The sequence below is a fragment of the Hevea brasiliensis genome, chromosome 3 (genome assembly GCF_030052815.1).
Source record: "Hevea brasiliensis isolate MT/VB/25A 57/8 chromosome 3, ASM3005281v1, whole genome shotgun sequence".
Classification (NCBI taxonomy): Eukaryota; Viridiplantae; Streptophyta; class Magnoliopsida; order Malpighiales; family Euphorbiaceae; genus Hevea; species Hevea brasiliensis.
This window is the reverse complement of record NC_079495.1, coordinates 10,219,226-10,291,314: the sequence shown is the minus strand read 5'-3', so window position 1 is coordinate 10,291,314 and position 72,089 is coordinate 10,219,226. Positions and strand designations below refer to the sequence as shown.

Here is a 72,089-nt window from a genome sequence, read left to right as displayed (position 1 = left end):
TTTAGAATAGATACAACAGTTCACTTCGTATCTCTTATAACAATTACATCTATTCTCTTATACCTTTTATAACAGATATAATCATTCACTTTGTATCTCTTAGAATAATTATATTTGTTCATTTACATCTTTTAAAACAGATATAACTACCGGTAATAAATAGTTCATTTTGATGCTTGTTAAGGAACAGACATAACTCTTTAAAATGAGATAAATTTTATTATCACTAATATTTTTAATAATATCCCCACCTAGTTAGTGATAGACACAATCAATATGAATTAGGATTTATGCATATAAAAGTGTTTTTCAACTTATGCATATAAATCTTATTACCTTCTTTAACACATTTACCATAAGCTTTAGCATCATAATATAACCTTATATTTCTTCTAATTATAAGCATGTCATCAACATAAAGACAAATTATCACATAAAAAACTTTTAATGTGTAAGTGTTTCTGAATCTGTTTAAGAGAAAAGTCGTATGTGGCATACAGTAATTTCTTCCTATAATCATTCAAACTAGAAGTATGATGTGCTATTATTCCTCCTAATTGTAGTGATTTAGGAACTACCACTTTCAAATCCTTAAACTTTGAAACAAAGATATGCAACTCATGGACTTATCCATAACAGACATATTATCAAGTATTTAGATTCAAAATATTTTATAATGAGAAATTTATCCATACCTTTTTTTTTCTGTATTATATTCGAATTCTAATGAATTCCAGATTTCCTTTGGAGACTTGACAGAGATAAACAAATCTTATAGCATATCTGATGAGTTATTGAGAATATGACCTCTGCATGGCAATTCATCTTCTTTTCTTGATCTGCTTTCACCTTCTCAGTGAACATAATTTGTTCCTTAAAATGATCAAATTTCACGAACTCTTGATTCATCACGGAAACAGCCTTAGACTGTATTGCGATTAATACCTTAAAATTGTTGAGGCAGTGGGTGTAGAATGGACTTTGAAGCGTGATGAATCACTATCTTTAAGGTATTAATTGCCTCCACTAGATTGCTGCAAGGTTATGGCAATACACCTCCAGGATATAACAAAGTCTGAAATCTGCAGACAGCAACTCCTGAAGATTTCCCTTAAGAACTCCTTATACGAATCGTTTAAAGAGACTAGAAGAAAAGAAGAAGAAGTAGAAGTAGTATATATCTGGATTGAAAAACTCATCCATATTTATAAAGAATGAAAAGTCATGGCACTTTTTCTAGATAGATACAACTGTTTGTATAATAGACATTTCTGTTTATTAAAAAACACCTATACAAATAGTTGTAACTGTTTGTATAGAATAGACATGTCTTTTTATTAAAAGATACCTATACAAAGAGTTATGACTATTTGGATAGACATATCTATTTATTAACAGACACCTATACAAATAGTTATGACTTTTTGTATAGAATAGACATGTCTGTTTATTAACAGATACTTATACAAACAGTTATTACTGTTTGTATAGAATTGACATGTCTATTTATTAACAGACATATCTACTTGTTAATAAACACATCTGTTCATAATTTATTTACAAAAATTATAATATAATAATTATTTTATTTTACACATATACATGTCAAGTGCCATAATAGAATAATATATATTGAATTATATATATATATATATATATATATATATATATATATATATACATATTTCACTCTTGACATTCATTCACCTTCTTATATTTTAACAATATAAGAATTCTTTCTCTCTATACTATATAACATACAAGTTATTCATAACAATCTCAATTAAAATTAATTATAAAAAAGCTATTAATATACAATAGAATTAGAATATACCCATTTGAGCATTCTTACACAAGTATATATATATATATATATATATATATATCCATGTGTGTGTAATGCGGTTCATAAAAATTTTTTTATGGGTATGAATCTATAAAACAGATAATAAATAGATTAGAGGTCTACTAGATTTTCCTTAGTGAGGATCAGCCGACACTCAAGTTAAAGCTGATATAAGAGAATGGTAAATAAAATTGCATAAGGAGAAAGAAACTTATTTTTATAGATGATGATCTCTTTACATAAGATATAGATAAAAGTTAATTATGGTAAGTCAACAATATAATTATTAATTAACATAATTGTAGGCATACCAAGATGGGGATTGCTATATTTAATTGAGATTTTTTTTTCTTTTATTGGATGAGTCTTACAGTGATTAAATCAATTTAAACAAATCTCATAACTAAACCATTAAATATGATTATACCCATATATTATTTTGAAAATCTAAATTATTGGTTAAATATATATATTTTGAAAAGTTATATCAAACTGAAAAAGAGTTTTAATAAGACAATATAAATAAAAAGGTGAGCTCAATCTATGGGGCAATGGAATATTTAATTTAAAAAGAAAAAAGATAGAAGCAGCCATTAGTACAATACAATGGGAAAAGAAAAGAAAAGAAAAGAAGGGAGGAAGTTGAGAGTTTGAATTGTGGTAGGGTTTGGAAGGAACAAGTATGGATTCAAGCCTAAATAAAGGTTGGCATAAGGCACCATAGACAGAGAGAGAATAAAGCTAACCAATTTCATTGGTCAGAAAGAATATATAAATATATATACATTTTGATATTAATATGAACCATAGGAATAAAAACTTTTACATGTGAAACATATGATAATTGTTTGCATATCAAAGTTGGAAGTGCATCTTTGAAGCTTCCACTCTTCGTGGGTTCTACAACTTTATACCGTTAGATTACGATTAATTATTAAATATTAATAACTAAAATTATAATTAAAAATTTCAATTCAATATTCGGATTAACTTTGAATTATTATGCTTAACTTGACTTAGTAGATTCATATTGGAGCCTTTATTCTTCTAATTTTTTTATAATTGATTAATTGTTAAATTTTAAGAAGGTGAAATGGGCTATTAAAATAATTTGAAAAATAAATTAATTTTTGGTATTTGTAAATTGATTCGAAAATATTTTTATTATTAATAAATATAAAAGAAATAAAAAGGACTTACACTTCAAAAATTAATTAAGGTAATCTGATTAAATTTTCTCCACTTTTAAGGTAGGGATTAGATAAATTTAAATCTTTTTATCTATTTATTTTTAGATAATAAAAGTAGAAAATTATTTTTTACTGTGTAGTTCATCAATTATTATCAAATTTATTAAATTTGCATAAAATTAAAAAAAAAAAAACTTCTTTTAATACAAGCAACTCATTTTTGTTTTCAATTTTTCATTTTTTAGTGATTGAAAATTTTTTTTCTATTCATTCTGTTTTGATTGAAATTCAAACATAAAATCTTATAAATCTAGGAATAACTTTTACATCATTAAATTAAAATTTATTTTTTGAAAAAATTAAGAATTTTAGATATATTTTTTATTTTTTTAATTTGTTAAATTAATGAATTTTAAAGATTTTAATACCTTACCTTCCTATAATTTATCTTTCATTATCTTATTTTACTTTATTTTAGAAAACCTCCTTACATTCCTCTCAAATAGAAGGTTAATTATAAAAAAATTTTTCAAAATTTTACATAAGTATATTTATTTTATATATAATATAATTTCTTTATAATATTTATAATTAGGATGATTAAATTTATATTAATTTTAAAGATTAATTATTAAATAATACATATCAATGATAAATATATATGTAATGTTACGCATGTTTTTTTAATAAAAGTTTTTGAAAATATTTATTAAAATTTTTGCTTCATGGATTTAAGCTTTTTATAGATAATTTTTCATATATAATTAATTAATAATTTATTTTGTGAAGATTTTATTGAATTAGTTTAATTGAATGATTAATTACATTTATAAATTGAATTGAAACAGTGGGAAAAATTGTAATAACACTCTCTTAACTTTAAAATGATAATATATACATATAAATAGATAAATATAGATAAATAGATTGGATGTGAGAGTGCTTGCTAAAAATCTTAATTAATCAGGTTTTATCAATGAATCATAATAAATATATAAATATAACATTAATAATAATAAATATATAAATTTAATACAAATATTTAAATTAAAATATTTAAATTTATTTATATAAATTAAGTTTATAATAATTTCACCCAAAATAGATAGAAAAAATAGGCAATTTATGCTTTTTGAGAGTGAAGGTAATTTATGGTTTGTTGGGTGTTGTATTTTAAGGCAGGTTAACGATTCACTTTGGGAATAAAGATTGTGGCTACATTTAAAAAAAATTATTTAAAAAACATTTATTAAATATTAATAAAAAAGATAATTTAAAAAATTATATTATCAATTTTACCTATCCCATCTAATTTTTTTTAAATTATTTATCATATTTAAAAAATTAAGAAGTATTAATTATTATTTTTAACTAACAAAATTAATAAGAATAATAAAAAATTTTATATCTCTTAAATAAAATTAAATATTTGATTATAAATATATAAAATTCTTATTGAGAGTACTTTATTGTTATAATGAACCTCCCCGATGTGATTAATATTAGACTTAACCTAATAAATTACAAGATAATTGTTGTCTTTGAAATTTTTTATAAATATTTTTAAGATTGTGTTTTGTAAAAAAGAAAGCCGTTAGCTGAGCCGGCAAATTTTTTATAATTATTATTATTTATTTTTTAAATATTATAACTCTCCGCGTATGCAAAAAATCTTTTGTCTTTTTTTTTTTTTTCAAAGCTTGCAGGTCTTGACTTGCAAATTGCAATGTCGACGATTCCGATTGGGATATCCTCACTTTTATTCATATATTATATACTTATTTAAAAAAAAAAGTGTAAGAGATATTATTATTTTTTTAATTTATCATCAGAAATTAATAATTTTATACAATTTGAAAGATAATTTTAAGAATATATTTTCTTATATTAAATTAATAAATTTATTAAAATTTTAAATATTAAATTAAATTTTAATTAATAAGAAAGCTAAGTTATGTGTCACAATTGATGTGTATATAAGTAATATTGTCTCGGTGATAATTTTCAGTCCAATGATATTAAAATCGATTGATGGATATTGAGCTTTAATTTACTGATGAAGTTACGAATATTGGTTGATAAGAATATAAATGTAGTCATTATAATCACAACTAAATTAATTTGGATGAATAAGTTGATGCTTTATATTCAATATGAAAGATTTTTTTTTATTTATTAGAAAATTGTAGGTCTAATATTATTTAGTGGGCTAAGAGAGAGAATTTAATAAGGAAAACTGGCAGAGACTTAAAGTAATCATTTTTATAAATAATAATTGTCACAACTCAACCTATGGGCCGGACCGGTACTAGGACTTGGACCAGCCTAAAGCTCCCAAAGCCCGTAATAAGTTTAATTATTCCTCAACCCAGTCCTAAGGCCCATTTGGGTCCAATTTCAAGAATTCGACCGGATAGAGTCCGGCTATAAAATTGACAATTCAACGGGAAGTTTTTGACTCTCGCCGACCTGTAAACACAATATATAATAATTTGCGGAGCTCAGCTCACCCTTCACATACTCATAATATCATAAAATCCAATGGGAGCTCAGCCCCCTCATTCAATCCAATCATGCATGCATTTAATATTCTTACAAATTCAACACAATATTATATTATAGACTCAAATTAATTAAAATACTCTTAACACATGCGAAATCTAAAATTTAACTATATTGTACAAAATACATTAGATATTACTAATTGACCTGCGAAGAAGAAGAGCAGGTTAGTCACAACAAGTAATTCTCCTGTAGCCTGGAAAAATAAGATGAACAGAAGTGAGCGTTCGACTCAGAGAGTAAAATACTAATTTTAACCACAATTTCTATAACTATCTAATGCTAATGCATCCTAAGGAATGAAATGCAACATCATCATAAATTTCATACAAATCATATCATAACAGTAAAAAGGCAATTTGGAACACTCACACATATATGTACTGTTCAAACAGTACATATATGGGAGTTGATCCCTTATACAGCTCTCTTAATTCAACTTTTGCCAGTGAATGTCTCTCAAGTCGGACTTTCGCTTAATAAACCAAATCGAGGGTCCCAGCGAAGAACCTGCCGTGACTACCCTCTAAAGGAACGAGTCCCCAAGAACTCAAGCCGTGACTACCCCGTCCTATCCATAGTCCACACCACATCACACGCACGCCAACGCACGCACACTGCTCCAAATTACCACAACAACACTCATGGCACATTAACAGTTATGAATGCAACATAAATCGTGTCTAGAGTTTAACTACATAAATATATGCATATAAGTGATGCATGGGCATGCTGAACATATAATAATATCGAAATTATAATTAAAATTAATATTTTACTCACAAACTTGACGACAAATTACTGTGACGGCTGGGCGGAGGAAGAAGGCTGTCCCGGCTCACCTGACAATTATATTACAATTATTTAATACAGTCTGACTCAATACAAACAAAGAAAAAGATCAAGTACGTCCTAAGTCGTGCCGAAAATCCGGCAGAGTCTCCCCTATACCTAGGACCTACCCAACCTGCAAAAGTGCTAAAAAAGCACTTCTATATTCACAATCCATATATCAGCTCAATCATATCACACAGCCCTCCCGCCCATCAAATCAATCATCCATCACAATACGCAAAATTTCAATTTAGTCCTTATTATTGATCATTTTTGCAAAAACTGCCCAAACAAGCTCTAAAAATTATAAAACTTTGCCCCACGGTCCTTAGCAATATTACTAAGCTATTGCAAAAAGAATCGTAATTTTCTAAGCTACCACGAATATTTTATGGATTTTTAATCCTATTTAAGCACTAGAAAATTACGAAAAAGCAAGGTTCGGGTTTACCTTTGCCGATTCCGACTTCGGGAACGCGCTCGGGACGTCTGACAATGGGGGGCTAGCCAAAACCTCGGTCCAATTCGGAGACTTTTCCAGAACGTCCGTTCGCCCAAATTTGCGCACCGGTCAATCGCCGAATTTCCGCGAATCGAGGATACCTACACGGCCCATAACACGGGGGTTAGTACATAAATTTTTCAGAATTTTCTAAGCTCATTTAATGCTCGAAATTACACTGCGAAGTTCCGTGGGACCCACCGAAAAACGTTGTCGGAAAATTTTGAAATTAATATCCCGCGAAGCTCTCGTCGAGTGGAGCGTGCTGGTAGCCTCGGTTTTCTCGTGGGATTCACGGTTTTTGAGAAATCTAGCCCAAAAGTCGAAATGGGCGAAAATCTTCCCGAGCAAAAATCGGACAATCCGCTCGATGGATTTCGGCGTTCTTGGTGTCTATGGAAAGCTCTCGCCGAGTAGATGATTTTAGACACAAGACCCGGTCCAATCGGTGGCCGGATCGGCCGGATTTGGCCGGAGAAACTGGAGCGACGCGCGCGCGCAGGGGAGAGGAGGAGAGAGAAAAGAAAGAGGAAAGAGAGAGACGCGCGCGGGAGAAGAAAAAGGAAATGGAGCCGGTTCGATTCGACCGGTCCGATCCGATCCGGTTCGATTCGGCCGGTTCGATTCGAAATACAAAATTTTGAATTTTTACTCTGCCTCGGGACCGAAAACGAGGTCCAAAAATTCCGAAAAAATTCCGTAAAATTCAGAAAAATACGTAGACTCCAAATATATTTTTAGTTTTGCCACGTGGTCTTTAAATTAATTTTTAAAAATCATCAAAGTTTATATTTTCGGAAAATTGAACCCGATTTTTAAAATCCGAAAAATCTAAAAAAATTTCCTAAAATTTAAATAAAATTTAAATATCAAAAATACTCATAATTAATAAAATTTTGGGGTGTTACATTCTTCCCCCCTTACAGAAAATTCGTCCTCGAATTTTTACACAAGGCAGAATAAAGTACATGATTATACATTGAACAAATAAGAGTACTTGCTACGCATGTCCCGTTCTGACTCCCAGGTGCACTCTTCCACTGACTGACTCCTCCACAAAACCTTAACCATAGGGATCCGTTTAGATCTCAGCTGTCTCACTTGGTAGTCCACTATGGCTACAGGCTGCTCCTCAAATGTCAAATTTTCCTTTAGTTCTATCACATCCTATTGCAAGACATGAGAAGGATCGGAATGTATTTCTGAGCATGGAGATGTGAAACACGGATGAACGTGAGAGAGGTTGGGTGGTAGCTCCAACCGGTAGGCAATCGCTTCCAACTCTATCAAGAACCTCAAAAGGTCCGATATACCGAGGTGCCAACTTGCCTTTCTTTCCAAACCTCATGACTCCTTCATTGGAGAAACCTTCAGAATACATAGTCGCCATCGCAAACTCCACATCCCTCCGTCTGGGTCCGCATAACTCTTACGCTTCATCGAAAGCCGCCTCGCGTTCCTCGATTAAAGGAACTACCTCAAGTGTACTTGCACTAGGTCTACATCATGCACTTTCGCTTCCCCATTTCTGTCCAACACAGAGAGACCTACACTTTCTTCCATATAGTGCCTCATAGGGTGCCATCCCTATCTTTGGAGTGATAATCGTTGTTGTAGGCCAACTCCACTAAAGGTAGATCCTCATCCCATTGACCACCAAAATCCAAGACACTCAAGCGACGCATGTCTTCCGATGTTTGGATTGTCCTTTCGATCGTCCGTCTGCATTCGAGGGTGGAAGGTCAGATCAAGTTCAACTGTGTGCCAAGTGCCTCCTGCAACTTTCTCCAAAACCGAGAAGTGAACTGGGGCCCTTTGTCAGATATTATGGAAGCCGGAACTCCATGCAATCTGACTATTTCTCGAATGTAGAGCGGGGCATACTGTGCCACAGAATATGTAGTCTTCAGGTAAGAAGTGAGCTGATTTGGTCTAGCGGTCTACAATTACCCATATCGAATCATATCCTCGCGTGGTACGAGGCAACCCAGTCACAAAATCCATAGTAATCATTTCCCACTTCCATTCTGGGATAGGGAGCTCTTGCAGCTTCCCTGACAGTCTCTGGTGTTCAAACTTCACCTTCTGACAAGTCAAGCACTTGGACACAAAGTCTGCTATGTCTCTCTTCATGCCTTTCCACCAGTAGCTATTTTTCACATCATGGTACATCTTGGTGGAACTCGGATGGAATCTTGCATGCTGTATAGTGTGCCTCTTGCATGATTTCATTCCTGAGGTTGTCCACATCGGGCACACATATCCTAGAACCTTGCACTAGGGCGCCATCATTGGCAAATCCAAACTCACCACCTTCACCTTCTTTGTACTCTTTCTATAATCTTCATCAATTGTTGGTCTCTGTCCGGGAAACTCTAACTCATCCCTCAAGTCCGACCTCACCAAAAGTGAGCCAACAATACCCCCTCATCTGAAAGATCTAGAATTAAACCTTGATCCATCAACTCATGTACTTCCTGAATCAATGGTCTTTTCTCTGCTGAAATGTGCGCCAAACTACCAGAAGATTTTCTGCTCAGAGCATCTGCCACAACATTGGCCTTCCCAGGGTGGTACTGGATGGTGCAATCATAGTCTTTCAGAAGCTCCATCCATCTCCTTTGTCTCAAGTTCAAATCCCTCTGTTGGAAGATGTATTTCAAACTCTTATGGTCTGTGTATATCTCGCACACTTCCCCATACAGGTAGTGTCTCCAGATTTTTAGTGCAAAGACTACAGCCGCCATTTCCAAATCATGGGTGGGGTAGTTCTGCTCATGCCTCTTCAGCTGCCTTGAAGCATAAGCCACTACCTTTCCATTCTGCATCAAAACACACCCTAGGCCAACTCTGGAGGCGTCACAATACACGGTGTATCCTTCACCACTCACAGGTAGTGTCAACACAGGGGCAGTGGTTAGACACTCCTTAAGCTTCTGGAAACTCACCTCACAGTCATCTGTCCAAATGAATGGAACATTCTTCCTGGTCAACTTAGTTAGGGGAGCCGCTATCCTGGAGAAATCTTGCACAAAACGCCTATAGTAGCCAGCTAAACCCAGAAAACTTCGCACCTCAGTGACTGTGGTAGGCCTAAGCCAATCGGCCATTCTGACTTCAATTTTCTTGGGATCTACTTGAATACCGTCACTTGAAACCACGTGTCCCAAGAATGAGATGCTTTCTAGCCAAAATTCACATTTTGAAAATTTGGCATATAGCTGGTGCTCCCTCAAAGTCTGCAACACCATTCGCAAGTGCCACACGTGTTCTTCCTCGGTCCGAGAGTATACCAGAATGTCATCTATGAATACGATGACAAAACGGTCCAAAAATGGCTTGAACACCCTGTTCATCAAGTCCATGAAGGTCTTTGGTGCATTAGTGAGTCCAAAAGACATCACCAAGAACTCATAATGACCATATCTTGTCCTCGAAGCCGCTTTGGACACGTCCTCATTCCCGATTCTCAACCGATGGTAGCCTCGATCGCAGTCTATCTTGGAAAAGAATCTAGCTCCTTGAGCCGATCAAACAAATCATCGATCCGAGGAAGTGGATACTTGTTCTTCATCACACCTTGTTCAATCCGTCGTAGTCGATACACAACCTCAATGACCCATCCTTCTTTCTCACAAATAAAACAGAGCACCCTGTGGTGAAGTGCTCGGACGTATGAAACCCTTGTCCAAAAGCTCCTGTAGTTGCTCCTTCACTCTTTCAATTCACTGGTGCCATCCTGTAAGGTGGCATGGATATGGGGTTTGTACGGAATAACATCAATGCGTAACTCTATTCCCTTCCTGGTGGCAACCCTGGAAGCTCTTCAGGGAAGACATCCATGAATTCTCTGACAACAGGAACATTTTCCATGCTGACACCTTCTACAGATGTATCTCTCACCAATGCCAAATACCCTTGGCATCCACGCCTCAACATTTTTCTGGCACTAATTGCTGACACCAAATTATATGGAGCCACGCTCCTGTCACCATCAAAGCTAAACTCTTCCACACCAGGTATGTGGAAGTATACCTTTTTGTTCCTGCAGTCTAAGGTGGCATAATGAGTTGCCAACCAGTCCATCCCCAGGATTACATCGAAATCCATTACTGGTAGAGGAACCAAGTCTGCTGGAAGGATCTTTCCATCCACTACCACTGGGCTACCCGGAAATACCATGTCTACATCTATGTTGTCACTAAGGGGGGTAGCTACTGACAAAGGGCACTCTAAAGTTGTAGGGTTTCTACCCAACCTCATGGCAAACACAGGGGAGACAAATGAGTGCGTAGCACCCGGATCTATCAAAACACGAGCTTCATAAGAATGCACTGGAAGAATACCGCCACAATCGCATTTGAAGCTTGAGCATCCCGGTGGGTCGTGGTGAAAACTCGAGCTTGACCCTACCCCGAGTGGCGTAACTCGACATCGACTTCTACCTCCGACCGCCTCCAAATCCACGCCCCTTGTCTCGGCCTGTGGCCATCGAATCGATCACCGCCATGTTGGAAGCACCCGGATACAACTGTCGAGGAACATTCGCAACAGAACCCTGTGACCCCATCTGTGGCTCACTGAAAACGGGGCAGTCCCTAGCAAAGTGACCCGGTTGGCCACACCTGAAGCATACTCCTGAGCCCATCAAACAAGGTCCTGAATGTCCTCTTCCACACTGTGCACAAGGTGCCAAGGAGGATCCTGAGCTGCACCAATCGCTGCACTTCGAATCGTGACCACCGGATCCGCACTGGTTCAATCCTCGTGGTTTGTGTCTAAAACCAATTTTCTTGTCACTACTATTTACTCTGTAATTACTCGCCACCACTATCCGGAGTACCCATGGAAGGGACACCGAGGAACCCTCTCGCCTGCTTTTCTTTGCTCTTCCGTCATCCACAGATAATCGATCTCAATCTGCCTAGCTCGATCAACCACCACATCAAAAGATCGATCGTACATCATGGCCAGGTTTGCATATCTCCGTCAAGCCCCTTTAGGAATCTTTTCACCTTCATCTTTCTCAGAGCTACTGCAGGGCATATCTGCTCAATTCCGTAAATTTGTAGCATATTCATCTACTGCACCGCCATTCTCGCCTTAAGGCCTCAAAGGCCCACCGCTTCGATCTCTAAAGCTCGCACAAACCGATTGATGAACAGTTCCACAACCGAGCCCATGTCAAACCCTCCATCCGGTAACACGTAGTCATTCATCCATTGTCTAGGCATGGGCCCCATGACGTCCGCATACACTCTATCAATCTTCTATCACCAATCAGACTCGCTCTCGCCGTCTGCGAGAATCCAAAACCGATATGCATCGCTCGACACATCATAGGTACGTGCACCAACTTCTTGAAATTTATAACTGCTTGTAAGATTCCTCTCTTGGTGCGATCACTGCTTTGTGAAGGGTGGACCATATATCGCGCCATCATGTCGATGGTTCTCTCGCATCACTAGAGTAGCGCCATGGGGTCCATGGGACCTGTGCCATGAAAGATCGTTCTCGACCGGGGTGGCTTCCTCTACTTGAGCAGCCTCTAGGCCTCCTACCCCGCCTCCTGGCAGCGCCTCATCTGTCCGACACCTCGCCAGCACATCCGCTCTGGTGCAAAGGGCGCTCTCGCTTCTACGCATTTTCCTGAAATTCAGCAGCATTAGCCCACAAAATTCAAAACTGCACATTACACAGCTCTATAGACTCATATTTATACATAACATATGGAGCAGAAACTAGAAGCAAAGATGACAATGCAAGACGAATGTGGACCCTATATTTCCGCATGTGACTTCTAGTAGACTCTTCCCAACACTTTAGACAACATTCCCTAAGAATCTGGAGCCTAAGCTCTGATACCACATTTGTCACGACCCAACCTATGGGCCGGACCGGCACTAGGACCTGGGCCAGCCTAAAGCCCCCGAGGCCCGTAGTAAGCCTTAACTGTTCATTTACCCAATTCTGAGGCCCATTGGGCCCAAATTCAAGAAACCAAACGGACAGAGTCCGACCATAAAATGGACTTTCCAACGGGGAGTTTTTGACTCACCCGACCTGTAAACACAATAAATACTCAATTGGGGAGCTCAGCTCACCCTCCACATACTCATCAACATAAAATAAATGGGAGCTCAGCTCCCTCATCCAATCCATCAAACATACATAACATATTTAAGTTTACAGGTCCAATATGATAAAAATATTACAGACCAAATTCAAATAAATACTGCTAACACATGCGGAAATTCTAGGAGTAATTAAAATTACACAAACATGGATAAACAACCTGCGAAGGATAAAAGCAGGTTAACCCAGAACAAATATCCTCCTGTGGCCTGTAAAAATTTTTGAACAGGAGTGAGCGTTCGACTCAGAGAGTAAAATATCAATCTTAACTATAATCTCTATAACTATCTGAAACTAATGCAACTCGTAGAGTGAAATGAAACATTAACAACAAATTCAAATAATAGCATCAAAAAGGTAATTTGGAGCACTCACGCACCCTGTAGCATCAATCATAATATATTGGGAGCTGATCCTGCATGCCTCTCTTAAATCCAACTCGTGCCCAAGAACTCAAGCCGGACTTTCGCTTAATAAACCAAATCGAGGGTCCCAAGAAGAACTCAAGCCGTGACTACCCCTCGAAGGAACGGGTCCCACAAGAACTCAAGCCGTGACTACCCCGCCCTATCCATAGTCCACACCACATCACACGCACGCCAACGCACGACACCGCTCCAAATTACCACAACAACACTCATGGCACATTAATGCTATGAATGCAACATAAATCGTTTCTAGAGTTTAACTACATAAATATATGCAAATAAGTGATGCTTGGGCATTCTGAACATATAATAATATCGAAATTATATTTAATATTATTATTTTACTCACAAACTTGACGACAAATTACCGTGGACGGGCGGAGGAAGAAGGTCATCGGCTCACCGACAATTATATTACAATTATTTAATACAAATCGACTCAATACAAACAAAGAAAAGATCAAGTACGCCCTAAGTCGTTTAAAATCCGCAGAATCTCCCCTATACCTAGGACCTACCCAACCTGAAAAAGGGCTAAAAACGCACTTCTATATTCACAATCCATATATCAACAGTTCAATCATATCACACAGCCCCTCCTGGGCCCATCAAATCAATCATCCATCACAATACGCAAAATTTCAATTTAGTCCTTATTATTGATCATTTTTGCAAAAACTGCCCAAACAAGCTCTAAAAATTATAAAACTTTGCCCCACGGTCCTTAGCAATATTACTAAGCTATTGCAAAAAGAATCGTAATTTTCTAAGCTACCACGAATATTTTATGGATTTTTAATCCTATTTAAGCACTAGAAAATTACGAAAAAGCAAGGTTCGGGTTTACCTTTGCCGATTCCGACTTCGGGAACGCGCTCGGGACGTCTGACAATGGGGGGCTAGCCAAAACCTCGGTCCAATTCGGAGACTTTTCCGGTAACGGGTCTGTCTGGCCCGAAATTTGCAGACCCGGTCAACTGTCGAATTTCCGCGAATCGAGGATACCTACACGAAGCCCATAACACGGGGGTTAGTACATAAATTTTTCAGAATTTTCTAAGCTCATTTAATGCTCGAAATTACACTGCGAAGTTCCGTGGGACCCACCGAAAAACGTTGTCGGAAAATTTTGAAATTAATATCCCGCGAAGCTCTCGTCGAGTGGAGCGTGCTGGTAGCCTCGGTTTTCTCGTGGGATTCACGGTTTTCGAGAAATCTAGCCCAAAAGTCGAAATGGGCGAAAATCTTCCCGAGCAAAAATCGGACAATCCGCTCGATGGATTTCGGCGTTCTTGGTGTCTATGGAAAGCTCTCGCCGAGTAGATGATTTTAGACACAAGACCCGGTCCAATCGGTGGCCGGATCGGCCGGATTTGGCCGGAGAAACTGGAGCGACGCGCGCGCAGGGGAGAGGAGGAGAGAGAAAAGAAAGATGAAAGAGAGAGACGCGCGCGGGAGAAGAAAAAGGAAAGGGAGCCGGTTCGATTCGACCGGTCCGATCCGGTCCGGTTCGATTCGAAATACAAAATTTTGAATTTTTACTCTGCCTCGGGACCGAAAACGAGGTCCAAAAATTCCGAAAAAATTCCAGAAAATTCAGAAAAATACGTAGACTCCAAATATATTTTTAGTTTTGCCACGTGGTCTTTAAATTAATTTTTAAAAATCATCAAAGTTTATATTTTCGGAAAATCGAACCCGATTTTTAAAATCCGAAAAATCTCAAAAAATTTCCTAAAATTTAAATAAAATTTAAATATCAAAAATACTCATAATTAATAAAATTTTGGGGTGTTACAAAAAATTAACTATTAAATATAATTAAAATTAAAATTAAATAAAAATTAAAATAGGAAAAGCATTATCATCCTATTTTAATCACTTTAACTGTAAATCGAAATCGTTGATTTTGACTGGAAATTGACTAAATTGATCCAACGGCACTCTTATTACCAAATACTAATATATTTTTTCTAAATTTATTTTTGATTTTTAACCTCTAAAATAAATTTTATTTTATATAAAAAAGTTTAATAAATTTTAAATTAAATATTATATTTACATTTATATATAATCATTTAAGATGTATATATAATTAAAATAATAAATATATAAATTTAATACAAATATTTAAATTAAAATTTTTAAATTTATTTATATAAATTAAGTTTATAATAATTTCACCCAAAATAGATAGAAAAAAAAAAAGAAAGGTAATTTATGTTTTTTGAGAGTGAAGGCAATTTATGGTTTGTTGGGTGTTGTATTTTAAGGCAGGTTAACGATTCACTTTGGAAATAAAGATTGTCGCTACATTTAAAAAAAAAAATTATTTAAAAAACATTTATTAAATATTAATAAAAAATAATTTAGAAAATTATAATACTTCCTCGATGAATTTTATCTGTCTCATTTATTTTTTTTTTTAAATTATCTTTCATAATTAAAAAATTAAGAAATATTAATTATTTTTTTAATTAATGAAATTAATAAGAATAGTAAAAGACTTTATATCTTTTAAATAAAGTTAAATATTTAATTATAAATACATAAAATTCTTGTTATTATTATTTTAATTTATCATCAGAAATTAATATTTTTATACAATTTGAAAGATAATTTTAAGAATATATTTTTTATATTAAATTAATAAATTTATTAAAATTTTAAATATTAAATTAATTTTTAATTAATAAGAAAGCTAAGTTATGTGTCACAATTGATGTGTATATAAGTAATATTGTCTCGGTGATAATTTTCACTCCAATGATATTAAAATCGATTGATGGATATTGAGCTTTAATTTAATGATGAAGTTACGAATTTAAATCTAATTAGAGTTTAAATAATTAAAATAAAAAATATTGGTTGATAAGAATATAAATGTAGTCATTATAATCGCAACTAAATTAATTTGGATGAATAAGTTGATGCTTTCTTTATATTCAATACGAAAGATTTTTTTTATTTATTAGAAAATTGTAGGTCTAATATTATTTAGTGGGCTAAGAGAGAGAATTTAATAAGGAAAACTGGCAGAGACTTAAAGTAATCATTTTTATAAATAATAATTGTCACCACCCAACCTATGAGCCAGACCGATACTAGGACCTGGGCCAGTCTAAAGCCCCCGAAGCCCGTAGTATGCCTAATTATTCCTCAACCCAATCCTAAGGCCCATTTGAGCCCAATTTCAAGAATTCAACAGGACAAAATCCGGCCATAAAATGAACCATTCAACGGAAAGTTTTTGACTCGCTCGACCTGTAAACACAATATATAATAATTTAGGGAGCTCAGCTTACCCTACACATACTCATAATATCATAAAATCCAATGGGAGCTCAGCTCCTTCATTCAATCCAATCATACATGCATTTAATATTCTTACAAATTCAACACAATATTATATTACAGACTCAAATTAATTAAAATACTCTTAACACTTGCGAAGTCTAAAATTTAACTATATTATACAAAATACATTAGATATTACTAATTGACCTGCGAAGAAGAAGAGCAGGTTAGTCACAATAAGTAATTCTCCTGTAGCATGGAAAAATAAAATGAACAGGAGTGAGCGTTCGACTCAGAGAGTAAAATACTAATTTTAACCACAATTTCTATAACTATCTAAAGCTAATGCATCCTAAGGAGTGAAATGCAACATCATCATAAATTTCATACAAATCATATCATAACAGTAAAAAGGCAATTTGGAGCACTCACACATATATGTACTGTTCAAACAGTACATATATGGGAGTTGATCCCTTATACAGCTCTCTTAATCCAACTTCTGCCAATGAATGTCTCTCAAGTCGGACTTTCACTTAATAAACCAAATGCGGGGGCCAGCGAGTGTCTCTTAAGCCGTGCCTACCTCGACTTATCTATAAAGGACCGGGTCTCAGCGAGTGTCTCTCAAGCGGTGTCTACCCGTCTTATCCATATCCAATACCACATGCCACACGCACACCAACGCACGCACACGACTCCAAATTACTACAAACAACATCCATGGCACTTTATCAATTGAGAATGCAATATAAAACATGCTTAGTATTTTACTACATAGATATATATTTATAAGTGATGTATAAGCATGCCTGAACATATAATAATATTGAAATTATAATTAAAATTAATATTTTACTCACATACTTAAACCGAGGTCACTATGGCAGTTGGGCAGAGGAGGAAGGCTGTCTCAGCTCACTTGACAAATTTCATTATAATTATTTAATATATTGATTCAATACAAGCTTAGAAAAGATCAAAGACATCCTAAGTCGTGCTGAAAATCCGGCAGAGTCTCCCCTATACCTAGGACCTACCAAACCTGCCAAAGGGTTCAAAATGCACTTCTATATCCATAAGTCACACAACCATAATACAATCACATCACATGACCCCTCCTGGACCCACCCAAATAGCCAACAACCATAATTTAGAAAATTACAATTTAGTCCCTATAATTACCCCTTTTTGCAAAAATTTGCCCAAATGAGCTCTAAAAATTCTAAAACTTTGCCCCGCGGTCATTAGAAATATTATTAAGCTAATGCAAAAGAAATTATATTTTTTTAACCTACCACGAATATTTTATAGATTTTTAATCGAAATTAGGCACTAGATAATTAAGAAAAATGAGGGTTTGGATTTACCAATGCCAATTCCGACTCTAGAGATGCGTCCAGAATATCTGAAAATGGTGGGATAGCCTATAATTTTGATCCAATTCTAAAACTTTTTCGGTAGCCTGCTTGCCCGGCCCGAAATTGCAGATTCAAGCAACTGTTGAATTTTTGCGAATTGAAGGTACCAACGTGAAGCCCACAATACAGGGGTCAGTATATAATTTTTACGAAATTTTCTAAACTCATTTAATGCCCGAAAAAACACTGTGAAGTCTTGCGGGACCCATCAAAAAACGGTGTCGGAAAAATTTAAAATGGGTATTGCCGCGAAGCTCTCGACGAGTGGAGCACTCCTGTACTCTCGGATTTTTGGTGGGGTTTACGGTTTTTGAGAAATCTAGCCCGAAAGTCAAAATGGGCTAAAACTTCCCAGGTAAAAATTGGACAAACTGCTGATAGATTTTTGTGTTCTTGGTGTCTATAGAAAGCTCTCAAGGTGTAGATGTGTTTTGGGATGAAATCCGATTCAATCGGTGGCCGAATTTTGACCAGGAAGATGAAGCATTGCGTGCCCATAGGGGAGGAGTTTGGCACGATTTTTCGGCGGCCTGGAGGCCTGCCAGCGGCTAGGGAAGGGAGGGGGAGGTCGGTGACGGCGCGGGGAGGGGTGGGGGAGCGGTGGCCGGCGCGGAGGGGGAGGGAGGAGAGAGAAAATGAGGGAGAGAAAGAGAGCGTCGGGACGCGCGGGAGGAAGAAGAAAAAGAAGAAGAAAGGGCCGGTCCGATTCGACCGGTCCAATCCAAGATACCCGAAATTGAATTTTTACTTTGCCTTGGGACCGAAAACGAGGCCTAAAAATTTCAAAAAAATTTCAGAAAATTCAGAAAAATTCGTAGAGTCTAAATATATTTTTAGTTTTACCACGTGGTCTTTAAATAAATTTTTAAAAATCATCAAAATTTTATATTTTCAGAAAATCGAACCCAATTTCAAGAATTCGAAAAGTTTCAAATAATTCTCCATAATTTAAATAAAATAAAATATTAATATATACCATAAAAATTAATTTAAAAATTAAGGGTGTTACAATAATAATAATTGTTATTATTATTATTATTGCATCATGTTTAAAATAAAAGAAAAAAAATGAGCAAGTACAGTTATAACGAATAAAATATGATAGATGAATAAATCGATGACAAAATGAATATAAGAAAACTGCACGTTTTCAATGTTCATTTGTTTGTCAATTAATAAATTAATTAAGTTGAAGAAATGCACTTCAATTTTCAACTATTTATTATCTAAAAACTTTGTGTGTTGACTTGGAGAGTAAGTAAGAATGCTTCTTCTTAGAGAGATTCAAAATATATATTTTGGTTGAGGTGATAATAATATAAAGTTAATTGTACAAAAAAATCCTGAAATTTATTAAGTTTTATAATTAAATTTTAAATTTTGTATAATTATCAATTAAATATTTATATTTAATTAATGTCTCAATTTGACTTTATCGTCAATAAACCGTTAATATATTTAATAGAAATTTTATGTCAATTGTTATATTATCACTGGAGAAACTATAAATTAACTCTAATTTGAGGTTTCTAATATAACTTTTTTAGCAATTGTACGGCAGTTGATGTGAAACTCTAATTTGAGGTTTCTGATGTAATTTTTGTGGTGATAATATGGCAGTTGATGTGGAACTTCGTATACTAACAGTTTTTTGACAATCGAGTCAATTTGAAATATTAATTAAATGTGAGAGTTTATTTGATAATTATATAAATTTTAAAATTTAACTACAAAAATTACCAAAATTTATGGATTTTTTTAGCAATTAAACCAATAAGAATTTTTGAAATTATGTTGTTAAGACTTATTTTAAAATAAATCATTTACTGTTCGATGTTTCTTTAAATAATTTTTTTAATTAAAAAAAAATTAAATTCATTCATTATAAAAATAAAACATGATAATTAATAAAAAAATTAATTACATTTAATATTTATATATATGTCATTTATTTACAAATCTAATTTCTCATTCACGTAATCTAATGATTTAATAAAAAATTACGGTAAAGATATTACCGTATGCAATCTATTAGGTCAAAATTTACACTTATGCTTTGAAGGAAAGCCAAGATTTCTCAATGCCAAAGGGCAATATAATTGCAAAACATGAAACCATTCATCACCTCTTTTTGAAGATGCTCTTTCTTTAATCACACTTCTTTCCTTTTTTTTTATTCAATTAATTTTAATTAATATTTAAATTTAAAATTTATAATAATAGAGATAATTTTAATACCACTAAATTAAATTTTTTAACAACCAATGAGCTTTAATTCAATAATATTAGAGTCATCTATAGAACTGTAAATTTTCGAGTTTGAATTAATCTCAATTAAAATTAATTATAAAAAATCTATTAATATACAATAGAATTAGAATATACCTATTTGAGCATTCTTACACAAGTATATATATATATATCCATGTGTGTGTAATGCGGTTCATAAAAATTTTTTTAGGGGTATGGATCTATAAAACAGATAATAAATGAGTTAGAGATCTACTAGATTTTTCTTAGTGAGGATCAGTTGACACTCAAGTTAAAGCTGATATAAGAGAATGGTGAATAAAATTGCATAGGGAGAAAGAAACTTATTTTTATAGATGATAATCTCCTTATATAAAATATAGACAAAAGTTAATTATGGTAAGTCAACAATATAATTATTAACTAACATAATTGTAGGCATACCAAGATAGTGATTGCTATATTTAATTGAGATTCTTTTTTTTTTTATTGGATGAATCTTACAGTGATTAAATCAATTTAAACAAATCGCATAACTAAACCATTAAATATGATTATACCCATATATTATTTTGAAAATCTAAATTATTGGTTAAATATATATATTTTGAAGAGTTATATCAAACTGAAAAAGGATTTTAATAAGACAATAGAAACAAAAAGGTGAGCTCAATCTATGGGGCAATCGAATATTTAATTTAAAAAAAAAAGATAGAAGCAGCCATTGGTACCATACAATGGGAAAAGAAAAGAAAAGAAGAGAAAAGAAGGGAGGAAGTTGAGAGTTTGAATTGTGGTAGGGTTTGGAAGGAACAAGTATGGATTCAAGCCTAAATAAAGGTTGGCATAAGGCACCATAGACAGAAAGAGAATAAAGCTAACCAATTTCATTGGTCAGAAAGAATATATAAATATATATACAATTTAATATTAATATGAACCATAGGAATAAAAACTTTTACATGTGAAACATATGATAGTTGTTTGCATATCAAAGTTGGAAGTGCATCTTTGAAGCTTCCACTCTTCGTGGGTTCTACAACTTTATACCGTTAGATTACGATTAATTATTAAATATTAATAACTACAAATATAATTAAAAATTTCAATTCAAATTTCAAATTAACTTTGAATTATTATGCTTAACCTGACTTAGTAGATTTATATTCGAGTCTTTATTTTTTTAATTTTTTATAAATTATTAATTGTCAAATTTTAAAAAGGTGAAATGGGCTATTAAAATAATTTGAAAAATAAATTAATTTTTGATATTTGTAAATTGATTCGAAAATATTTTTATTATTTATAAATATAAAAGAAATAAAAAGGACTTGCACTTCAAAAATTAATTAAGGTAATTTGATTAATTTTTCTTCACTTTTAAGAGAGGGAGTGGAGAAATTTAAATCTCCTTATCTATTTATTTTTAGATAATAAAAGTAGAAAACTATCTTTCACTGTGTAGTCCATCAATTATTACCAGATTTATTAAATTTGCATGAAATTAAAAAAAAAACTTCTTTTAATACAAGCAACTCATTTTTGTTTTTCAATTTTTCATTTTTTAGTGATTGATTTTTTTTTCTATTCATTCTATTTTGATTGAAATTTAAATTTAAAATCTTATAAATTTTAGAATAACTTCAATATCATTAAATTAAAATTTATTTTTTTAAAAAAAATTAAGAATTTTAGATATATTTTCATTTTTTTAATTTATTAAATTAGTGAATTTTAAAGATTTTAATACCTTACCTTCCTATAATTTATCTTTCATTATCTTATTTTACTTTATTTTAGAAAACCTCCTTACATTCCTCTCAAATAGAAGGTTAATTATAAAAAAATTTTTCAAAATTTTACATAAGTATATTTATTTTATATATAATATAATTTCTTTATAATATTTATAATTAGGATGATTAAATTTATATTGATTGTAAAGATTAATTATTAAATAATACATATCAATGATAAATATATATGTAATGTTACGCATTTTTTTTAATAAAAGTTTTTGAAAATATTTATTAAAATTTTTGCTTCATGGATTTAAGCTTTTTATAGATAATTTTACATAAATAATTAATTAATAATTTATTTTGTGAAGATTTTATTGAATTAGTTTAATTGAATGATTAATTACATTTATAAATTGAATTGAAACAGTGGGAAAAATTGTAATAACACTCTCTTAACTCTAAAATGATAATATATACATATATATATATAAATATAGATAAATAGATTGGATGTGAGAGTGCTTGCTAAAAATCTTAATTAATCATAATGGGGCATTTGTTAATTATAATATTAATAAGGGTAATCATTATCCTTATAATTTTTTAATCTAAATGTTAATAAGATACTAAAATTAATTTTTATTCTAATTATTATTTATCCTCTATTTAGAAGTTAAACGTTAATCTTAAAAACTATCTTAACTGTTGATAATATGATTTTTTTTTTAATTTATTCTACCAAGCACAATTAAGAATTTTTTACCCTTTTAACAATTGCTTCTTTAAAATTTAAAAGGGTAACACTTAATTAACTTTCAATTTTTTAAGGCCAATTGGACTTAAATTTCTTGATTATAACCAAATGTTTTAGTTTTGAACAATAAAAATTTGAGCTTTAAAATTGGGTGCAATTATAGCGAAAGGGCAAAATTGAATATGGGAAAGTGAAAAGGGTAAATTATAATGTAGTCTATGAAATTTAGTAAAATTATAATTTAATTTTTGTATTTTTAAAATTAAACAATTTACCATTAGTTTTAGTAAAAATAATCAAAATGTTCTATACTATATTTTTAATCTGAAATTATTAAATCCTTGAGGTTTTGATTTATTAAAAAGTAATTTTTTGATTTAAAATTTATATTTAAAAAGTAAGTATATTTTATATTTATTATATATAATAAATTAATTTTATATAATAATTATTAAGTAATTTTAAGTACCAATAGCCGAATTTTAAAAATGTAGAATCGAAAAATAAGAAAACAGTCAATTTTAAAGATTAAATTTTATTGTTTAAAATTAAAATATTTAACTATAATCTAAAAATAATATAACTATTTAAATATTTAAATTTTATTGTTTAAAATTAAAATATTTAACTATAATCTAAAAATAATATAACTATTTAAATATTTAAATTTAATTCACATTTTTTAACTTTCTACCAAATGATTACTAAGAGCAAATAAATATGTAAGAATCTTAAGAAGAGTTAACAAAATAATGGTAACTTTTTTGAAGTGGTGGTCCTATAGTTCTAGATGTGCAGCATTGCCCTCTCAAAGAGGGTGATGTAACACATCCCATATATCCAGTCAGGAGGAGAAAAAGAAGTTTCTTTAATTTTATCCATTTAGTTAGTCTTTTCTTAATTTCCTTTCTAGAAGTAACATTATTTTAAAATATTTTATATTTAAATAAATAAATTAAATATCAATGAAATTAACATTATTTTTTCAAAACAAGTTAGCCAATAGAATTTTCCGATGATCTGTTCAACACAATTAGTATATTAGCATGGCTTGGCAAGTCAGTTGGGGAAAACATCACAAGCATAATAAAGAACGAGACACAAATATATAAAGAACAAGCTACTTTTGTTATTCATTTATCACAATCAGTATAATTATATCGACTGTCCTTACATCACTTGTAGGCTGGAGAATCTACAAGGAGTAGCAGGACAAAAACTTACAATGCTAGTGGCTAGCTGTACCAGTCGCTCTAAAGTAGTTAACTAGTCACTCTTTCTTAAAGAGTATTAGGAACACAATAGAGTGTAGCAGGAGGAGACATCATTATGCTTGAACGATCACACTCTTAAAATTACATAAATTGAATTAAATACAAAATATCCCTTTTAGTCCCTGAAAATTATAATTTACTTCCCAAACTTCTAACCCCATTTATGTTTAATTTTTAATGGAAAGGAAAAAAATATTATACTAATACATTGGTTATCAACAAATTAAAATTACCAGTAAATTATAATTAATTAAGAATGATCTTTTTATATTCTTTTACAAGTATATTTTATGGTTATTTGATTTAAAAGGAAGTAAAATTGTTTTGTTATGAAAATAAGGTAATTTAATGAAATTTTACAATTTATCTTATTAATTTTTTATAAAATGATACTTTTTTTTTCATAAAATAGTCAATTACAAAAAAATTTATTAACTTAATAAAAAAAATTAAAATTTCTTTAATTTTTTAAATTATCATATTTTTCGCAACGTCTTAAGTTTAAATTAAAATAATAGATGTTAAATGTGAAATGCTAAATAAATATATCTTATTTAATTTTATTTATAATATTTTTAAATTTATAATATTTTTAACATTATTAAAAAAATTATAAATATTTTTTATGTGAAAAAAAATTTTTTTAAGCAAATAAATTTTTCATAATTGACTGTTTTATAGAAAAAATATCATTTTACAAAAATTTAATAAAATGAAAGTAAAATTTTATTAAATTACATTATTTTTTATAATAAAATAATATTTACTTTATTTTAAATCAAGTAATAATAAAATTGACCTCTTTTGCATTCTAATAACAACTAATTTGTCCAGCCATGTTAAGCTTAGGAGTAATGGCAGAGAGGAGAACAAGTCTAGAGAGGGAGAAGAAAAATCCAATGCCTTCCTATAATTTATCTTTCATTATCTTATTTTACTTTATTTTAAAAAACCTCCTTACATTCCTCTCAAATAGAAGGTTAATTATAAAAAAATTTTTCAAAATTTTACATAAGTATATTTATTTTATATATAATATAATTTATTTATAATATTTATAATTAGGATGATTAAATTTATATTGATTGTAAACATTAATTATTAAATAATACATATCAATGATAAATATATATGTAATGTTACGCATGTTTTTTTAATAAAAGTTTTTGAAAATATTTATTAAAATTTTAGCTTCATGGATTTAAGCTTTTTATAGATAATTTTACATATATAATTAATTAATAATTTATTTTGTGAAGATTTTATTGAATTAGTTTAATTGAATGATTAATTACATTTATAAATTGAATTGAAACAGTGGGAAAAATTGTAATAACACTCTCTTAACTCTAAAATGATAATATATACATATATATATATAAATATAGATAAATAGATTGGATGTGAGAGTGCTTGCTAAAAATCTTAATTAATCATAATGGGGCATTTGTTAATTATAATATTAATAAGGGTAATCATTATCCTTATAATTTTTTAATCTAAATGTTAATAAGATACTAAAATTAATTTTTGTTCTAATTATTATTTATCCTCTGTTTAGAAGTTAAACGATTAATCTTAAAAACTATCTTAACTGTTGATAATATGATTTTTTTTTTTAATTTTATTCTACCAAGCACAATTAAGAATTTTTTACCCTTTTAACAATTGCTCCTTTAAAATTTAAAAGAGTAACACTTAATTATCTTTCAATTCTTTAAGGCCAATTGGACTTAAATTTCTTGATTATAACCAAATGTTTTAGTTTTGAACAATAAGAATTCGAGCTTTAAAATTATGTGCAATTATAGCGAAAGGGCAAAATTGAATATGCGAAAGTTAAAGGGTAAATTATAATGTAGTCTATGAAATTTAGTAAAATTATAATTTAATTTATGTATTTTTAAAATTAAATAATTTATCATTAGTTTTAGTAAAAATAATCAAAATGTTCTATACTATATTTTTAATCTGAAATTATTAAATCCTTGGGGTTTTGATTTATTAAAAAATAATTTTTTGATTTAAAATTTATATTTAAAAAGTAAGTATATTTTATATTTATTATATATAATAAAAATAATATAATAAATTAATTTTATATAATAATTATTAAGTAATTTTAAGTACCAATAGCCGAATTTTAAGAATGTAAAATCGAAAAATAAGAAAATAGTCAATTTTAAAAATTAAATTTTATTGTTTAAAATTAAAATATTTAACTATAATCTAAAAATAATATAAATATTTAGACATTTAAATTTTATTGTTTAAAATTAAAATATTTAACTATAATCTAAAAATAATATAAATATTTAAATTTAATTAATATTTTTTAACTTTCTACCAAACTATTACTATGAGCAAATAAATATGTAGGAATCTTAAGAAGAGTTAACAAAATAATGGTAACTTTTTTGAAGTGGTGGTCCTATAGTTCTAGATTTGCAGCATTGCTCTTTCAAAGAGGGTGATGTAACACATCCCACATATCCAGTCAGGAGGAGAAGAAGTTTCTTTAATTTTATCCATTTAGTTAGTCTTTTCTTAATTTCCTTTCTAGAAGTAACATTATTTTAAAATATTTTATATTTAAATAAATTAATTAAATATCAATGAAATTAACATTATATTTTCAAGACAAGTCAGCCAAGAGAATTTTCTAATGATCTGTTCAACACAATGAGTATATTAGCATGGCTTGGTAAGCCAGTTGGGGAAAACATCACAAATATCGTATATGAATAAGTATTTCAAACATAATAAAGAACGAGACACAAATATATAAAGAACGAGCTATTTTTGTTATTCATTTATCACAATCAGTATAATTACATTGATTATCCTTACATCACTTGTAGGCAGGGGAACCTACAAGGAGTAGCAGGACAAAAACTTACCATGCTAATGGCTAGCTGTACCAGTCGCCCTACAGTAATTAACTAGTCACTCCTCATTAAAGAGCATTAAGAACACAATAGAGTGTAGCAGGAGGAGACAACACTATACTTGAGCCATCACACCCTTAAAATTACATAAATTGAATTAAATATAAAATATCCCTTTTAGTCCCTGAAAATTATAATTTACTTTCCAAATTTCTAACCCCATTTATGTATAATTTTTAATGGAAAGGAAAAAAATATTATACTAATACATTGGTTATCAACAAATTAAAATTACCAGTAAATTATAATTAATTAAGAATGATCTTTTTATATTATTTTATAAGTATATTTTATGGTTACTTGATTTAAAAGAAAGTAAAATTGTTTTGTTATGAAAATAAGGTAATTTAATGAAATTTTACAATTTATCTTATTAAATTTTTATAAAATGATACTTTTTTTTAACAAAATAGTCAATTACAAAAAACTTTATTAACTTAACAAAAAAAAATAAAATTTCTTCAATTTTTTAAATTATCATATTTTTTCGCAACGTCTTAAATTTTAATTAAAATAATAAATGTTAAATGTGAAATGCTAAATAAATATATCTTATTTAATTTTATTTATAATATTTTTTACACTGTTAAAAATATTATAAATATTTTTTATGTGAATTTTTTTTTTGTTAAGCAAATAAAATTTTCATAATTGACTATTTTGTAGAAAAAATATCATTTTACAAAAAATTTAATAAAATGAAAGTAAAATTTTATTAAATTACATTATTTTTATAATACAATAATATTTACTTTATTTTAAATCAAGTAATAATAAAATTGACCTCTTTTACATTCTAATAACAACTAATTTGTCCAGCCATGTTAAGCTTAGGAGTAATGGCAGAGAGGAGAACAAGTCTAGAGAGGGAGAAGAAAAATCCAATGCAAGATTCATAGACCCAATAGTACCAAACCAAAGGAACAATAGTCAAATTGTGTTGTTTTCTAGAAGGAAATTGAAAAAAAAAAAATCAAATAAAAATACTCCATTTTGATTCCCTTAATAGGCATTGAAGTCAAGGGTAACTAAGAAGAAGCATTAATATTAATGTGGTAAGGAAGCCTCATTTCACATATACTCCATAGAAAATGAATCTCTTTTCTTCCATGTTGTTGGTTGGCAAATTAAGTCAATAATGGTATCTGATAATGTGAAGAATCTTTCATATTTGTTCACCACACACTTGCCTATCAACCCCTTCTCCAAGATTAATCACATTCAATGTATTAACATAGTCACATACTTGTGCTATTTTCAAACCTCTAAATTTTTCTAATTTTGTCTGCTCATCTCCTTTTTTTTTTAATTGTGTAATATTATTTTTTTTTTTAAAAAATTTAAGATCATTAAAGATTTATTTAACTACATAAATTAAAAATTAAGAAATTTATTGATGAAATTTAAAAATTAAAAATTGCATCATTATTTTAATGTGAAAATTATTTTTCATCACATGGACTTTTTGAGAAATAGTGCAATTTTCTTAATATTTTTTTAAAAATTATCATTAATAAATTTCTCTTTCTTTTTGTTATTAAGAGGTTATTAATTCAATGATATTAGCGTTGTTTCCAGATTATGAAGTATTATATTCATTAGCACAATAGCATATAATTAAAGAATATATGAACTCATCAATAAGTATTGGGTGTAATAGTAAAACCTATTGAGTTTTCAAGAAAGAATTTAAATTCGATCTTTTGAGAAAGCATTATTGAGAAAGATAGTCATAAATTTTAAAAGGATTAATTTTCTATAGACCGTAAAACATACATAAAATGATATTTGATAAAAAAAAAATGAACCCAATATATAGATAAATCCTAAAAAATTGTTAGTGTTGTTTACAGACTATGAGGTATTATATTTGAATCCTAATCAAAATTAATTGTTTCCACAAAAAAGTTATTAATGTTCTTTAATTGAAAAGTTCATTAGCACCATAGCATATAATTAAAGGATATATGGATCTATTAACAAGTTTTGGGTGTAGTAGTGAGGAACACTGCACTACCACCAGAAGGAAAATTCAAATTTGACTCTTATAGAAAACATTGTTGAAAGGGTAGTCATAAATCTGAATGAATTAATTTTATGTGAATTGTAAAGTGGATATTGAGAAATACTATAATAAAAAAAAAAAAAAATATATGAATCAATATATAGATAAATCTCAAAAAATTGAACTAATTCAAACATAGATTTTGTTTTTCCTTGGACTCTATTGTCAATAATCTATTATACACAATTAAAGTCAACTATATTAATAGTAATGTGATTGAAGATACCTACCTTCGCTTAATTTGTAGTTAAATAGAAGGTCTGGAGGACAACGACAGAAGAAAAAGTCTATGATTGGGGAGATGGAGTAGTCATTCACAACAAAAATTGACTCTCCATCAAATTAATATATTACAAGTTTTATTAAGAAACAAATAGGTTATGGACTTGATAATGATAGCCATCCGCGGACGCATGCATATGGAACGTAGTTGGTGGGACGGCTTCTTCATTCTTCACAGCCATCACCAATCTTGACTTGGCTGTTGAAAATTCATTTGTTTTAATAATAATATTGGTGTAAATCTAGGTCCTCCCAGTGCTCATAATGCTGTTTATGTCACAATCTTTATGCTCCTTGGTGAGCTAACTGATAGCGCAAGCTTTCTCATCCCAGCAGCAGGACAAAAAAATATGACCATTTCGATTTTTTGCTCAAAATATCTTCAGCCCATCTTGGAGAGGGACTACCTGATGCTTTACTATTAAAAAAAAAAAATCTGTACCATACACCAATGAACATCTCAAGGGAGTATATGGAATCGACTAGATAGGATCATCTTACATGGAATGGAAAATAAGATGACATTAAATTTAGATGTATGAGGCTTCTATTGCATTGAGATTAGTTATGCAAGGATGGTTTTCTGGCAGATTCACTTGATGCATTAAGCCTATAAAATGTTCATCTTGTTTTCTTTGCAAGCTTCGGATGCTCATGGGAGTGACCTTCACTAGCGCGTCTTTTTTGAATATGCTCGATGCAATCATCTAGATTATAATCCAATGGGGGTGTTGAGAACCACTGCATGGAGAAAGAAATATGAATGTTAAATGCGAGAAACAAATGTTCATCACATTATAAAAATAATAGTTTTCAACATGCAGCACAATAGACTATTTTTTATTTTGTTTTTCCATATTGTTCAAGCCATATCTATTCAAATGGGCTTTGTATACAGATCATGCATTAAGGTCAACATATTAATTTCTCTAAACCAGACAAGGAAATCAAGCAACAAAAATTGATTAGGCAAGGAATGCAACTATTACCAATATGGCTCAAGAACTACCAAAAGTTAAAAGTAATCAAAATCACAACAGGACTAACCAACATATATACTAAAACATAAAAAGAGGGTCTAAACAGAATTCCAGAATAAAGGAAAACCCATCCTCACATCCATTCCTTTCTGTAGAACTCCAGCATGCAGGCGTCCAATGGCTATTCGTCCTTTGCGTTCATCATACTCAATATTTGTTACCTAAAATATGCCATGGCAATTAATACATGTTTCAATGTTATAAGATGTTCAAACGTTTACTTGAGAGATTAAAACAAAAGATCCAACCGAAGTTAAAACTAAATGTGAACTACATATTTACACGACAAAATTGCTGCAGGCACATGAAACTAAAATCTTAAAATTCTCACTATTGGCATCTACTTCATCTTCTGGCAAGGAGCATTCACAATAGGTCAAATGCAGCCAATGAGGCAATCTGCCTATATTTTGTTGTCAATACTCAATGGTAAAAGCTTTATACGAATTCATTACATATGCTTACTTGAGATGTAATCCTTACACCCAATCTACAAGGAGTATGTTTAGTTAAGAAAATGATACCCCTCAAGCCCCAAGAACTGAAGGCAAACTTCAAATTAGAAAGTATAACAGAAATACATTTGTTGGATTGCTAAAGGATTATGGGTATCACCTAAGGGTCTCTACCATCTCCCAAATATGGAAAGGTTCTTATCAGTATATCCATTCTTAAATTGTTTTGATGTCCCTTCTTAAAAGATATATTGCTTGGAAATCACACTACACAAAATTGTAAGATGCTATTAGATCAGAATTTAGGTACTATCTTTTGATTCTATTGTAAGCATCTATAAAGCTGTCCAGTGTTTAAAGACATGAAACAGATAGCATGAAGAGAATATTCCTTGCAACAACTATGCAATAATTTGCAAAATTATCACAACACATCTTGATAGCCTAGAAAATCTAGTAGATTAAAAAATAGTATGGTTCCGATTATATTAACATTGAGAGTTTCAAATCAATGCCCAATGTGAGCTACATGCTTGCAAATCCGTGAAATACATCATTGAAGTACCTGTTCATCCGTAGCATTAGTTCAGTAAATAGTTCAAAGGTGGAATTGATGACATAATCTGGATGAGCTGAAGATTTATCAATCTTATTGACAACAACAACAACAACAGCATGGCCGAACTCCAAAGCCTTCTTCCAAACAAACCTCGTCTGAGGTGTTGGTCCCTCAACAGAATCTACCTACAGAAGAACGGCTGCATCAATTTTCTAGTAAGATAATCCCAAAAAAGAAGAGGATACATTACCTATGTGATCTAAGATGGGCACTGAAAGAAAACATAGTGAAGAGTGAACAAAATAAGAAACAGGGAGGGAAAACTAAAATCCCCAGTGGAGTTGATAATCTATTCCTTCAGTTCTATTATCGAAGAATAAAACTAATTTCTATGAAGTAGAGGTGAATCCAAATAAAGACAAATATCATGTAATCCCTTATCAACAAAAAAATTCCATTCAAACCCTTTCTTGAAGGATTCATGAAATTATAAAGTCAACACTAATGTTATAAAAAGAGGCAGGGCGAGAAGAGGAAGGAAATTTTTGAATATTAATGCAAGAGCCTAAAAGTCCAAAGTACTGGTAATAAGCTCAAGTAATTTGGGGTTTTATATTGTGATCATTTGATATGCTTAATTCTTTCAAGGCTAGAAGCAATTAGAATAAGAAAATAAAAGATGCTATCAACAATGTACCAAGTTGAAACAGATAATATTGGCCTTGCCAAGTTGACCGGAACTTAGCATACTGATATTTCTTCCTGGCTCTATGCTTCCAAATGATTTGACTTGTTAAAATATTAATGGAATAGGGCCTAGATTTTGGATGATTCCAAAGGAAAATGGACAAATAGTTAAACAAGATTTTCACAATAAGTTCAAGAAAACATAAAGTTTCAACTTGACAAAATGATTCTTTATATTAGAAAAGGCTTTGATAAGAAAATATTTTATTGTCACATTTGAGATCCATCCAAAATAAAGGAGATGCAAGCCAGTGCAGGATTAGGCTAGCTTTTCTCCTCCAAAATGACATGGACAATCATCCAGATATTAACATCTTTTAAAATTATATATCTTCAGGAATTTAACTCAATATGCATTTCAGATTCTAAGAATGAAAGGCACTAATGTTCACTAAACTTATTTTGGCAGATGACATGCAAAATTACCACAAGAATCACAAAGCATCAATATCATATGAGAATGATTTGGATAAGATAACAAGGTAAAAAGAGTACCACTAGAAGAACCCCTTCCACCATATTGAGGATGCGTTCCACTTCACCTTCAAAGTCACAATGTCCTGTGAGTATCTAGTATATTAATTTTGGAATGCTCATAAGCCATAGATGTATTTTGCTGAGTATTGTAATCCCTCTTTCAAGCTCTAGATCATTTGAGTCCATTATCCTCTCCTGTACAAATATATTATCACGAAATACCTGCACAAAAATTTTAGACATAAATATGTTTTCTATTCATTGCTTTCTTCACAATAGAAAAAAAAAATGTCAGTCAGCATATTTAAAAACTAACCTGAATGTTTTATCATGATATGGTCCTAGTTAGCCTTTCCAATTGAATTTTATTTATTTAGGATTTTCTACATCGATAGAAGAGCACTCTAGTTGTGAGTTCTAAACCTGAGCACAGTTACACACATTCTCGCATATTTCTTATTCCTTTGCATTGGTTCAGGTTACATTGATATTGAGAAATGTCAAACAATACCGAACTAAATTTTTGAATAAAATAAAACATGAATGTAAACCTGAATTCAATCAAAATAGTGAGGCCTGTTTGGTTTGTTGGGTTGGTAAGATTGTATGAACACCTCCTCAGCAAGTAGCATGTTTCAATTACACAATGGATAACCATTATTTAGCCACAAATTTCTCATGTGTTTACCTTGGATTGCTAAATATAGCATCAACCAAAGTTGTCTTTCCATGATCAACACGAGCAACTATTGCTATATTACTTATATCTCTTCTCCTCATCAACTGAGTCTTCTTCTCTAAGGCTGTGCAACAAGATTAAGCTATCAGAAATTTCTAAGTGCAACAGGATAGATTAGCAACACAAAAACCTGTATACATGCATAAAGAAACAAAAGAAAGGATAATCCTTTTTGTTTTTCCAGTCATAATACCATTTTTTTACCGATCGATTCCCCAGGTTCTTGGCAAAAAATAAAACCTACAATGAAATTTTCCAATGACCAATTGATTCAACACAATTGCAAAATGTGAAAATCATCCTTCAACAACAACACCTAAGAATTGCTAAAAATCTAGTTTTCTGAGGATAATTAGAAAGTGAATTACCAGTAGCTGTTTCTATTGCTTGGGAAACGTAGCCTTTGATTGGAAGGTGAAAAGGACTTTGCGAACGACACCTGAATCATGTTATAACATTTGGTAGGAAGATAAGCTGAGACCAAAGAGCTGCGTAGTAAGTAGAGTAGAAGCAGTCCTTCTAGGCTCTGTTTGGGTGGAGGTGTGGGAAGGGTGAATAAGGGTGTAAGTAATATCTGTTTGCAAGCGTAAGCAAGGAGAAAATTACTTTATTTTTTATTATATTTTTAATTTTTTATTAAAAATTTAATTATATTTATTAAAAATAAACTTAACGTATCACTATAAATAAATGTCTTCTCTTTTAATGGGTCATACATATTTTTTTCGCTCTTAATTATTTATTTTTTTAAATAGTTTACTGTAATTATTATATTTTAATTATTATTTTTTTATTTATTTTTTCAATAGTTTACTTTAATTATTATACTTTGATTATCATTTTTTTTAAATAATTCATTCTTTGGTAGATTTATACATTATTATTTTGATTTATTAATTTTATAATTTATTTATAGTGGACTATTATTATTTATAAATTTAAGATTTATCATGATGAATTTATCATTTAATAAAAAAAATATTTTTATACTTCTAATAATTATTTACCCTTCTTTCACATATTTTTAAACGCTAAAAATATATATTACCTCTCCTTATCTTTCTATTAATTCACCTCTCTCTAAATATGATTTTTTTTTTATTGTAACCCTCCTCACCTTTCCACTTCCTTACCCTCCCTTACCCTTTCGTTAATTATCCATTCCCTCGTTAAATAGAAATAGAAATATTCCTAACTATACTCTCTCCCTCCTTACCCCCCCCCTTACACCCCAATATGAAGTGTAAAAAAAATTGAGATTTGAGGAGTAAGGGAGAGTAAAGCTTATCCTTATTTATCCTTACCTCCCATTAACTCACTTCTTCTCAAATAAATGTAAAATAATTAATTATCCATCCTTATCTTTATTTACCCCTCCCTCATCATCATCCAAATAGACCCTTGGTAACATGGTTAAGGTTTATCAAAGAGAAGGAAGAGTAAGCTAATTGCCATCTCAATTGCTCGCTCTCTCATGGTAAGAGGTAGGGGAGAGCGGTTTTCGGTTTAAACCAAAAAATCGAACCGAACCGATTCAATTCGGTCTAATCGGTTCGGTTCGGTTTATAATTTTGATAATTTCGGTTAATGGGTTCGGTTCGGTTATTTTCATAAAAAAATTAAAAAAATCGAACCGAACTGAAATTATTAATATATATAGGAAATCAAAGAAAATTGAACCGAATTGAATCGAACCGAATCAAAATCAAAGAAAACCGAATCAAACCTTAAGATTTTTTAGTTTTGATTTCTATTTTTTTTTTATTTTTATGTTTTTATTATTTAGATATAATGTTAAAAATATGAAATTTTATAAATTTCGGTTTGATCGGTTTAAAACCGAACTGAACCGATATTTATCGGTTTGATTCAGTTTGATTTTCTCTTATTAATTAATTTGGTTCAATTTTTAAAATTTTTAATTTTTAATTTTTAATTTTATCAATTAGATTCGGTTCGAAACCGAACCGACCGTTTGCACACCCCTCGTAAGAGGGGATTTGGCAAATGAGGCTGTTAATTGTTATTCAAAATTGAAATTGAAATTAATGACAAAATTGAGCCCTGATAGGCCCAACTTCTGCCACTGGTATAACAAACAAATGGGTCCATACTGTTGAGGACCATATCACCAAAACCAAGCTCGACGCTTTAAGCCTCAGCCATGGGGTTTTTGGAGGATTATGTTTGAAGTTGAAACCTTCAAAAAACCATTTACTCCCCCAGCTGATGTGTTTTACAAGACAACGCTGATTACAAGATTGGATATTTGTTTTCGTGGATTAATTCTGTAGATGAGATGCTAAATTCTGGGATTTCTTGAATTCTTGATTTGCAATTTTGCATTTTTCTTTCACTTTTCATATTTGCTTGATTTTCCATTTTCTTGAATTGGGAGTTCTGCAATGACTACTCTTCTTCCCGCCATTTCACTTCCTTGTCTTTCAAAACCCCAGCATTTTTTCCTTCCATTTAAAACAGAGTCTTCCAATGCCATCTTCACTGGCTTCTCTTCTTGTAAACCAATACTTAACAACAGTTTTCAGAACCCAAAAACAAAAATAACCCAATGCAGGACCATCTCAGATGTATTTCCCTGTGAAGACACCTTTGTCTTCAGTGACTGGCCTGAGCTCCTTAAAATCTCAACTGAATCTAGAGATTTTTTGTTGGGCCAGGCAATTCACGCGTATCTAGTGAAATCAAGCTCTCAATGTGATCCATTCGAAGGCAATAATCTAATTAGTCTTTATTTAAAATTCAATAGATTAGATTTGGCACGGAGGGTGTTCGATCAAATGCATGTAAGAAACACAATCACCTGGACTTCACTAATGAAGGGGTATTTGGAGGATAATGATTTTCAATCTGTATTTTGTATTGCGGGTGATATGTTTGAATTCGGCGAGAAGTTCAATGAGCACACTTGCACGGTGATTTTACAAGCATGTAGCTTCTCAGAGGATAAGATAATCGGGGAACAGATTCATTGTTTTGCCATAAAATCTGGGTTTGTCGATAATGTTTATGTTGGTACTTCTTTGATTGCATTGTACACAAGAGGTGGATTCTTTGGTGATGCAGAGAAAGTGTTTGACAGCACGGCTGGTAAAGATGTGCGTTGTCTAAATTTTATGATTTTGGAATATGGGAGGGCCGGAAATGAGGAAAAGGCTATTGAGGTTTTCATAAATCTACTGAGTTCTGGTTTTGAGCCAAATGATTATACGTTCACTAACATAATTAACACGTGCAATGGAGATTTAGGTGTAGAGGAGGGTAAACAATTGCAGGGGCTTGCTTTTAAGTATGGTGTTCTGAATGAAACTTCAGTTGGAAATGCAATTATTACAATGTATGGAAAAAATGGAATGGCTAAGGAGGCCAAGAGAATGTTTTCTGTAATGACTGAGAGGAATGTGATTTCATGGACTGCACTTGTATCAGGCTACTCAAGGAGTGGCTATGGCAAAAAAGCTGTTGATGCATTCATGGAATTGCATTACCTTGGTGTAAACGTTGACTCTAGTTTGTTAACTATTGTTCTTGATTGCTGTTCAGAGTACAACTTCTTGGAATTGGGACTTCAGATCCACGGATTTGTGATAAAGCTTGGTTATGAAGGTGATGTTAATATTGGGACTGCTTTAGTTGATTTATATGCCAAATCTGGGAACCTGCAGTCTGCAAGAAGAGTTTTTAATGGTCTTTCAATTAAGAGTACTGCTTCTTTCAATGCCATTCTGGCTGGATTTATGGAAGACAGTGGAAATGATGAACAAGACTCCATGGTTTTATTTAATCAGCTCAGGACGGCTGGTATTAAACCAGATTTGGTGACTTTTTCGCGATTACTTAGTTTGTCAGCTAATCAAGCTTCATTACAAAGAGGGAGAAGTTTTCATGCTTATGCTATTAAGACAGGATTTGAAGCTGATTTTTCTGTAGCTAATGCTGCGATTACAATGTATGCCAAATGTGGAAGCATTGAAGATGCAAATAAAATCTTTATGGCTATGAATGAACATGACTTTGTATCTTGGAATGCCATGATTTCTGCTTATGCTCTTCATGGCCAAGGCCAAAAGGCTTTATTGCTATTTGAAGAAATGAAGAAAAAAGAAATTGCTCCTGATGAGATCACAATATTGGCCATTCTTCAAGCTTGCACTTACTCTGGTCTATGGGAAGATGGAATATGCTTATTCAATATGATGGAGCCAAAATATGGAATTAAACCTTTACTTGTGCACTATGCTTGTATGGTTGATCTTTTGGGTAGAGCTGGCCACTTGTCTGAAGCAATGGATATAATTAACAAAAGCCCATTTTCAAAGTCAACCTTGCTTTGGAGAACTTTGGTCAATGTGTGTAAGTTATGTGGTGATTTGAATTTTGGCAAGTTGGCTTCAAAACATTTGATTGATTTGTCACCTGCTGAGGCTGGATCTTACATACTAGTTTCAAATATGTATGCTGGAGAAAAAATATTAGATGAGGCAGCAAAGGTTAGAACAGTTATGAACGACTTGAAGTTAAGTAAAGAAGTAGGTTGTAGCTGGATTGAGATAGAAAATAAGGTACACCATTTTGTAGCAAGTGACAACAATCATCCACGAAGTAGAGAAATTTATGCGATTTTGGATCTATTGAGGGATGAGATGAAATAGAACTGTGATAGGGCTGATCTTAATCTGATTTGGAAACTTATATAAATTATAAATACGAAGAAGAGCACCTGTCCTGCAGAGTTCTCACAATTCATAGCAAGTAGCCATTTGATTTGGCATTTGCTCTTCAAGTACTTAATTTTGTACATACAATACAATACTGTAGTGATGCCCTTATGGATCAACTGTTCAAATCATTGACAAAGATAAATAGCAGTAGATGCCATCATCAAGAAATCTTCCCCTTAGCCCTTGTAACTTGTAAGTGGTGCCATTTTTCTAATGCAGAAAAAATCCGGGATGCCAGTTTATGGCGGCTTATTTTTCCAGCTAATTTGCATGCTTGAGAAAACTGAAGTACTTGACTATATCGTAATTATGTTCTAACACTTGAGTGATAGGGTCAAAGAAAAGTCATTGCGTCTTAGATACAATTCTCATCATTATTTGGGTTACAGTAAAATTACTTATGCAGTGATGCTCATACTGATAATGCTTAATTTATGTACGAGTGCTTAAGTGCAAGGAAACATCTTTGAATAACATGCATATTAAGAGTTCAGCTTGAAGCGTCATTGGTTAGGATCATGCTGGACCCTGGCCTCAGTTATGAATATATAGCAGTTAAAAAATTAAAATTTGCTAGGTTTTTGAGAATGGATTTGTGCCTTCAAATATTCTGAAAAACCTGAATAGAAATATTTTGTTTCCTTGAGTAATTACAATAGGCATAACCTGTTTTAGCACAACACAATACCAGCATTACTAGTCTGTTTGATTTGGGTAGGACTCAGTTAGTTTCTTTCCATGTTTAGGTTGATAAAAGAACTACAGGACAATTTATTTTTCATCAAAGTCCACTAGTTAGTCTATATTAAATTATTAATCGTAGTGGTCTTTATTGTATAAAATCATTCCATTAGCTTTTCAAGTGCTTTTTATATCCTCCTCTGCATAAAATAATAAAGTTGGGAAGCCAAGATAACAATATCTTCTCTTTTCCAACTTTATAATGTATCTAGTACTGCTGGATTTCTACTGAAGATCACATAAAATAGATTCATAGCCCAAAACCATACTAATTGTGTGCATTATTAGTCATCAGGAGATAGTGAGCAGCTGCTGGGATTTCAAATCGATACATGTGAATTAAAAATATCCTGATATGACCTTTTTCTTCCAAATTGGGAGACAATGAGAACGCAAATCACGGTCTTTGAATAGTCATAACATGGCTTTCCTGTTTATAAATTTATTATTATTATTATTATTATTATTATTATTATTATTTATTTATTTTTTCCAGTACTGAGTATGACATTCTATATAAAAGTGCTTTCATGCTTGTAAAGTTATGCCATGGATGGTGTCTTCAGGGTTTTGTTTTGCATTATACTGATGTCCAACTATACCTAACAAAATCCCAGACTCATTTAAAAGTTGATCTTTTGTTTGAAGATAGATCTACGAAATTCCCATTTGTTGAAATGGGAAAAAGTGAAACATTAGTTTTCAGATTATTGGTGCCTAAAGCTACACTAATTTTCATTTGAATGATTGAATTTTAATTCCCAAGCATGGGATTTATTTTTTCAGTCAACTTGATGTGGTTTGTCTGTGCATATCTCTAGACCCTCTATCTGTGGATATCACATTTTTCATCTTAAAATGCTTGCATTTCTGTCTTCTAGAATGATGTGCCAAAACCTACACATTTATTGACAGGTTCTGTAAACCTGAACAGGGAAGAGCATGATAGTTGATGGGACTACTTCTCTCATTTAGAATGTTAGGGAGTGTTTGGTTGCATTTTGCTTTCTCATTTATTTTTTGGCTACTACTGAGACTCGAATACAAGACCCCATAGCTCAGAAGACGAGCACTGAGCTAAAGCTCATTAGTTGCATTTTGCTTTCTTTTGAAGAATCAGAATATGTTTTGTTCTTGGCATTTTTCTCCCTTTTTGAGCTGTGGTCGTTATTGATCCCTGAAAGTTCAAGTTTTATATGACGGTTCATTTTTGGGACTTCTAGCTAGTAATTGATTGAACATGGAGATCAGTAATGCTCTAAAATTGTTTGAGCAACAACCTAGTTGGAAACATGTTTTCAGGTCTTTTTAAGTTTCAATTTGAAGAGCAGATACAGCAAAACTGTTCAACCTGTACTTTTGCAAGAGATCAATGTTGTACAAGACTATCTCTTGGCAAAAGGTCAGAAATTTAATTTGATAATCTATTTTTTTTTTCCCCAAAATTTTCAATACATCAAATTATTAATAAAAGCAGAGTAGTTCATAGAACCATGGACCCAATAAGCTACCAAACACATCATTTGCCTAAGATGTTGGATGTTCAATACCTAGCACAACTACCAGTGGGTATGCAGTTGCAAACCAACCATTGGCATAGAGAGCTTATAATTTCAAAAGGCTGGCATCTCCACTTCCTCAGAAAGCACACTCACAAGAACATAGTGAACATAAACAACAATTTATCCCTTGAGTGGTAGATGAACCAAAAACTGAACATCTTGACTAATTATCTTTAAACAAGTATTAATTGGCATTTAGCATCTTAATTTCTATCAATAAGAAACAGTATAACTTTACAAGGCAAATTGTTTGTTCCACCACTTCCAACCAACAAGCACTTACCAAAAAACACACTTCAAAGTTCAAACTCTTCAATGCCCGGGTACCCCGAAGTTCAAAAGATACAGGAAACCCTAAAGGTTGGGGCAATTATTTTGTCCACCACTCCTTTTCTTTGTAATTCTGTTTTTAGTTGAGAATATGTTTATAGAGTACAATAAGACTGCTCAAAAGAAGGACCGCTTGGCAGGAGCTCTCCCAACAGCTCTCATCAAATTGGCTATTTCAAGAACTCTGGCAACTTTTGTTCCTCTTTTAGCTTCAGCTGATGCCCTTCTTTCCTCAGCTTTTCTGTGTGCTTTTGCTATCTCATTCTGCATCTTCTCAAGGGCTCTTGCTCTTTTCTCCTCTAGCTTCCTCTGCACAAACAGAATCCATCAGCAGCGTAAAAACAGAGACATAACTTTAATTCTAGCTGATCCAATATCTGACTCACAAGAAAATCAACTTGGTTTAGTGGCACAATCAACAGAGGAGAAAAGAAAACCAAATAGTAAAAAGAACTTGCTTCAGAAATAAGCCAGTATGAAAAATTCCTTATCATTTGGGCATAACATGTAAAAGACAAATCATATATGCCCTTATCTATCCCTAGCGCTTGAAGGTTCAAAATCACTTGTGGAAAAGCTATTGTGCTTTTCTGGGAGCACTAAGTACAAAATTAGAAAAACTTGAGCCAGAAACCTTCTTCCATTAGCTAAAAATTCTATCCAGTCAATCATTTGACCATCAACTACTGGTCCATTTTCACCTTGATAATTACAGATATAAGTGATGAAGATCTTGCTGAAAAAACAGACTACAGAGGAACTTCTGTCTAGTCAGCCAATATGGTTCTAAAATTCACCAAAGAAATTATGATGGTTATCTCTTTAATTAATCAATTAATTAATCAGTAAGTCCTTGGTATTTGGGATCATCATGAATTAAAATCTTCCCTGCATGATAAGAGAAAACAAATCATTTTATGGATCATCAATTCAAAAGTTAATTAACAACCTAATTATATAATTCATTAATTGGCTAATCAACATAGTAATAATAACAATAATAATAATAATAATAATCACTTTCTGCTATAACTTACCTCAACTTTCTTCATCCAAGAAGTAGACTTCTGCACTTGTTCACTCTCCCACCCATTAATTATAGCATCTTCTCTCTTGAACCTGTTGTTTAGCTTAGCAATCTTGGCGTTTTGCCATGCAGTTATCTTTGTCTCAACCTCCTCTTTCTTCACTCTCTGCACTGTCACCTCCACCCCACCACCACCACCACCACCTCCGCCACCCATCTGATTGTTCCCAACCCCTCTTGAGCTTGAGCTCGGGTCTGGGGCCAACGGGTTACTATCAGGCACAATAGCCAGAGGGTTAGTCTCTTCTGGCACATCATCCTCTCCAATCCTAGCCAACAAGTTGTTTCCATTAACATCCTCGCTATTATTATGATCAGAGCTGATATTGTTGTTGTTCATACTGGTTCCTATAGCAGAACCAGCAAGAACCAGCGCATTGAATTCTCTGCTCATGGTGGTGAAGTTCTCACTTGAAGCCCCTTCACTACCTATGGACATGGAGTGTGACCGGTGGCTGCCAGTTTCCCAGTGGCTACGAGGGACAGGAGGCGGTTGCGGTGGGGTTAGGGCGTGGATATCGCGGATATGCTCATTTTCATGGTCTTGGTCATGGTAATGATCGGTTTCTCCAGTAGCAGTGGCGGTGCTGGTGGTGGTTGTTTGAGCACTTAGCATGCTTGTGTGTGGAAAGAGGGTGGAAAAGATAGTGATGAAGGAGTAGGATTATTTATGAGATGTTTAAAGATTTGGAGAGAGTTTAATTTGTGATTTAGGTGTTGTTTTTGAGAGGTATTTATTTGGCATTTAGCAATATCAACCACACACATGATGTGGAAGAAAATTCTTGCTTCTTAATTTGGAAAATTAATTAAGTCCAAAATGAAGGGTGCATATCATAGGAGAGAGTTTTTCTTTTTCTTTATTATGTGCTATTTGTTTTAGCCCCCCACTATTTTCATTTTTTTTGTTTATGTTCCTCTTAATTATATCTTTCTTTGTGGCTTTTATAGATATAAAGTGAAATAAAATAAAAATAAGTTTCATGGAATTTAATTTGATAAAATATTGTTGATTAGGAAAATCTTGTACAAATAATGTTTAAAAAAATTATTATTTAATTCATGTGTTTTAATAAAATTAATTATTTAATCTTTTTATTTTAAAAAATATATTTAATTTGTAATTATTTAGTCTTTTCTGATAACTTTTATGTTAGTCAAATTAATAAAAGGAAAGAGAATAATTATAGACAAATAGTTGATGAATTTAAGATTATTGGAACTAAATAATTTTGTATTGTTCAATTTATAGGGACAAAATAATTGAGCTGGAAAAATAAATTTATTTTAAAATAACGGGAGTGATTAAATAGTTTATCAATTAAAAAATATGATTAAATAGTATATTTTTTAAAATAAATTGAAAGAAAAAATAATTAATTTCTTTAAAATATAAAAATTAAATAATAAATTTTAATAATTTTTGTCATAAAAATTAAAAAATTCAATAGTTGAATAATTTTTATTATAAAAATAATAAATCTCATAGATCTAGAAACTTAAATTTAACACATTCTCACTTTCATAAGAAGAAAGATAAATTAAATCATTCCTTAATTGATAAGAAACTTTTTTTTTATTCCTGTAACAGCCTACTAAGTTACACATTCTATTATGCAATAATTATGTTAAATAGAATGAATGTATTAGTTAGCCTATTTAGCGCATGGTGACAATGTCATGATGGTAAAAGGCATTATCAACATGAAAATTTTGAGTAACCTCATTCATCTCATTTAAATTATTATTTTATTTTAATTTTAAATACACAATTTTCACAATTAGGTTATAGCAGTATTCAAGTAAAACCCTTCAACAATGATAACTCTAGAATTTGAACCTTTGACTTTACAGATAAAATTCACTTGGGAATCAGTTCTATGCCAATGATCCAATTATTTGTAGGTAAATTAATTTTAAAAGATTTTTTTTAAAATTTAATTGGAGAAAATTTATATATTTAAATATTTAAATTTAAAATTATAAACCATAAATGATAATATATTAATTATATATTATATTGATATTTATAATTGCAGTCTCATTTCTATAATGATTATATTTGTACTCCTATTAATTGCCAAAAAATAGAAATATTTTTTCCCATTTTGTTTTCTTAATCACCTGTAGATATTAAGTATTATATTCATATCCTAGCCTATCGATTGAATGGCTTTATTACATTAGCCATTCAAGGCTGCATCTAATCACATTATTTATTAGAGTTGGTATTATAGTTGAGCTTCTAATCTAATCTAATGTAGGCTTAATTACTTATTTTTGATTGGGAGAATGAGGGTGAAGACTCGATTCTGATATCTGTCAAGTGAGTGATATGCTTTCAGGTATTAAATCAAAACTTAATTACTTTGAAAATAAATGATGATCTCTTTATAGGAGAGTTATAATATACACTAGGAGTATTAAAAGACATTGCTTTCTTAGACATAAAATTTTAATTTTTTTTTATTTATAAAAAATGAGACTTATATATTATATACATATGCTCTGAGAAATATTTAATAATTCATCATCTTTATAATTAATTGATGACTATTAGTAAAATATTATATTTAATATAAGCTCAACCTTTTATGATAACGAGTTTTATAATTGTTTTCGTATTGAGATTTATCTTGAATAATAAATATATGAATTTAAATGTAAATGCTTGATTTGTCAATTATGAAACTCATTTTCATAGGAGGTGAAAGTTATAATAGTGGCATTTTGGTGAAAAATGATAAAATTCAAATTCTTGCAGGTCAAAGGTTTAAATGGACAAAAATTTGAGGACTGGTCTGCAAAAAGATTACACAAAATAAACTCTTTGCCATTTTTGTTAGATGTGTCGGCCGAAAGACAAATGCAGAGACCCCACCAAAATTGGGTAGTGGTGGTAAACCAGTCACACAGTACACACGCGTCGCAGGGTAGCAATCAAAGTTCTGTAGATAAAAAACACGTGGCACAACACCACTCCGATAAGGCCCCATCACTAGAACCAACGTGTGTTCCTTCCATGCAAACATTGACCTAATCCACTAGATTGCTGCCACGTGTTTCCGCCACTTTTGGATTTTTCTCTTGCCCTTTAACCCTTCTTTGGGTGTTCAAGATGCCCACGTCTCACGTGATATATTAATGTTATCTTTTAAAATATGTCAATTACATGATTAATCAATTAATATCTACTGAGTTAAGGGATGAGAAAATATTTTTTATTTTTATTTTTGATAAATATAAATTATTTTTATTAAATTTAAAAATAAATTCAATATAATATATTATAAACATATTAAAATATCAATACAATAATCACAATTAAATATATACAAATATTATATGATTATGATAATAATAAAATTTTTATTAGTGTAAGCCTTTTGTAGAGATGAAATATAATTTTTAAATTAATTTTAATTGATATATTTTTTTATTCAATATTATTTTGGGGTTGGTTAATTATCCAATGGGGAATGAACAATTAGATTATTGTGAAAATTTGGAGGTATCCGATGATGTAATGGAAGTGTGGAATGGAAAGGTGGAATGTAACATGTGTCCAATATTAACAAGCAAAGTTTATTAACTTATTAAGGCTTAGGTGTGTGAGAGTGACCCATATATGTATATGACATTGGCTTGATTAGAGATTTATAATAATTTCAAAATAATAGATAATATTTTGATAATAACAACTCAAGGGGTAAATGCTATCCAAAGCCTTGGGGGAGAGGGCATCAAGCATGCCCATCAAAGCTTGATCAAAGATTTTTGACTTATGTATGGTAGGTTTGGGTACCCTTGTGAACAAGCAGCCTGCACCTCCACCACAGATACCTTCCTACGTCTCAATATGTGTTTATTGTAACTTCTAATTTGTGTGATATATATATATATATATATATATATATATATATATATATATTTGTTAAATACAATATAGTCCACAACCCACAGACGTCTTCCTAATAGCTATGCAAAATCACCATCGCAACTTGCAATGACTCAGAAATTTGGACAACACGTGCAATGGCCTTTATATTTAATGTCACATGCCCAAATCCTATAGGTCCTAACCCTAAACCACAATGTTTTAGAGAAAAAAAGAAAAAAACCACAATGTTTTTGTAAAATGAAGAGCACTTAAGACGAAGTTGAAACTCTATGATCTTTCCCTCTCCCAATACAAGGGTCATCGAACTAGTAACACAAATTGGTCAAGAAAAGCTCGCGCTTTACTTCACCAGAGCAACCAACATCCTGTATATTTTTGTGTAACACCGCACGAGTGAGGCCCTCCTTCATATTTCATCTTGGCAAACTTCATGGGCCCCCAGATTTGCCATTTCATCTTTCTTATCAGGCATTGCCGCTGGTAGGCTGGCTTCGTTTTCTTAAACTGCTGTCTTTATGCGTATGTGGAAATGGAACAAGTAGGGTCTGTAAAAGGAAGAAAAAGTTTGTAAAAATGAAAAAAAAAAATACATTAACCGGCCTTTTATCGCATGAGAACACGTTCTGTGTTTATCATATAATTTTATTTTTAATTATAATATATTTTTTTTAAATTTAAGTATTTAATAGATCACAAAATTAATTCAGATATTCAGATAATCAGACGAATTTTAAAATGTTTAGATGTATGATGGTTCATATACACTTAATAATCCCTTTTAACTTGAACCCTTTATGTTGGCATGAAACCTCTTTCCTTTTTTTGTAGTTGTGTGTCAATGAGACAATCGATTCTACTTGTCAAAAGCTTGATAAAACTACGTGTAACGCTCCTCTTGGACTTGAATAATAGTATCGGCTTTGACCAACTAAATCTTACGACTTTATTCCTTGAACCCATTTTTTAAGACTCAAAAGCGTATTATCCAAATTAGAGGTTTGCCACATTATAAGGCCCTTCACCTTTTTCTTCATTTTCTATATGAGACTCGGTTCATTCCTGCTTCTTATTTAGACAAGATTACCAGTGAGTTATGTCCTCTCAGAGGATCCTTCTTAGTCGAGATATTCATTTCCGCACGGGATGTTATAATATGCTAGTTTAATGTAACTTAATATGTTATGTAATAACTTTTATGTATTATTTAATATGTTATTTTTAATTTTAACATGTAACTTAATAAAAAAGTAAAAAAATAAAACCAAGTCAATTCCATGTAAATCGGTTATTTTCAAGAGCAATTTAATTATGAATTTAATATTTGGTTATGAATGCGCTAATTGAGCCTTCTGCCATTGAAAAATTATACAATGTAGATAGAGAGGGCTCAGCCCATTGTCTTGGAGTTAATAGGCCACAGCCCATTGTCTTGGAGTTAATAGGCCATTTCAGCACATTAATATCAATGAAATAACTGATTCAGATCATATATGGACCGTGGATAATAAATAATGTCGAATCTATCACATTATTAAATTATTTAAAAAATTGAGTAAATCAAATTTTATTAATAGAATTATATTAATAAAATCGAATATTTTATTTCTTTATTAATTCAATTCAATTTTTACAATAAAAAATTAAGTAAATCAAATAAATTAAAATGATGTAATTTATATAAAAATATATTTTAAAGTAAAAATTATTAAAATGAACTAAATTAATTAAAATATTTTAATTTTTAATTTGACCCATTTATTCAATTAAATAAAATTCAATACGATGACTAATTTAATTCAGTTAAAAAAACTCTTTTATTTGATCATGCATAATAATAAAATGTTATGGAAATACTTACATATGACTATGAGCCATGAGAGCTCAGGCTCCCCCTCACCCTCGCCCTCACCCTTAACTTATCGTTAATCACAAGTTATAATAAAAATGCATCTACTGAATCAAAGCATTGTCCTATGCTCACATAACTTCAACACAGAGACAGCTCATCATAATGCTAATGATGCTTTTGTCTAGTGCATGGTGTAAAAATAGCAAAGATGAAACCAAGAGATCCCTTATAATATATCATGACTGAAACATCGAGCTAATAACACAAAGACAGCTTTCAGAAACTACACATATATTGCCTTGAAAGATCTAATTCATGATGCTGCGGCCGGCTATTGATCGAATTCAGAATGGATACTTGGTAAAATCTTAGTTTTGTTTTGTTTTAATTGAGGTTCTTGCATGCATGGACAATGTACGAATTCCTGGACCATTGCTTTGTGTTAACTGAAAAATAAAGAACCCATTTTTCCAAATCATCAGATCATTTCTCCTCTTTCCCAACCCAAACACAATGGCCGAGACTCTTCTTCTCTTCAACATCGCAAAAAGTGTTCTGGAGAAGTTGGGCTCTCTTGCTCTTAAAGAGTTTTTCCTGGCATGGGGACTCGAAAGCGATCTTGAAAAGATTAAGGACAACTTGGAAGTCATCAATTCCATGCTTTTGGATGCCGAGAAGCAGCAGTCACAGAATCCATGGATAGAGGTTCGGCTGCGGAATCTCAAAGAAGACATATACGATATAGAAGATGTGGTAGCTGAGTTTGAATGTGAAGCGTTGCGAAGGAAAGTGGTCAAGTCTGTAACACCACCCGAAAGGTACGCCGATTTTTTTCTAGCTCTAATCCACTTGCATTCCGCTTTAGAATGGGACGTAAACTAAAGAAGATTCGAAAGAGGGTAGATGAAATCGCAACTCTTACGACTCAGTTTGGTCTTACTGGGCAGAGTTTTGATAGGGATATCATTCACGGGGAGAGGGAGATGACCCACTCCTTTGTAGATGCTTCTAATGTCATTGGGAGGGAACAAGATACAGATAACATCATTGAAACGTTGTTGCAATCTGTTGATGGTGAAAATGTCTCCATTATTTCAATTGTTGGAATCGGAGGCATTGGGAAGACTACCCTTGCTAAATTGGTTTATAATGATCAAAGGGTGATTAGTCATTTCGGGGTGAATCTATGGGTGTGTGTTTCACAAGTCTTTCAATTAGATAAGGTGTTAATTAAAATTCTGAACTCTGCATCTCATGATCAAAGATATATGGATTTGGATATGGACCAGCTGCAGAACGAATTGCGAGAGGCTTTGGGAGGAAGGAAATATTTACTCATCCTAGATGATGTGTGGTGTGAGGACCCTAAAAAATGGAATGATCTGAAAACTTTGTTAACGGGAGGTGCTAATGGAAGTAAAATTGTAGTCACCACTCGTAGCAACCGTGTTGCTGAAATTATGGGCACAGTCTCTGCATACCGTTTGAGTCTTCTTCCTGACCAGGATTGTTTGTCTTTGTTTTTTAAATGCGCATTTAAAGGACAACAAGAAAAACAAAATCCAAAGTTGACAAGAATTGGCGAAGAAATTGTGAGAAAATGTAAAGGAGTTCCTTTGGCAGTGATAACTTTGGGATCTCAGCTTTGTTGTGAAACTGATGAACGCAGATGGGAATACATAAAAGATAATGAGATATGGAAATTAGAGCAAGAGGGAAATGACATTTTGCCTGCTTTAAGATTGAGTTACGAACACTTGCCATCTTACTTGAAAAGATGCTTTGCATATTGTTCAATTTTTCCCAAAGATTATGAATTCGACGACATTGAATTGGTTTATTTTTGGATGGCAAATGGATTTCTTCAATCTTCCAATGAGAATGAAGAGTTAGAAGATGTTGGCTTGCGATATTTTAAAGAGCTATGTTCTAGGTGTTTCTTCCAAGATTTGTTCGAATATCCTGGTCGTGTTAATTGTAAAATGCATGATCTAATACATGATTTGGCATTATCGATCTCACAAAATGCATGCTCAATGGTAATGACCAGCACTCAACAGATTCGCAAAAGTGTTCGACATATATCTTTTCCTTACCCAAAATCACTTGTTGATCAGGATCTTCCAACATCCTTACAAAGCCAGCAAAATGTGCGAACCATTTCCTTTTTAAATAAAGGGAAAGAGGGGATTAGTAGTAAACGGTTCATTAAGACATGCTGCCTAAGATTTCCATATTTGAGGGTCCTGGATTTAGCTTTTTCAAAATTCGAGGTATTGCCAAGGAGGATAGGCGATTTGAAGCAGTTGAAATATCTAAGTTTAGGTGGTAATCGTTTAATTAGAAGACTCCCTAATTCCATATGTAAGCTACAAAGCTTGCAAGTTCTACTACTAGTTGGATGTTGGAGTCTTGAAGAGTTGCCAAAAGATATAAAGTATATGATTAACCTTAAATGGCTTTGGATAACTACGAAGCAAAAGAATTTACCAATGGGTGGAATAGGGTGCTTGAAGTCCCTTCAATTTTTGTACATTAGCCTGTGTAACAGTATAGAATGTTTGTTCGAAGACATGCAAGGCTTGAAAAAGCTTCGAAGATTGGTCATCTCTAGTTGCAGAAGGTTGATATCTTCGCCACAAAGTATTAAATGCCTAACGGCATTAGGTACTCTTTGTATTGTTGGATGTGAAAACCTTGATTTGACAATGGGAGAAGGAGAAGAAAATCAATACCTATTAGATACTCAATTCAGCCTCGAAAAATTAGAGTTAGGAAAATTGCCAAAATTAGTGGAGTTTCCACAATGGCTTATTCAAGAATGTACCAACAATTTAAAGGTCATGAAAGTTGACGACTGTGATAACCTTAGAAAATGACCAAATATGGCATCGCTTCAAAAGCTACAACTCAGAGGTTGCTCAAAGCTAAACAATGATCCCTTACGAACAGCAGGTGAGAATTAATATTCCAATACTAATTCTAATAATTTACATATTTTATATAAGCTTGTTTAACAAATTGAATGTGTCATCAATTATATATTATTTTCAATAAGCTCAAAAACTGTAATTAAAGCAAATCTAACTATAGCAAATTTATTCAAATATAAATGACTATTATGAAGTGTAGATTAAATTTAAATGATTATTTTGTAACAAATTAAAATTAGCCTTTGTAATGATAGCAATATTGCATTACCCTTTTCCCTTGTATATAATATTATAATGAATCCTTTTCTCTGTTTGGCCATTTGAGTTGTCATATGGTAATTTGACATTTCTCTTACTTCTGATTTGAAGTAACAGAAGATGCAGGTCCAAGCACTTCCATGAGTTGAGCACTTAGCTTGCATGTGGACTAGAAGATCAATTGGTGAGTTTTTCTCCTTAAATATTTCATATTATTCAGCATAAATATTTAAACTTTTATGCATTAATATATTGATTGCACCAACTTTTTTCTTTTTTTTTTTTTTTAAAAAAAAGGGAATCTAGGCTCAACAGCTTTCATCCACACCCTGTGAGAACTCGCCGACATGCCAATTCGACCTCACCACCTCCTGCGTGCCTAAAATGGAATGTTAATGGTTCTGCATTGGGAAAGCCAGGGGTGGGTGCAATTAGAGGGGTGCTCAGAGATCACTCTAGATAATTCTTATGTATTTTCTCATACCCAACAAGTTGAGCTGATTCGAACGGTGTTGAATTAAAAGCAATCTGTAAAGCTTTAGAACTGTTGATTTTATTCCCAAACCTACTCACTGGCATTGACTTTGCTATTGTGGAATCTGATTCCCAAAATGGAATTGCTTAGGCTCAAAATTCAGACCTGGTTCCCTAGCGTTTAACGTCCACTATCAACACTATCACCAATCAACTATGCCTTCTAAGAAATGTCACATTTTGTCATGTATTGAGAGGGGCAAATTCATGTGCAGATACATTGGCAAAATATGGTCTCAGTAGAATTTCAGATTTCGTTGCACTCTTGTAGCTTCTAGTCTTGGAGTGTTTTTTTTTTTTTTTTTTTTTTTTTTTTTTTTCTGCTTTTTTATTTTGGTCTTTTATCTTGTTCTAGTTGTGGTTGGTGTTGGTCGGTGTTTCTTAGATTGGGTGTAATGGGGAATGCCTATTGGTAGGGGTGAGCAATCGGTTCAAATCGAACCAAACAGAACCGAACCTAATTAAATTATAAAAATCGAACAGTCAATTTTAGAAATCGAACCGAATTGAAATTGGTAAAAAATCGAATCGAACCGAACCGCTTTATTTCAGTTCGGTTTAAACCGATCGGTTTAATTTTTGATTGATTTTTTAATTTAGACTTGATTTTCAAGTTATTTGGTCTAATTTTAACTTTGGTTTGAACCTAATAACCATTAATCAATGAAATTAAACAATTAATATATATAAAATTAAATATAATTCATAAATTTTCCATAAAAATAAATTAATTCAAAAATCAATTCGGTTCGATTTGACTATATAAATCACTATTCGGTTCGGTTCGGTTCGGTTTAACCGATTTTTTTCTCTTCAAAACCGAACCGAACCGAAATAACCGAAATTTTTATAAATTAAAACCGAACCGAATCGATTAAATTTTAAAACCAAACCTATTGAACCGAATTGACTCGATTTGATTCAATTTTTCGATTTGAACCGAATTCTGCTCAGCCCTACCTATTGGCAAGGTTTTAGTCAGTAGCCCTTCCGCAACCTCTCTCATTGTCATTATCTTAATAAAATTCTATTACTTATAAAAAAAAAAAAACTTTTTTTCTTTTTCATTTAATGTCAATATTATTTATTTATTTATTTATTTATTTTCCCGATATGTTTTAAATATGCCCTAATATGTACACGCATAACACGTCAAGCTTTAGGGAGCATAATTTTTTTTTTATTGGTTGGTAGCTAAGTTAAATAAATGATTATTTTGAGCAATGTCATTAGAATTTCCACCATGCATGTTTTGTTGAAGATTTTTCAAATAAATAATTATTTGGAAGGTATATATATATATATATATATCACTTAGTGACTAGGACTTATTTTATGACAAATTCGTATCAGGTTCTTTTGGAATCAATTATTTATATAAAAAAAAATTCAAAAGAATTTTCACACCATTATATATAAATTTTATTTTTTTTTAAATTAAAAATTGTTTAAATTAAAAAGAAATTGAATTTTTTCAATTTAAATAAAAAATTAATAAAAAAATTAATTACATTAAATTAAATTATTAGAAAATTTGTTCACAGGACAAATTTTGTAATGCCATTAAAAATGTTAACGAGCCACTAATTGTAGATAAAAAATACAGTATATATGGTTTAGAGTTATTCAAATAGGGTTCATAATTTAATTCATAACAAATATGGATTTTGTAATTGACTCGGTTAGTAAGAAAGGAATAAATTCAATAACGCCATTAAAAGTACCGACGTGGCATTATTGTAAATAAAAATAATTTTTGTTATGTCTTATCATTTTCAAAATTTTTTAAATTATAATTATTTTTTAAAAAGTTATTTTTAATTCATTTAAATTTATGATCTAATTGTAAAAATAATAAATAATAAAAAATTTAAATAATTAATTATAGATTAACTTAGAATGAGAAATATTACACCAAAAATTATATGCTAATAATCACATTCAACATAAAAATATATACAGTTTATTAAAACATAGCATAAAAATAATATATAATACTTTTTTTTAAACAAATAACATATAATATTTAAAACTTTATTGAATTAAGAATCTCAACAAAATATATATATATATATATATATATATATATAATTTAAAAAACACACAATGTGAGAGAAAATATAAGTTAATAAGAGAAAATTATAAATTAGAGTAAATAGTAGAAAAAATAAAATTTATAATGAAAATTTACAATCAAAATTATATATAATAATTATTAAAAAATTATGGATTAACTTTTTTATTAATTATTTGTATCTATTAAAATTTATTAATTTTTATTTACTTAATTTTATATTTTTATTATGAATGTTAGACTCACTTACCTTTTTTTTTTCTCTAAAAATATCGCTTGCTCTTTTTATTTTAAAAAAATAAATATTAAAAATAAGGTTTTAAATATTTTACATTTAATTAAATTATTAAAAATTTTAATTTTAGTGATTAATTTTTTAATTTGTCTCTAAAAATTTTTCTCAATATTTAGGAATAATAATTTTATCTAATTAATATTTCAAATTAATTTTACCATCAATCATGAAAATAGATTAAATATTTAGAAAAAAAAATATTATTTTTATGGTATAAAAATTTATCTCTTTTCATTTATGCCTATGGAGTCAAAATTTTTAATTACTATTTGTTATAATAATTATAAATTATTATTTTAAATAAAAATTAATTTAAAAATATATATACACTCATTTAAACTCTTAAAACTCAAATTTAGTTTTTCTACAACATTTTAACTCTTCAATCCTCAAATCTTATATTAAATTCTCTAAAAATTAATGTACTAACTGATAGCTAAAAAAATATTAAAACAAATGTTAATTATGATTTATGGACCTTCTTTATTAAGTCATTCCTAATTATTTAAAGTTAATAAAATAAATGATTTATAAAAAATATGATTATTTTTTAATAAAAATATAATTTATAAATTTTTATTAATTATAATAATTATACAACCATTTAATTGTTGTCCTTCTTCATTTTTTATTATGTGTCCGCTCCTAATTTTTTTTGTAAAGACTTTTGTTATATCTATATAATATTTTAATAAATATATTTAAGCCACCTGATTGTATATATCATTGATAAAGATATGAGAGTTTTTTTTTCCTCCATCGCTGAAGCCCCTTTTTATGATTTCATAAATTTTATTTTCTTTTAACTTAGTTTAATTTTAGTTTATCCTTACGTATCCAAATTATAATAGAATTGAGAAATATAAATTTTATTAAATAAAAATCAAAGTATTAATTACTAGTATAATTAAAAACCATTTAAATTGATTTTTTTAACATAAATTCATATTTTTTTTAAGAAATATGAATTTATTAATTTTTTTATAAGATTTTAATTTAGGTTGCAACAGAAATTTTAGTTTAGTAGAATTATAATCAAGGTTAGAAATTTTAAATTTATAAAAACTCTAAAATTAATATAAATAATTAAAAATAATATAACTGTAAATAATTTAAAATTTAAGGATATTTTTGTCCATTTAAAAGTTCACACCCTCATTCGTGTGTGTCTATATATATAATCCGTCTTTGAATTTTACCCTATGTTTTACTTCTGTCTCTTAACTTTAATTTATTATTAAAAAATTCTTATTTAATTTTGTTTCACAAAAAATCTCCCTAACCTATAATAACGAGTTTCTAGATTAAAAAAAATCTTTCTAAGTTACAGTGTGATGTTTACAAATGTAGTTTCAATACTTTCTAGTGAAGGGTATATTCTCGCCCTTTCTAGGAAGTAGATAATTGTGATGACATTGATATTTTTTTAGTAGATCCAGATAGTGGTTGAAACGGCCAATATGTTTTTTAAGTGTGAGAGGAAATGAGATAAAAAGTGATTTTATTGTTTTTTAATATAGAAACTTGATATAGCAGGTTAGAATGATTTTTGTAAAACAAAATTAAAATTCAGGAATTTTTTAGTAACAAATTAAAATTCAAGGATTGAAATGAAATATGGGGTAAATTTCAGGGACAAAATATAAAAATTACCCAATAATTTAAATATTCAAAGTATTCTTTTTGTATTAAACCACTATTTTTTTTACTTCCTATTGTTAGAATAGTTGTAATCTTTGAAATGATATGTGCACTGGATAAATAATGTCCTTTATAAATGACAAAACATATTTTTTTTCTTTCTTTTAACTCTTAATTTTTTTTTATTGAGTTCTTATATTTTGATCACATTGTATTTATAAACTTTTTTTTTTTTATTTACATTTAACTCTTATTTCACAAAAGTTAGCAGGGTGTAATGCATCCTCTAAGGTGTGTGAGTGCAAGAAAATTATAATTAAATAATTAAAAACTCTCTTCTTTTCTCTCCCCACTGTCTCTTTACAATTGAGAAACTCTTCTAAAAACTCTTGATTTTTTTTTTCACTTATCATGTTGTCTCTAGGTTGAATGTATTGGGATAAGTCTTTTGGCTTGAAATAGGTGGATACTCCATGTTAAGTTTTTTCTAATATTCGATAAAATTTTTTTGTTTATAAAAAAAAAATTGGGAAACTCTCCTTCTACAGTCTATTCCCAATTAAACAAGAAATTATCCATCCCTTATCCATATGATTTGTTATATCTCTTTCTTAAAAAAAAAGGGCAAAGCCTTTGGAGGCTAAAAGAGGAGAGGGTTTCTATGAATTAAAACAAAGCCTTCCCTATGTCAATCGAAGATGATCTATTTACAATTGAAATTTATGATGAAAACTAAGGTAGCAATATGCTTGAAAAGCTTGGTCATTCTTGCTTCAGTATTGAAGAAGGTGAAGGAAATTCTAATGATGGGGAGGAATTGGGTTAGTCGAAAAATGGATTGCAACAGCTAGACCATGTGTTCCCTGGTCTCCATTTACTCCCTCCTTTCTTAAATGGAATACTGATGGTTCCTATATAGTGCTTCGAGGCGTAGTTGTATAGGATGGGTTCAAAGAGATCATTGTGGCTATGTTAGTTGTTTAGGAGGGGTCCTCACCTGCAGACTCTTTAAGCTTCATTGTGGAAAGTTATTCTTTGATCTTTTATTCTTGGACGAACAAGGCACTCAGCCATGGAGATTGAACCACATGATCAATGAAGCGCTGTTTATGCATGGACTCAAGGGGTCAAACCATTTTGTTGATTGTCTAGCAAAATCTAGAGGCTTGTTTCAAGATGAATTCATTGCATTTCTGTAGTCCTTCACATTTTAGTTGTAGATTTTTTATTTCTTCAACAGGTATTTTCATTAGTTGCCTTTTGATTTCTCATATTGTTGAAGGAATTTGGATTTATTGACATGGGTATCTTCATTAGTTGCTTTTGATTTCTCACATTATTGAAGGAATTTGGATTTATTGAGATGGGTTATTGATTTGAGTGTGTTGGTTAAAGAGAGAGATAATGTGCCTTGTATGAAAGTATGGTTTAGTAGGAAGAGACTATGGTTTGTTAAGAGAGAGAAGGTGAAATTTGTGAAGAAAGAGAGAGAATGATTTAAAAGGAGAAAGAAAAAGCATTTGGGACCTAAAGAGATGGAGGGACAGAGAAAAATTTTATTTTATAACGTTGGTAATTCAATTCAATACTTTTTTTATTAAATCAGTTAGAAAATGTATATAATGTCAAAAATAATAAAAGGTTGAAAGCTTTGATGTGCCTTGTGAAGGAGAGAATGATATTGATTAGTTATAAAAGATAAGAATTTTGTCGGAATGATTTGAAGAACATGAAATAACTTTGAATCACTAAAAAAAATAAGCCAAGATTAAGCAATATACTACCCAAATCAACTTCAACAAAAAAAGAAAGGATTTCTTTTGGTATTTTATGAATTAAGATACAATAGTAATAAAGATAAAAATAAAGAAGATAACTATGAAATGTAAACTTTGATAAGAGTAATTTTGCCACAAAGAATACAATCCCAAAGATGATGCCACACAAGGAACTCTTGTGATAAGTTAAAACTTCACCACAAATAAATAATGTTTGATAAGAAAGAAGAAGCGGCACTTGTTATTGTTTGAACAGTCTTCTAAATAGGAAATAATATTGAATTTTCGAAAAAAAAAATACTTCAGAAATCTACCCATATAGTAATGCACAAATTTGAGGAGATTTGATGACTTTTCAACCTTATTTCCTTCCTTATTTGAAAGATATTTCAATCTCCTTCTGATTTCTTTGACTTAGTCAATTTCAAACAGCAAATAGGGGCCTTTTGCACATATATGGTATTGTTTTCTTCATAATTAGCCCATTATCTTTTTTCTAACTTAAGCCCAAACATTTTATTATGCATCCATCTCACATTCCCCATAGACTTGCCAAGTCCAGCTCAATTTCTTTAGTTTTGAATACAAGCAAGCAAAGTAATGAGCTTGCTTTTGGACCTAGTTAATAGGCCCTCGTATGTCATGTCATTATGTGGCACATCATCTCCCCCTTATTGATTGGATTTGCCCTTAAATCTAATTCTTCCCCATCCTCAAAATCATCTTCCAAGTAAAGAGAAAGATCCCTCACATTGAAAGTAGAAGAAACATTGTACTCACTAGGCAAATCCAAATTATAGGCATTATCATTGATCCTTGCTACCACACGGAATGGACCATAAGCTCTTGACAATAGCTTGGACTTCCTCTAATTTGGAAATCTCTCTTTCCTCAAGTGAAGCCACACTAGATCATCGGATTCAAACCACACTTACTTCCTCTTCTTGTTAGCTATTTTGCTGTATTGTTCATTTTTGGCCTTAATGAGCTTTTTAACTTGCTCATGCATAGACTTTACCATTTTTGCCTTCTTCTCCGCATTAACATTGGCTCTTTCTTGAACAGGAATTGGCATCAAATCCATTAGTGTGATTGGATTGAAGCCATAGACAACTTCAAAAGGAGAGTGCTTAGTTGAGCTGTGCACACTTTGATTGTAGGCAAATTCAACATAGGCCAAGCATTCATCCCAACTCTTCATATTTTTCTTAATGACAGTTCTTAGCAAGATAGAGCGAGTTCTATTCAACACCTCTGTTTGCCCATCTGTTTGAGGATGACAGGCTTTTTGCACTTATTCCATATAGGCATTTTAGGGTAGTTTTGCTTCCATTTTGCCCTTATATTTTAATATATTTTATGTTTTTAGCTTTATTTTAGATTATTTGTTAACTTTAGTTACTTTATATTTGATTTTTGTAATTTTGTTATTTTTAATAGGTTTTTGTGGCAGATTGAGGGTCAATGAGTGCATTAGGAAGTGATTTGAAAAAATTTGGAGTTCCCTAAGCATGGAGGAAAGTTGAAGAAATCAAGCCTTGAAAGATCAAGTTAGCCAAAATTTGCTTGAGACTTTGCTTATGATGCTGCTCAGGGTATGTCATATTGCTTAACCTTAAGCCACAAGTCAAGTACAGCTTAAATCCTACACATTCAAGCTTTCATCCCAAAACCTGTCGAGAATTGCTTGAGATTCTACTTAGGGTAAGCAGCAGTGCTTAAGGTGCAACACAGGTCAAGCTGAAAGTAAAGCGTGAGCAGAAAAACTCATTTTATTCCAAACCTACCGAGATTTATTAAGGGTCTGCTTAACCTTAAGCAAATAGTGCACACTACAGGCCGAAAATTGCTGAAGAAGCTACTTAGGGTAAGCAGTACCCTAAGCAGACTGTCCAAAACGTGAATCACTCTGTTGACTTAGATATTTCTACACCTCATTTCCTATCCACTCCTTGGCTCTTATCTATTTTTAGGGCTACTTATGGGACCATATAAAAACATCATTTTCTAGTTTTTGCCACAAGAGGAAACAATAAGAAATAAAAGGAAAGAAAAAAAAAAGAGAGAAAGGAGAGAAGGACGCCATTATTTCTGAGGAAGAGGAGCTAATGCAACCATCTCCAGAAGCTCCAAAAATCAGAGTTTTGGGTTCTTCTACGTTTTTCCATTTCTAGTCCTCTTATCATGTTATTCTTTACTTTTCCATCAATTTCTCTTGTAAATACCAACATGAGTGAGTAAACTCTTTAGATTTCAGAGTTGGAAAATATGTTTTAGATTAATTTATGGATATGGACTAGTTATTTCCATATTTTATATAAATATAAGTTTTGATTCCTTCCTTGTGTGCTTGATTTACTTACCTAATGTTGGTACCCATTGGGTATTGTGTTAATCTTTGATTGAAGGACCAAAAGGTGAAGGTCATTGATAGATAATCAAGGATTGAAACTTAAAATTACCTAGATTTAGAAATAAACTAGGGTTTTAAGAGGAATTAATGATTGATTACAAAACTTAATGGGTTTTAAAGTAATCAAATATCATACGAAAGTAGGTTTGGTTATCTTAGAACACACATTGGTTTACTTGAAAAAGATATCAAAAGAATTTAGGATCAATCACCTTCAAGCTCTATTTTTTCCTTAAAATTGGAATACCTAAGACAAATCCCAATTAATTTATACATAAACTTCCAACTCTGGAATCATCTTTATCATAATTAGACTTTGATTTAAGTTACCCATTATTAATTTAGTTCAATTGCATCTAGATTTAGAATTTATTTGCTTGCTCTTTACCCATTCCAATTAGATTCATCAATTTACTTTGCTCATTTACATTTACCATTTATTCATCAATCATTAGCCCAAATAATCACTTCATTTATAGTTTGGTACTCAAATAGCAAATTCTAGTGGGAACGATATTTGACTTATCACTCTATTACTTGATACGACCCGTACCACCAAGTTTTGGCGCCGTTGTTGGGGATTTGATTTTTGTTTGATATTGAACGATTGTTTGTTTAGTTAATTTGGGCATTTTATTTTATTTTATTTTTAATTTCTTTTACCATTTTACTTTGAGAATTTGTTTATTTTGTTTTACAGGTACCTTTATTTTATGAGAAGGACAAAAAGTGAAGAAATCAATTTATTCTTTGATCCAGAAATAGAAAAGATAGCAAGAGCTTTAAGAGCAGAAGCTAAGAGGAGAAAAGCTGAATTTAAAGCTCAACAACAACAAGAAAGAGCACAAGAGCAAGAGTAAGAGCAAGAGCAAGAGCAACTACAAGAAAAGATGGCCAACAACAATAACAGCTATTCCGTGAAGGATCATGCTTATCCTAACATTGGGGATTTCATGCCAAGTATCATAAGACCAAGAGTAGAAGCTAATAATTTTGAATTGAAGCCTGCACTCTGTCAGATAGTACAATAATCACAATTTGGGGGAAGTCCAAGTGAAAGTCCACATGTTCAACTAGCACACTTTCTTGAGATCAGTGATATGTTGAAGATAAATGGAGTTTCTGACGATGCAATTCGACTCAGATTATTTCCTTTTTCTTTGAAGGATCGAGCTAGAGAGTGGTTACATTCTTTGCCATCGGGTTCTATCACAACATGGGACGAACTTTTTGAAGTATTTTTAGCTCAATATTTTTCACTAAGCAAGACAGCTAAGCTAAGAAATGAGCTGACTTCTTTCAAACCTAGAGATGATGAGAGCTTGTATGAAGCATTGGAGAGGTATAAGGATTTGCAAAGGAGATGTCCACACCATGGGATTCCTAAGTGGACACTTTTACAATGGAGTTTCACCAGCTATTAGAAGTACAATTGATGCATCTTCTGGAGGTGATCTTATGGAGAAATCTGAAGATGAAGCTTTTTCTACTCTAGATAAAATTGCTTATAATAGCTACCAGTGGAGTTGTGAGAGGAATGAGATCAAGAAAATAGCTGGTATATTTGAGCTTGATGCCATGAATATGATTAATGCTAAGTTTGATGCTTTAACAAAGAAGATGGACAAGCTAAGCATGAAAGTTGATTCTTTAGTTGGAGGTTCAAGTAATTCAGTAGTTGTTGGAGCTGCGAATGTTAACTGTGCAACTGAATTTCCTACATTTGGTCAAGATTTTTCAAGTGAGCAAGTACATTATGTGGGGAACTACAATCAAAGACCAAGTGGTAGCCCATTTTCTACAACTTATGATCCAGCATGGAGAAACCACCCTAATTTCTCTTAGGGAGGTAGACAAGGACAACATCAGAATTTTCAGCAGAATAGAGGTCCTCCTCCTGGGATTCCTAAGCCTCATAATGCACCTGCTCCACCACAACCACAATAACCACCACCACAACAAGCACAACCAGACAAGATAGCTAGATTGGAAGCCATGATTGAGACTCTATTAATAAGCCATCAAAGTCAACAAGAAATGATTTCTCAATTGGCATCTAAAATGACAACACACAACAAGATGTTAGAGAATCAAATAGCTCAACAAGCTAGCTCTTCAAATAGTAAAGCATTTGGGAAGCTCCCTAGCCAACCTTAAAATTCAAGAGAGCATTGCAAGGCTATTACATTAAGAAGTGGGAAAATATTGGAGAGTGAAGATAAAAAGATTGAAGAGAAAATTGACGAAGAGAAAAATAGAGAAGGAGATGAAAAAGCTGAAGTTGAGGTTAGAGAAGAAATTGAGAAAGAGAGTTCAGTGGAAGAAAAAGGAAGTAAAAAAAGAAAGAGTGAAGAGGAAGAACCAAAATATGTAGCACCTAAAGCCTACATGCCACCTTTACCGTTCCTACTAAGGTTCCAAAAAGCAAAGTTGGATAAACAATTTGGGAAGTTTTTGGAGGTATTGAAGTCTTTGCATGTGACTATTCCTTTCACTGATGCCTTAGCACAAATGCCTTCATATGCTAAATTTTTGAAGGAGATTTTGTCTAACAAGAAGAAGTTGGAAGAATTTGAGACCGTAGCTCTTACAGAAGAAAGCAGTGCTATCTTGCAAAATAAGCTTCCACCCAAACTGAAAGATCCTGGTAGTTTTTCCATACCATGTCACATTGGAGATATCAGTATAGATAAGGCTTTATGTGATCTTGGAGCCAGTGTTAGTCTAATGCCATTGTCTATCTATGAGAAAATGAAGATTGGAGAAATGAAGCCTACCACTATTTCACTGCAGTTAGCAGATCGGTCTATTAAATTTCCAATTGGGGTAATTGAGAATGTTCCTCTAAAAGTTGGAAAATTGTTCTTACCAGTGGACTTTGTATTATTGGAAATGGAGGAAGATGTACACATTCCTATTATTCTTAATAGACCTTTCCTAGCTACTGCTGGAGCTGTGATTGATGTAAAGAATGGGCTTACATTAGAAGTTGGGGAAGAAAAAGTTGAATTTAATTTGTTCCAAGCAATGAAAAAGAAAGATGATTCAAATTCAGGCTTGAGAATTGATGTGGTGGATGAAGTGGTCAAGGAAGTGTTCAAAAAGTAACATCCTGAAGATCCCTTAGAAGCTTGTTTAGTTCACAACATCAAGAAGGGGGATGAGATTGAAGATGCTGCAGAATATGCTCAAATTTTGAAAGGAAATTTACCTTTGCCTATGGCTAGTGGAGATTTGAAGCAAGATACAACTTCATCACCAATGCTTGAAAGAAGTGAAGCACCGAAGGTAGAGTTAAAACCTCTTCCAACAAATCTCAAGTATGCTTTTCTTGTTCAAAATTCTACATATCCTGTGATTGTTAGTGCTAAGCTGAATGATTGTGAAGTTGAAAAATTATTAAGAATTCTTAGAAAACATAGAAGGATAATTGGTTATACCATTGATGATATTAAAGGAATACATCCTTCTGTGTGCATGCATAGAATTTTGTTGGAAAATGATCACAAAGCCTCTAGAGAGTCACAAAGAAGATTGAATCCAAATATGAAAGAGGTTGTGAAAAAAGAGATCTTAAAATTGCTTGATGCAAGTATCATTTACCCTGTTTCTGATAGCAATTGGGTAAGTCCAGTTCATGTTGTACCCAAGTAAGGGAGCATCACAGTAGTGAAAAATGAAAATGATGAACTAATACCTACTAGAACTATAACTGGATGGAGAATGTGCATAGATTTTATGAAGCTAAATAATGCAACTAGAAAGGACCATTTTCCATTACCATTTATAGATAAGATGCTTGAGAGTTTAGCTCATCATTCTTATTTTTGCTATTTGGATGGCTATTCAGGATTCTTTCAAATCCATATTCACCCGGATGATCAGAATAAAACCACCTTCACGTGTCCCTATGGTACCTTTGCATTTCAAAGGATGCCATTTGGATTATGTAATGCCCCAACTACATTTCAGAGATGTATGGTGTCCATATTTTATGATTTCATTGATGATATTATGGAAGTGTTCATGGATGATTTTTCTGTGTATGGCAAATCTTTTGATGAATGCTTATCTAACTTGTCTAAAGTTTTGCAGAGATGTAAAGAGTTTAACTTAGTTTTGAATTGGGAAAAGTGCCATTTTATGGTACAAGAAGGAATTGTTTTGGGACATCTTTTGTCAAACAGGGGAATTGAGGTGGACAAAGCAAAAGTAAAAATTATTGAGAAAATGCCACCCCCGACATCTGTGAAAGGAGTGAGGAGTTTCCTAGGGCATGCTGGATTTTACAGGAGATTCATCAAGGATTTTTCTAAGATTTCTAAACCTCTTACTAATTTATTGAGTAAAGATGTGGAATTTCATTTTGACATTGATTGTATGAATGCTTTTTGCAGGATAAAGGAAGCTTTGATATCTGCTCCTATTATGTAGCCACCTTATTAGTCATTACCTTTTGAGTTGATGTATGATGCTAGTGACTATGCCATTGGGGTTGTTTTAGGACAAAGGAAAGATAGGAAAGTGTATGCAATTTATTATGCAAGTAGGACCTTAGATGATGCTCAAATAAATTACTCTACTACAGAGAAAGAGTTTTTGGCAGTGGTATTTGCAGTAGATAAATTCAGGTCCTATTTTGTGGGGTCTAAGGTAATAGTATACACAGATCATGCAGCTATCAAGTATCTCTTTCAGAAAAAAAGAGGCCAAACCTAGGTTGATAAGGTGGGTATTACTCCTTCAAGAGTTTGATTTGGAAATTAAGGACAAGAAAGGAGTAGAAAATGTAGTAGCAGATCATTTATCTAGATTTAGGCAAGAACAAGGAGATAATTTAGAGAAGGAGCTTCCAATAGATGATTACTTTCCTAATGAGTAGCTGTTAGCAATAATTAGTGTAAAGATTCCTTGGTATGCAGATTTTGTGAACTATTTAATGTGCTATCCTTCCACTTGATTTGACATGGCAACAAAAGAAGAAATTTCTTTTTGATGTGAGGGATTATGATTGGGAAGAGCCATTTTTATTTAAGAGATGTGGAGATCAGCTGATTAGGAGATGTTTAGCTAATGAGAAGATAGGGGATGTCATTAGAGATTGCCATTCTTCACCCTATGGGGGTCATATGAGTGTTATAAAGACTACAGAAAAAGTTCTTCAAGCAGGGTTCTTTTGGCCACACATATTTAGAGATGTAAGAAAGTTTGTAAATGCATGTGATGGGTATTAAAGGAAGGCAAATATCTCAAAAAGAGATGAAATGCCCCTCCAAAATATATTGGAAGTGGAACTATTTGATGTTTGGGGCATTGACTTTATGAGACCCTTTCCATCATCCTTTGGACACAAGTATATCTTGGTTGGAGTAGATTATGTGAGAAAATGGGTTGAAGCTATACCATCTCCAATTAATGATGTTAGAGTTATGGTTAAATTTCTTAATAAGTTTATTTTTACAAGATTTGGAGCTCCACGTGCCATTATAAGTGATGGAGGTTCTCATTTTTGCAACCATCAATGTAACGCCCTTACCGTAGGTAGTCCGTACATTCTACTGTTCTAGCAACTAATGTCTGTTCAGACAGTAAGAATGTCTGAAACTACACCTAAACTATAGTGAGAAGGCATAAATTGAAGAAATAAATATTAAGAAAATATAGAAAAAATTTAGAGAATAAAATAATTAACAAAATTTATGAAATAAATTAGGAAAATGAGAAGAGAAAAGAAAAGAAAAGAAATGAAAAGAAAAGAAAAGAAAACGGCTTAGGGAAATTAAAAAAAATAGAGTACACAAAATAAAATATATAAATGCCACAAAATGACAAACTCCCACCAACCCTTTCTTCTCCATTTCTTCTCTCTCTCTTTCCCCCTTAGAGCCGGCTGCATGCTCCTTCTTTCCTCCATTGTTATCAAGCTTTAAAGATTGATTTCACAAGCTTCTACCCATCAAAACCCATAGCTCACTTCATTAAAAATCCTCCCCACACCCTAAGGAAGCTATAGATACCCATAAAGAGGAGAAAAGTTGAAGTTTAGGAAGCTTAAAGTTAGGTCACCATAAAGGTTAGTGCTTTAAACTTTTAATCTCTTCTTTAAGCATGAATATCATGCTAAATCAAGTGAAAATTGCATGAAATTGAAAAGAAAAATTTAGGAAAGAATTCTTGAATTTTTAGTAGCCATGGAACCTTGAGGTTTGGTGATTTTAATTAATGAAAATGGGTTCCATGAGAATGTTTAATAAGTTTATATGTTTGGGAGTTTGATTGTGTAGTGTTTGTATAAATTTAAAACTTTGAAAACTAGAGTTTGTGTAAATGCTTGAAATTGAGCTATTGAGTTGAGATTATGCTTATAGAAGTGTTATGCATACAAATTGAAGTAAGAAAGTTGGAGGAATTGAGATATTGGGAGTGTTTGATTTTCTGCAGGTTGGGACTTAATGAGTCCAGTCCTTTTATTAAACCATAACTGAAAATGTGTGACTCCAATTGGTATGAGGCCAATTGGAGGTGAAATTAGACTCAAAATAGCCCATTTTTCATGGAGACACTATGCCCAAAGTTTGTCAAAAACATGACCAATTCTCTTCCCAAACCCGGATGACCAAACACTGAAACCTGAAAAATGACCAAATGAATAGTATATGTTCATTTGGTCATAACTCTCCCTATACTGGTCCAAATAACCTAAAATATACATCAATGGAAAGCTTAGAGATAGGGCTACACTTTTCATGAAGGCCACTTGACCAAGTTTTGCCTTTAACCTAGTCAAATTGTTAGCACAAGTTGGGTCACTAAAACTGCCAACCCAAAAATTGACCAAAACACTGTTCCTTTAGTATGCTTGACCAGATTTGGAAAAAATGCCATAATTTGATCTCTAAAGTTGCAAATTGAGTGAAACTAGTGCCAAAAGTTTTATAAGACGTAGCACAACAATTTTTATGCTTTGACTAAGCTCCAGAAACCATTGCATCCTAGGGAAAATATTAGCCAAAGTTAGGGATTGAAATATGGAAATGTTAAGTTGAACCCAGAATGCCATTTGATACCCATGTGTTCATTTGGCCATAACTCCCACTAGGAAATTCCATTTGAGATGTGCTAATATGATATGGAAACATGGTACTTAGGGCTACAACATTTATTAAGACACCTTTGCCAAATTCTAACTGTAAAGACCCTAAAAGGAGGGTCAAACATACTGCCTTGAAGTTTGACTATCGCCTTTATAGGATTAAGAGTCCAGGTCAATATATTGACCATAACTCACTATACCAAGCTTGAAAAATTATGAAATTGTACCTGGGAGTCCCTAAGACATAGAGGAACAAATCTTATGAAGGAATCTAAGTCTAAAAATGACCATAAAATGATCAAATGACTGGTCAAAGTTTATTGACTAGGAATTTCCAATTCTGGACATCTTAGGGGCAAATGGACCAGTTATGGTATTTTGACCATAACATGAGTTCTATAACCCCAAATTGAGTGATTAAAAAACTGATATTCTTGTTTAAACATAGAGGAGAAATTGTTATGAAGGAAGTGTGATCAGATAGACATCTTAACCTCGCCAAATTCCTAGATAAAATTAATACATCAAAATGAACCTAAAGAAAGGTTCATGAAAAAATGCTATACATGATAATTAAAATACTCATAAGGTTGATTAAATATTAAAAATGATATGAATATGTAAATTGAGACTAATGTCTTATGAATATGAAATTAATGGTACCACTAAACAGTACTAGAAAATAGTGACAGTGAATAGTGCTAAAATAATTAAAAATGTTTAATTGCCCATAGTATGCCTAGACTTATTTATTTAGTTTGGATAAATTGGTATACCAATTAGGGACTACAGATAGCGATCACGCCTCTGAGAAAATCATGAACTGACAATATATGTCTGGTATGATTGTTCTACAGGCTATATGCCTACTTACTGGCCATTGTGCCTACTTTATTTATGGCTTTACAAGCTTGACAGCGGGTCTCGTGCCTGACAGCGGGTCTCATGCCTGACAGCTGGCCTCGTGCCTAATAGATGTATACATGGTAGACATATGGCTGTCTAACCCGTATACTCCCGTGCATCCAGCTTTTATAATTTGTTATAGGTTTATTGGGCATTGAAAATGATTAATTAAGATTGAATATACAATAAGTAAACAGAAAAGGTCCCGATAAATCAAATTGTTCCCAAGTGCAATAAAAATGTAAAGGACACAGAAATTATAAATTTTCCATTATTATTTAAATTGTTATATGCCACTAAGCGTTATGCTTAGCGCGTTGGTTTTCCATCGCATAGTTATTGGAGACTAGTCTGAGTAGCTGCCACAGTAGTGTTCTGACCGCAGTTGACTAGATCTGCATACAGTTCAGAGTTCACCTCATAGGTTTTTTGTATTTTGGTAGGGCTCATGTATAGACTAGTATTTTGATTCATTACGTCTAGTCATGATGTAATTACTAGTTTATGATGTATTTCATTTTGGACTTGTAATTAAACTTTGAGATTGAAATGAAAACTTGTAATTTATTATCTATTAATTTCCATATGAATGCAATAGATGATACTTCATTTTCAGATCTCATAAATAGTTGAGAATGATATGATAAAAGAGAATATGATATGGAAATGTGTGAAATGACTATGAACATGTTAACAAGTGATTAGTGGAAACCCACTAGATGCTGATAAAATAGGGGAGGCTCTGTCTGGGTCTCCACAGAAATAAGTTATAAAAAAAAAATTTCTACACATGGATTACTACTTTTAAATGATATTAAAATTTGACAATAGATATAATAAAACAAGATAGGTGCTCTGGCACCGAATGTGGCACTTCTTGCTCAGCTATACAGTAGACGGGTAAAGGGCGTCACATTTAGTGGTATCAGAGGCAGTCCTAGACCTAGATAGATAGAAATAGATAGAGTGTATCACATGCAAGGGCCTTTAAATAGAGTCGAGATGAAACTAATGCAGATATATTCTTTGTCTGTTTTATAGGATCAATGGCATCTGATCCTTCAAAGCATAGACCTCCAGGACCGATAGAGGAGGTAGAGAGTCATGCACCTGCACCTACTCTTAGTAGGGAGTGAAGCAGTAGAGCCGAGTCATCTTGTGGCACTGCGGGGAGAGCACAACAAGTCTTCCTGGAACAGATGACTCAGCTGCTCCATCAGGTCACCGGAGCTATACCTCAGCCACAGCCACCTCCACCTCCACAGCCATAGCCACAACCCTCACCATTTATACAGCCACCCTCGCTCCCACAGCCGCAACCTGTACACAGATCCCCACTAGAGAGACTGCGAAAGTATGGGGCAGTTAACTTCAGGGGTAAGAAGGAGGATGATCCAGGCACAGCAGAGTATTGGCTGGAAAGGACAGAAAGGGTATTGCAGTAGTTGCACTGCACCCCAGAGCAGCAGTTGGAGTGTGCTCTGTCACTGCTATAGGAGGATGCTTATAGATGGTGGGTGATAGTATTGAGAGTGGTACAGCCAGCACAGATTACCTGGGAGTTCTTTCTGGCTGAATTTAGAAAGAAATACATCAGCCATGTGTAATTGGAGGACACAAGGAGAGAATTCCTAGCACTGAGACAGAGGCAGCTTGCAGTCTTCGAATATGAGTGGGAATTCATTAGAGTTGATGCCCATAGAAATTGATAGATGCAGAAGATTTGAGGATGGACTGAATGACAACATCAGGTTGATGGTGACATCTCACCACTTCACAGGCTTCTCCCAGTTGATAGCATCAGCCTTGATGTGGAGAGAGTTAGAAATGAAGAGCAGTTCAGAAAGGATAGGCAACGTAAGAGGGGTTCTGGATCTGGTCAGTCTAGTTCAACAGACACGGGTAGTAAGAGGCCCAAGGAGTCTCAGGGTCAGACTTAGGGTTGAGGTAAGAAGCAGAAATCTCGGTTTTCTTTGAGGAGAGGAGGAGGACAGTCTGGTGCATCAGTGGGTAGTTCTCCAAGTTCAGCTACATGGGGATCAGCCCACCACTAGCTTGTACACATTGTGGTAGACCCCACAGAGGAGAGTGCAGATTGTTGACTGATGGATGTTTCAGATGTGGGTCTATGGATCACTTCCTTAAGGATTGTCCACAGAGGAACACTAGTGCTCCCACTGCTCTACCTTAGATGGAGAGGTCTGCCCCAGTAGCACAGAGGGGTAGGAGACCTGCGAAGCCTGATACAGCTGATAAATCATAGAGACCTACTGCAGAGATAGTGCAGAGGCAGGAGACTAGGGTAGCACCTTGTGCTTATGCTATGAGAGCTCGAGATGAGCCAGAGCCAGCTAATGTCATTAGAGGTACATTTTTTTTATAACCTGCTAGTATGAGCATTGATTGATCTAGGTTCCACACATTCATATATCACACCACCAGTTGATAGAGGGGTACAGATAGAGGAGTTAGAGGAGGACATACAAGTTACAAACCCTCTAGGCCATAGCGTCATGGTTAAAAAGGTCTACAAGAGTTGTCCTCTAAAAATACAAGGGTATGAGTTTTCAGCTGACTTGATTGAGCTACCATTCCATGAGTTCGATGTGATATTGGGAATGGATTGGTTATCACGTCACAAGGTAATGGTAGATTGTCGGCTGAAGAGGATTTCATTGCAGACAGCTGATGGGGATGAGATTACAGTTGTGGGTGAAGGAACGGGTTGTTATTCCACTATTATATCAGCCATGGCAGCCAGGAGATTTATGAAAAAGGGCTGTGAGGCTTACTTAGCACATGTGTTTGACACTAGGAAGATTAGCCCAAGCATGCAGGAGATCCTCACAGTATGTGAATTCTAGGATGTATTTCCAGAAGAGTTGTCGAGTTTGCCACCTAATCAAGAGGTGGAGTTTGCTATAGAGGTTATGCCGGGTATGACACCAGTCTCCATTGCTCCATATAGGATGGCACCAACTAAACTGAGAGAGTTGAAAGTTCAGTTACAGGAGCTACTAGACAAGGGTTTCATATGCCCTAGTGTGTCACCCTAGGGAGCACTAGTGCTATTTGTGAAGAAAAAGAATGGTACACTTTGGCTATGTATAGACTACCGATAGCTAAATAAGGTGATTGTGAAAAATGAATACCCTTTACCTCGAGTAGATGACTTGTTTGATCAGTTGAGGGGAGTTGGAGTATTCTCCAAGATAGATCTCAGAACCGAATATCACCAGTTGAGAGTGAAGGAGACAGATATTCCTAAAACTGCTTTCAGGACCCAGTATGGACACTATGAGTTTCTAGTGATGCCATTTAGGCTGACAAATACACAAGCAACTTTCATGGACCTAACAAACTGCATCTTTCATCCCTACTTGGATCGGTTTGTTGTGGTCTTTATAGATGATATCTTGGTGTATTCTAAGAATCGGGAGGAGCATGATAAACACCTGAGAGTGGTACTACAGACACTTCAGGAAAAGTAGTTGTATGCCAAGTTGTCCAAGTGTGACTTCTAGTTGGATGAGATATCCTTCCTTGGACACATTGTGTCAGCAGATGGGATCAGGGTAGACCCAAAGAAGATTGAAGCAATAGTTGAATGGAAGCCTCCTAGAAATGTAACAGAAGTCAGAAGCTTTTTGGGGTTGAATGGATACTACAGGAGATTTGTGAAGGGATTTTACCTTATAGCAGCCCCACTGACTAAGTTATTGCATCAGAATGCAAAGTTTGACTGGAATGATAAATGTCAAACCAGCTTTGAGAAGCTAAAGGCTATGCTTACAAAAGCTCCAGTGTTTACACAGCCAGAGTTAGAGAAAGACTATGTGATCTGCAGTGATGCCTCTCACAATAGGCTTGGTTGTGTTCTGATGCAGGAAGGGAAAGTAGTTGCCTATGCTTCCAGACAGCTAAGGCCACATGAAAAGAACTACCCAACTCATGATTTGGAATTGGTGGCAATAATATTTGCATTGAAGATATGGAGGCATTACCTATATGGTGAGAAATGCTACATCTATATGGATCACAAGAGTCTGAAGTATTTGCCAACTCATAAGGAACTCAATTTGAGACAGAGGAGATGGATTCAATTCCTTAAAGATTATGATTGTGTGATCGACTATCACCTGAGAAAGGTAAATGTAGTGGCTGACGCCCTAAGTAGGAAGTCCATGATGGCCTTAAGAGCATTAAATGCTCGGTTGTCTTTAGCACAGGATGGGGTACTTTTGACTGAGTTGCTTGTAAAGCCAAGCTTATTACAGCAAGTACAAGAAGCACAGCTAAGGGATGAAAAGTTGCTAACTGTTATGGGTAGCACTCAAGAGGGGAAGGAGACTGACTATGAATTGAAGGGAGATGGGTGCCCGTATTATAAAGGTAGAATATGTGTACC

General features: G+C 32.2%; 3 protein-coding genes, 1 long non-coding RNA gene and 2 other non-coding genes across 7 annotated transcripts; 2 read left to right on the top strand and 4 right to left on the bottom strand.

Moving 5' to 3' along the window:
- Positions 1-13,261: 13,261 nt before the first annotated feature.
- Positions 13,262-14,943, bottom strand: LOC131178623 (uncharacterized). The gene is made up of 3 exons (XR_009147553.1): positions 14,605-14,943; positions 14,345-14,502; positions 13,262-13,278 (listed from the first exon to the last, which is right to left on the bottom strand). It is a non-coding gene; the product is annotated as an uncharacterized LOC131178623 (long non-coding RNA).
- Positions 14,944-29,982: 15,039 nt separating this feature from the next.
- LOC110652206 (uncharacterized) lies at positions 29,983-34,096 on the bottom strand. Of its 2 annotated transcripts, XR_002494377.2 has the most exons (7): positions 33,916-34,096; positions 33,741-33,787; positions 33,497-33,611; positions 32,827-33,030; positions 31,591-31,769; positions 30,648-30,731; positions 29,983-30,271 (listed from the first exon to the last, which is right to left on the bottom strand). It is a non-coding gene; the product is annotated as an uncharacterized LOC110652206 (transcript). The 2 variants fall into 2 exon arrangements; XR_002494378.2 differs by lacking the exon at positions 33,741-33,787.
- Positions 34,097-35,705: 1,609 nt separating this feature from the next.
- LOC110652205 (pentatricopeptide repeat-containing protein At2g33680-like) lies at positions 35,706-38,546 on the top strand. Its single transcript, XM_021807762.2, has one exon. The coding sequence runs from the start codon at positions 35,953-35,955 to the stop codon at positions 38,215-38,217; it is 2,265 nt and encodes a 754-aa protein (XP_021663454.2). The 5' UTR covers positions 35,706-35,952; the 3' UTR covers positions 38,218-38,546.
- Positions 38,547-40,756: 2,210 nt separating this feature from the next.
- LOC110650785 (remorin 4.1) lies at positions 40,757-42,827 on the bottom strand. The gene is made up of 2 exons (XM_021805907.2): positions 41,957-42,827; positions 40,757-41,228 (listed from the first exon to the last, which is right to left on the bottom strand). Exons 1-2 carry the CDS (start codon positions 42,620-42,622, stop codon positions 41,037-41,039), a joined length of 858 nt encoding a protein of 285 aa, XP_021661599.2. The 5' UTR covers positions 42,623-42,827; the 3' UTR covers positions 40,757-41,036.
- Positions 42,828-48,269: 5,442 nt separating this feature from the next.
- LOC110642270 (putative disease resistance protein RGA3) lies at positions 48,270-51,410 on the top strand. Its single transcript, XM_058143245.1, has 3 exons — positions 48,270-48,574; positions 48,622-50,379; positions 51,245-51,410. The coding sequence occupies exons 1-3, from the start codon at positions 48,270-48,272 to the stop codon at positions 51,408-51,410; spliced, it is 2,229 nt and encodes a 742-aa protein (XP_057999228.1).
- A 9,546-nt stretch (positions 51,411-60,956) lies between these two features.
- Positions 60,957-61,063, bottom strand: LOC131179028 (small nucleolar RNA R71). Its single transcript, XR_009148035.1, has one exon. It is a non-coding gene; the product is annotated as a small nucleolar RNA R71 (small nucleolar RNA).
- Positions 61,064-72,089: the final 11,026 nt, after the last annotated feature.

What these genes read in the sequence shown, in the direction of transcription:
- LOC110652205 (XM_021807762.2), top strand. Translation starts at nt 35,953, where the DNA reads ATGACTACTCTTCTTCCCGCCATTTCACTTCCTTGTCTTTCAAAACCC.
- LOC110650785 (XM_021805907.2), bottom strand. Translation starts at nt 42,622, where the DNA reads ATGCTAAGTGCTCAAACAACCACCACCAGCACCGCCACTGCTACTGGA. An exon ending in CTTGGATGAAGAAAGTTGAG is followed by an intron (nt 41,229 to 41,956) that starts GTAAGTTATAGC and finishes CTGTTTGTGCAG; the next exon opens with AGGAAGCTAGAGGAGAAAAG.
- LOC110642270 (XM_058143245.1), top strand. Translation starts at nt 48,270, where the DNA reads ATGGCCGAGACTCTTCTTCTCTTCAACATCGCAAAAAGTGTTCTGGAG. An exon ending in TCTGTAACACCACCCGAAAG is followed by an intron (nt 48,575 to 48,621) that starts GTACGCCGATTT and finishes ATTCCGCTTTAG; the next exon opens with AATGGGACGTAAACTAAAGA. An exon ending in GTCATCTCTAGTTGCAGAAG is followed by an intron (nt 50,380 to 51,244) that starts GTTGATATCTTC and finishes TTTAAAAAAAAG; the next exon opens with GGAATCTAGGCTCAACAGCT.